This window comes from Bos taurus, chromosome 21 (assembly GCF_002263795.3).
Source record: "Bos taurus isolate L1 Dominette 01449 registration number 42190680 breed Hereford chromosome 21, ARS-UCD2.0, whole genome shotgun sequence".
Lineage (NCBI taxonomy): Eukaryota > Metazoa > Chordata > Mammalia > Artiodactyla > Bovidae > Bos > Bos taurus.
In genome coordinates, this window is record NC_037348.1 from 44591222 (window position 1) to 44663310 (window position 72089).

Here is a 72089-nt window from a genome sequence, read left to right on the forward strand (position 1 = left end):
ACGGAGGAGCCTGGTAGGCTGCAGTCCATGGGGTCGCAAAGAGTCAGACACGACTGAGCGACTTCACTTTCACTTTTCACTTTCATGCATTGGAGAAGGAAACAGCAACCCACTCCAGTGTTCTTGCCTGGAGAATCCCAGGGACGGGGGAGCCTGGTGGGCTGCCGTCTATGGGGTCGCACAGAGTTGGACATGACTGAAATGACTTAGCAGCAGCAGCAGCAGCAGGGCTGTGATCCCCTGAGATAGCACTTGTTTTTACCCAAAAACAAAAAGGAAAATATGAATAGGGAATCTGTTTGTGGAGACTTAGGGTCGGGCATGACTGAGGGACTTCACTTTCACTTTTCACTTTTCATGCACTGGAGAAGGAAATGGCAACCCACTCCAGTATTCTTGCCTGGAGAATCCCAGGGACGGGGGAGCCTGGTGGGCTGCCGTCTATGGGGTCACACAGAGTCAGACACGACTGAAGTGACTTAGCAGCAGCAGCAGCAGGTTCCTCCAAATCTTAAGTTCATGGCACTTAAAAATATGTCAGCAATATGAACCCAGGTAGATGTAAAATATTAAGTAAAAAAATAAGCAGAGTTTCCAAGATTTTTAAAATGAGGAACCACAGGACTTCCCCGGTGGTCCAGTGGTTAAGAATTCATCTTCCAATGCAGGGGCTGTGGGTTTGATCCCTGATTGGGGAACTAAGATCCCACATGCTGCGGAACAACTAAGCCTGCGTGCCGCAACTGCTGAGCCCCTGCATCCAACTAGAGAGAAGCCTCCACGCTGTACCAAAAGATCCTGCATGCTGCAACTAAAACCAGCACAGCCAATAAATAAATATTTTCAAAATAATTTAAAAAAGAAGCCACTATTTTGACAGGTCTATTAACCCCTCCTCGCCACACATACCATTTTACCTCATTAATTCAAAGCCCAGAGATTTTCCTTCTCTAGGTTTGGTGCTAGAATAGCTGACACTTAGTGATATTTATTCCAAGGCACCATTCATTCATTCATTCCCTCATTTACTTACAAGGTCAAGTCAAAACATGTGGTCTCCTGAATAGGCTAATAGTTGAGCATCCCTTCCACCAATGTGCTTTTTATTGTTTGTTCAGTGTCTGCTTAGTGGAGGTGGGGAAAGCTGACTTTACATTAATAAAAAATGAAAATATCTTTGTTTATAACCCACATGTCAGCTATTCTCTCATCCTCTGAGTATTTTCAAAGCAAAACTCCACTTGCAGAAGAGCATTGGTAAGCGATGTAATTTACCGACACATTTGAAATGGTGATATAGAAAGGCATTTACATTGTACAGGAGACAAAACTGTGCTTGAAAAATCCCAATACCACATGTGTAGGATGATATATGTTCCAGGTAGACAAAAGAAAAATGTATTTAAAATAAACCTGCTCCTTTTGTCCTCAACTTTTTCTTCTAACTCTTGCCCTCACTCACCTTCCTGTCTTCAAAGAATCTTTGATATGTCGATAGAATTAGTGGATCCTTGGTTAATCCAGCCAGTATGACCAGGAAGCCGAACAAAAGCAGGAAAGTCGGCTCTAGTGAGCGAAGACCAGCATCTCAAGGTGGCTACTGAGTCTGTATTCTCCTCCCCTCTCCCAAGCATCTCTACTCCCGTGCCCAGCTACACCTACTCTCACACCTGCCTTCAAGAAAACTTACCTCCCCAGTGGCCCACATACCCCAGAAAAGCCAGACACTGGCACACTCTCTTAGTCTAACTCTAAAGGGATGCTACCCATCTCATACTTGCCTGGATTTCCTCCATCGGGGTCCAAGGACCCAGGGCCCACTCTGAAATTGCTTCTGTAAACTAGATGGATGATCCTCTCTGATGGGTCACCCTTATCTGGGATCTCTTCAGTAGAAGGCCTCCGGGCAAAAAAGATCGTAAGTTCTGGAAACAGAAGATAGGGAGTTAGAAGCCCTTAGGACTCTGGGTACCAGGGAGAAAAGGTCCCTGATGTGGCCTGCAGAGAGGGGAGGGGCATATAAGAAGCCAAGGGGAAAGTTCCCGCTAATAGACCTGCAGCAGGAGCTGTTCAAATTTCTACTTCTCCCTCTTTCTTTCTGTTCCAGAGCTCTTCTGAAGGCCCTCCTGGCATGTGCAGAAGTGCATAGTGACAGCTTCTTGCTCCCCTTTACTTCTTGCACAGTCTTCTCTCCTATCCATAGAGACAGCTACTCCTTAAGCAGTTTTGATAGAAAACCAACAGTGATGACCTAAAAACAAAAATCATTAACTGAGCCTCAGAATGATGGAACATCTCCAGAATGAGACACACAAAATCCTCCCCTCAGGTCATGTATATTGAATGGGTGTTACTCCCAGGCTTTAAATTATTTTAATATGCCTTTCAGGTCACTTTCCTCTCTGTATAAGCCCCGTACTGAACCATTTCTTTCTGTCATTGTTACTACCATTGCTGGTGCCCCTGAACAGCACTTAGAGCTGCCCTCTCTGCCCAATCTCACATTCTGGGTGGAAAAACAGGGAATACAGTAAAACAGCAACAACAAACCCAAATAGGATAAAGGGTGCAAGTGTCCAGAGACTGTTGCAGAAAGAAAGTAATAGAGAAATCAAGAGGAGAGAGAGCTTTAACCAGAGGCCCACAGAATAGGAGAAGCATTAGAAGCAGAGGTTAGTGGTGCTGATTGTAGACAAAAGGCAATTCTACTCAGGTGAAAGTGAATTCCTCAGTCCCAACTAGTCCGTTCATTCCAAGTGAAAGGGCTCAAGACAGTGGTGGTCCTAGACACGTTGGGCAACTGGCTCTGATTCATAGACTTTGCCAATTTCCATGGTGCCAATACTCCTTCTGTGGCCTGTTTCACGCTACCAACTTATGACTTAACACAGAGTTGTAAAGACACACACAAAGTTGACTGTGGCCAAGCACGTGTAAGTTGGTTCAATCACACTACAGGGGCAAGACCTCTGATACCTACTGCTTAAATTTAATCAAGTTCCACCAGCCCCCAAATAGCACTTGTCAAGATGGAGATGTACTTACACAAAGCACCAAGCAGCTACATCAAAACCTGATGTGCTGCCTTCATACATAGAATAGAGAACATGACCTATCTGTAGCTCTGCAATTCCCTGACTATTGTTTGTAATTCTCTGGTCCACCTCTAGTCTTAGTAAGTATTCCCTTCTGTAAAGGACAGGACATATTATCAGCCTCTGCTCAACCTTTTGGGCTAGAGAGAATGCGTACCAGCCCAATCCCTTCTGTAAAGGACAGGACATATTATCAGCCTCTGCTCAACCTTTTGGGCTAGAGAGAATGCATACCAGCCCAATCTATACTGTTACCACCATTGCCGTGCCCCCTGATAGCACCTCCCCAACTTCTGTCTGGATGTGCCTAACAGCAAGGTGGTCACATACTAACTATATCCATTCACAGTGCTAAAATGGTGACTTTGAGCCTCCAGTCTGGTAACCTATACTAATAGAACTCCTAGAAGTAAATATACTTCAAGACCCTCTGAACTCAAAGCTGCTTTTTTGCTGCAAAGAGAAACTGGCAACATCAGAAAGCAAGAGTGAGGGCTCCTCACGGACCTCTAATAGGAATCTCAGCTTTCCCTGGGGCCCTTCCAGCATTACCCCTCTGCCCTTTTACAGCCACTCAACAAACAAACTCTACTATAGGGGTCAGGCCATAGCAATACTTTAGGACCTACTACCAGCGCAAGTACAGTAGGGCGGTGGGAAGCAATTGGCTGAGGATAAGAGGGAGCCTGTGAGAGACAGGTGAGGCAGTGTCTAGTCTGAGTCTATACAAAGGACTTTTCTTCTATCCTATAAGTGTGTCAAAGGCAGAGCAGTTTCAAATGTAAGGATAAAAAAAAAAAATCTCCCAAGTTCTCCCTTATCCTCTCTTCCAGTTGGAGATAAATGTAGGCTTTCTCAGAGAACAAGACAGAAATAAGAGACAAAAAAGATGTCCTGAAAAATAAATGTAAATATATATGTGAGAGGCTTTTTTTTTTTACATCCAAATACTCCTGCCAATTATTTTTGAAGAACTTGGTTATGGTTCATTTGGAAAGAACTGTTCTGAGTAGCTGTTCTGAAAAGTAGTCAATAAGTCCATTTATCATTTCTTGGAGCCATCTGAGCTGTACAACCATCCTCTCTTTCTCTTGGCCTCTACCCTTTTGCTTTCCAGGTGAATTGCGCTAAATTCATTATGAGAGATTTTATTGTCTCATATTCCCCCTTGCTAAATACCTGACTGATTTCATTGTTTTCATGAACCTAAAAACCTAATTGACAGAGGGATGTGTGTTCCCTTCAAATTGCACATTCACGCACTGGCGGGGGGTCTGAGTGTATACGAGCATTCCAGAGTCCCTGGATATCGATCCTGATATTGCACAATTTTCCAATAAAGATCTGAATCACATAGACATAAGTTAGCAGAAGTATTGAAAATCTTGGGCTTTCCAGGTGGCTCAGTGATTTAAAAAATTGCCTGCCAATGCAGGAGATGCAGGAGACACAGATTCAATCCCTGGGTCAGGAAGATCCCTTGGAGGAGGAAATGGCAACCCAATTCAGTATTCTTGCCTGGGAAATCCCGTGGACAGAGGAGCCTGGCAGGCTGCATTCCATGGGGTCACAAAGAGTCAGACACGACTGAACACACACGCGCGCATGCACTGAAAATCGTAAAGATGCACTGAATAAGAGATGCAGGTGGCTTCTTTGACTTAAAAAGCCTGCAGGCAATTGTGCGCCATGTTGAGAAGGGGAAGAGAATGCCACTGGGAGAGTTTATCATTCCTTAAATGTTTACATTTGTTTTCTCAGTTATAAAATTACCACATCCCTTTCAAGAACTCCACCAAATGTGTCTATTGTCTGAAGAAACTGATTTTTTTCTTTTACTACAGCCTTCAAGATAGTCCAGGCTTCCCTGTGTATCAGGTGGTAAAGAATCCACCTGCAATGCGGGAGATCTGGGTTCGATCCCTGGGTTGGGAAGATCCCCTAGAGAAGGGAAAGGTTCTATTCCTGGGCCCAGAAGTTCCACTGGAGAAGGGATAAGCTACCCACTCCAGTATTCTTTGGCTTCCCTGGTGGCTCAGCTGGTAAAGAATCCTTGTAATGTGAGAAACCTGGGTTCGATCCCTGGGTTTGGAAGATCCCCTGAAGAAGGGAAAGGCTACCCACTCCAGTATTCTGGCATAGAAAATTCCATGGATGTCCATGGGGTTGCAGAGTTGGACACAACTGAGTGACTTTCACGTTCAAGATAGTCCATGCACAACTTTTTAAAACACAGTTCAATAAGTCTGGGGGCTCTCTTTTGTCACAGGAGAGATGTGTGGGCTCACCAATTTCTTTAACATTTCTCTTCCCTAACTGCAGTGAAACACCATTCAGAACATTTGCAACACTCTCTCAGGAAGCATTGTTCATGACAGGAGAGAACCTAATACGGAACACACCTTGCACCTGACATTTTATAAACCTTTTCCTTCCTGCAGCAAAATCTTAAAATTTCAGAGTCAGATGAATTTATCTGCAGTGACCTTTACATTTTAATTAACTTCACTTTTGCTATCAGCAAAATGGGGAGAAACATATCTGCTGCTACCCTACAATGAAAAAAGAATGGATAGCTCGACTTCCTGGGGTAAAAGGCATTCCAAAGAGCACAGGGTAAGTGCTGGTGGATATAGAAGAAAAGCTTCCCAAGTAACTTACAATCCAAGAGACTAAGATGGGCCAAAGTCTACAACACAAGCCCAGAGACAACTCTATTCATTTATATTCCAGGATAAGACCTCCATCGTCCTTTCCTAATTTCCCAAGGTGCTTAGCACATTTTTATGTCCAATAAATGTGACTATGTAACTAAATGAAAGATGAATAGTCAACTGAATTAGTGTCTTATCTTTGGTTAACAGGTATACAATATTTATTCTTTCAAAATTGGAAATGGACAGATTAATAACTCTTGCTTTGAACTATAAAAGGTCCAAATATCCAAATGAAAAATGTCTTTTTGTTATCATTAGTGTAATTTTGCTATCATATCTTAATTTTATCCCATTTATCAACTTTCTAAGATACAAAGTAAAATGATAGAGTCTTATAGACATCTCCTGAAAAATCCAAGAGATGATCTCATCCCATATTTTACTTCTCAAATTCCTTTGGCATTCTTCTGTTTAACACCAGTCAAAATATCATCAATATGTTTTCATGTGACTTGCTAATTTGCAGAGAGGATGGTATGAATTTTAGTCTGAATTCAATGGTCAGAGAATGTCTTAGCTGGATAAAGAGGAATTGGAGTGGTTTTAATGTGTGGTAAAGCTTATCTCTACTTGATTTCTCTGAAATATTACCTGGGAAGTTAACTGTTGAGAGTGAGCTTCAGTGTAAATTATACTGTTATTCTTGAAATTTTTATTTTTACCCACTAAATGGGCTGCCATATTTAGAGGAAAGCCATCAGAGCTGATTAGCTTATTTTACAAGTGGGTCCTTAATAAGTATCTCTCGGTGATAACCAAGACAATGGTGGCAAAGATAAGCTTTGGGGAAGGGAGATGGGAGGGAGGTTCAAGAGGGAGGGGAAATATGTACACCTATGGCTGCTTCATGTTGATGTTTGACAGAAAACAACAAAATTCTGTAAAGCAATTATCCTTCAATTAAAAAATAAATATTTTTTTAAAAAGATAAGCTTTTAATGGATGCAGAAAATCTTTAAGCATCATGGTGTCAGATTTCTTATACTGCCATTTTCCAAAAATTACTCTCTGATAATGCTTAAAGTATAAAATGTTTCCAATTCTTAAATGTCTATCATCAAAAAGAATACAAATAAGAAGAGCTGGCAAAGACAGAAAAAAGGTAACCCTCATGCACTGTTACTAGGAATGTAAATTGGTGCAACTACTGTGGAAAATAGTATGGAGGCAACTCAAAAAACTAAAGAAGGAACTACAGTATGACCCCACAATTCCACTCCTGGGTGCATGTTAAACACACACACCACAAACCGCAAAAAACACTAATTTGAAAAGATACATGCACCCCAATGTTCAGAGCAGCAATATATACAGTCACCAAGATTTGGAAGCAACCTAAGTGTCCATGGACAGATGAAAGGATAAAGAAGAGGTGACATAGATAGATACATGCACACACACACACACACACACAGATACATACATGGTGGAATACTACTCAGCCAGAAAAAAGCATGAAATTTTATCATTTACGGGAACATTAGTAGACTTGGAGGGCATTATTCTAAGTGAAATAAATCAGAGAAAGACAAATACTGCATAATATCACTTATATGTGGAATCTAAAAAATACAAAAACTAGTGAAAATAACAAAAAGAAGCAGACTCACAGATAGAGAGAACAAAGTAGTGGTTACATTAGGCAGACAGAAGAGGGGAGGGGCCGTAAAGGATACAGGAGATAGCTAACGGAAAACATTACAAGCTAGCGCATGGTGCTACTGCAAATCCATCAGTGGTTGGTTTACTTTTAGCACCACTACCTTCTTTGTTTATACAACATTAATTTGAATAGTTTATTACATTATAATCTTAAATTTTTATAAGAAGAAAACTAAAGTACAGGTGCCAGTGATGTAATGAACAGATTTTATAAACTTATTCCAATTGAGTTCAGCAAAGAAATCATTAGTAGTGCCAAGAAACTCATTTAACATTAACCTAAAAGAGACTCCTGAGCACTTGAGACAACCTTGTTTCTAATTCCCAGCATTCTAGACAGAAGCCATAGCCAGCCAAGTTCGGGTCAATCAAATTCACCTCATCAACATTCACAGCCTTTCTGAGGAAGGATCCTAACTCCAGAAATTGGAGGGATGGCAATTGGCATCTGTGTAAATAGCCAAACAACTCCAATATTTTCTTTGAGCCAACATTTTCTGGATTGTCCTCTTTCAAAATCCAAATTAACTGCAGGAATTGCCATACCTTCCCTTTGCAGACATAGGCTTTTTGAACTCTTTGGAGGCAGAGCATCTGATAAATAAACCACTGCACAATAAATTAAATTTGTATCACTGCATCTCCCTCCTAGTAGGAAAGAAGCTCTTGGTCTTATTCTTTCAAGGTTTATATTTCAAGGCAAAACTTCAGCATAATTTAGAAAGTTTCCTTTTCTATTGAGTCAATTTACTGTTTTTGAAATATTGCACAAATAACTCACATACAGTGCGTTAGATGGGTGAATCATCTATCTTTTGATGAAAAGCATAAGTTCTCTTTAGAAGGAATCATTTATTTCTTAACATCCCCAAGGCAAAAACCTCCCAAGATAAAGCTAGGACTCTTACCTCTCTGGCTTGACAACATATTTATAAAATAAATTCTCTAAATCAAATGATCTTCAACATATGACTTTGAAAGAAGAAGGCTATTCAGAAATGTTCATTTATTCATTCAATCTTTCATTCTCTAGACATTCATTGAGTGCATAGGGTTTGCAGGGCACTGAACTAGGTATTAACACTAAGGATGGGGGTAGATAAAAAGACTAAGAAGGAATCCCTGTGCATTGGGAGCTCAAAACTTTACAATGAATGAGCCAGGCACTAAATACAAGGAGAAATTAGGAGGAACCAGTATACTTCCTAAATCTGGTTGCAGGCCAAGACCACTTGAAAAATTAAAATTAAATTAAAAATAAAGATTCTTGGGCCCTAACTACTGGGCCCAGATCTACTGAAATCAGAGGGGCCTGTAAGAACCTGACAATTAGTATTTTTATAAATAGCCCAGGCAATTCCAAGATTTCGGCCAGATACTGAGAATCACTAAAACTTAGAAAATATTCTAGTGGCTAGAAAATCCCACCCAGCCCCTACTACAGCCATTGAAAGTGTTTTGCTTTATGCCATGATCAAGATCAGGGTCATCAACATCCTCACTAACAAAGCCAGGAAGCTAGACTACAAAGAAATGGCCTGACTTGCTCAAAGAGAATTTTCAGGAAGAGATGCATTTTTGACTAGGAAGTCAAAGCTTTCTGAATGCCATGACATTATTAGGAATTTGAATACCCATTTCAGCAGTAGGCACAATGATTCACACAGAATCACAGCTCAGCAGAGCCGGGCAGAACCTCAGAGATCGGGGTTCACAAACTCAAATGATGACAGAGCTCTGGCAGCGACATATGACAGAAGCAGGCAGGGGGTGCACAGAGTTTAAAGGGGGCCTCTGTTACTCTGCTCCAGCTGAAACTTGCCGTGAAGAGTGTGGGCCCAATGTGCCAGGTCCTCCAAATTTTCAAGAAAAGCCAGAAATCTGGATTTGAAAAACTAGCCATGCAAATAAAAGACTTCTCAATCAGATTTGACATGTGAGCCACCAGATATATGAGGAAATAGCCTTGTCCCATTCCTTGTGTCTTTTCATTTGGCCCACCACAGTGAGGAGAGAGCGCTGTTGTTGAATTTAGTCTTGCTTTTTTTCCCTGGGTTTGAATTTTTCAATTTTCTCTATGGGTCCAGATGTTCAAAGGCAAGTATGACAACAGCCACATGCAGCATCCACTGTGCTGTTCCACCCAGATCCCTACTAACCCAGTTGGCTGGCCTCAGCTCCAAGCCCTCTCTTGCAGTTGCCTTCAGCTCCCTCACTCAAGTGTGTGTTCCCTCCCTCGGCATCCGGCCTCCAGTGACAGGAATATGCTCACGTATGAAGCCCCAGCCCCCAGCACCAACTCAGCACAGCTCTGCAGGGCCATCCCAGTTTCAGAGCTCCCATGGAGTTGGCTCAAGCTTTGCTGCAGCTGCATCTCAGCTCGGCTTCTCCCTCTGCTCAGCCCTGCCTCCCCTACAGGTGTGGATTCCAGAGTGGTCCCCCGTCCACTGCCTGCACCGTATCTCTGCCTTTGAGCCTTCTTCCCAAGAATCTGGACTGCAATACCAAGCACATCAGGATCTCAGTGAAAATAACCTCACCTAATGAAGTCCAAATTCACAAAGTCAAATCAGAGAACAATTTTTTGCTTTGTGAAAATGTCTTGTTTTTTCCTCGTGGTTTTATTAGTGTTGGAAAACCTATACCATAGTAGATGTCTCCTGTTTCATGTCCCCACCTCTGATCTGAGCTCAGATTTGATAGGCAGTCTAGAAGCTCAGACTCACCTGGTGCTCACAGAGGCCACCTCAAGGGTGGGCCATGCCTTTCAGCCTTCAAATGCAGGGCCTTTTCTGATGTTGCAGAGGTTCACAGGGCCCTCGAAAGCAGAGTTTGCAAAGGAGAACTTCTTGACAATAAGGACTAGGAGACTACTGCTCCTGTTACCTGGCCTTCAAGCAAGTCCCCATGGCAAGGCACTCCCACTGCTCACCTTCACAGCCTGAGATATCAGACATGAGTTCCCCTCCCCCGCCCCACCTCCTTGCTCCATTATCCCTCATTTGGGGACCATGCCCCAGATCAACACACCAAGTATTCTCCATGAGGATCTGCTTCAAGTGGGACCCAGACTAAGACCGATGAAGGCTCGACTTCTAAAATCTTAACAATAAAGAAAAGTACAAGAAGAAAATGAAAGTTCATTTTTTGAAACATCCCTCCAGTCTTATTTCTGTGCATTAACAAGCTTTGGGCTTCCCTGGTGTCTCAGTGGTAAAGAATCCATCTACCACCAGTGCAGGAGACATGAGTTCAATCCCTGGGTCAGGAAGATACCCAGTAGAAGGAAAAACAACCCACTCCAGTGTTCTTGCCTGGAGAATCCCATGGACAGAGGAGCCATGGACAGGGCTATCCCATGGACAGGGCTACAGTCCATGGAGTTCCAAAAGAGTCGGGCACAACTTAGCAACTAAACAACCACAACACAGTGGGCTTTAGAAACTTTAATACACCTGATCAAGCTAGATATTCTGTTCTGTAACCCTGCAGGTCCCTTCAAAGTGGTCTTACTGAGTACACTTTGTGCTTCATGCTCAGTCACTTTAGTCCTGACCAACTCTGTGCTACCCCCATGGACTGTAGCCCGCCAGGCATCTCTGTCCATGGGATGCTCCAGGCAAGAATACTGGAGTGGGTTGCCATGCCCTTCTCCAGGGGAGCTTCCCCACCCAGGGATCAAACCTGTGGCATCTCCTGAGTCTTCTGCGTCACAGATGGATTCTTTACTGCTGAGCCACCCAAGAAGCCCCACTAAGTACACTTACTTCAGTAAATTAAATTCTACAATTGTTTCATTCATTCACCTATTCATTTAACAAATGATCATTTTAGGTCTTACCTATGCAAGGCACAGGGCTAAATATTGTAGATGTTACAAAGATATGTCCCATGTCCTTAGGATGTTTTAATACTCTTCTATTTAATTTTTTAGGGGCATGTTGATTGAACAAATTAAGGCACATTCGTTTTCAAAAACCATATTAGAATTCCTTGAAATCTAATGCATAACCTTTAATTAAATAGAGTTTTCACCCAGATGGTATATACAAGATAAATGGATTCATGGGTTCAAATGTTGGCTCTGCTACCAAGCAGAAGTGTGACTTGAGCCTCATTTTTCTTATTTGTAAAATGGGGAATAAAAAAGATAACTACTGTAAGCAGTTGTGGGAAAAAAAGAGAGAATCAACATAAAGAACTTGGCATGGTACCTGACACAAAGAGTGAAAAAGTTGGCTTACATTTTCTCTGTAGTAACAATTATTATTTTCATCTAACCTCAGGCCCATTGCGTGTGTAGCATGGTTCCAGGCACCATGGGAACTGAGCAGAACAGACTGAACCTGAAAATACAGACACTGCCCAGCACTGTTCCACCCGTCACAGTTTCACCAGTTTGGGAACCTAAAGCACCAGGAAAGTATTATGCTCATCTGGTCAGTCCCTGGAACCTCGGAGGGCTTGGGCTCACCTGTGGAGGTGATGCCAGGGCACAGGTGCAGGCGGGGATTTGGCCACAGCTGAGTTTACCTCAACCCCTCAGAGTCTTGTACATTGCGTTTACCAGCCCTACAGGGTAAATACAAACCAAACGAATGCAAAGAGGATGTAAATACCAGATTTGCTCAGCTGTCTAGGCAAATATCTTTCTGGCTGGAGATTCACATCATGTCTCAACTCCCCAGGAAGTATTAGATCAGGCAGTCACTGCCCAGGACACACTGTCCCCACAGCAGGAGGGGTGTGTTCTCAAGGAGCTACTGTCTTCCTTCACGTGTAGTCTTCCTACTACCCCGCGTAGCCTCTTTCTTCAAGATGCTCGGTAAATATTTGTCAACCAGTAGATCAAGTGCTTAGAGAGTTCCTTGAATATTGTCTTGGTATAGAAAATATGTATGCAGTGTGGGCAATGTCGTAGGCAGTGCATCATTTTTAAAAATCTGACTTTCCAAAGACTTCCAGCTTATGCTTTGTAAAGTGGTTTTTACTTATTTTTTTTTGTAAAGTGCTTTTTAAAAGAGAGAAAGCAGATGAAATTTCATCCTCTTCCTCATGCTATCGTGAGTGTCGGGTGGAAGTAGAACAAGGGTGGATGTAAGTACAGAACATCTGCCCCTCCGTGCCCAAAAGACTGCAAAACCAGAGGAAAGAAAAACATGGATTGGGAAAAAATGTCTAAGATAGTGACAAGAACAGGTGAGAAATGAGATTGTTAAGGACAACAAGCCACTGCCTGAAGAAGAGTTTGTCTAAATCATTTGTTTGTTAAGACAACCCCAAAAATTGTATCCAAGTTAAATCAGAAATGCTAGAAACATCAGATACAAATTCTACAAGGTAACAATTGTCTTCAGTAGATTCACATTCAGGAGCTCATTCACTGTCTAATTACCTACCTGTCTCCACCGCCCTTCCCTGTCCACCTGCTGTAAAGTTATGTTTGAACTGCCATTTATCATCATGCTTCTGCTCCTGTTTTTCTTACAGATAAAATTAATAGTAAAATTATATATTTTTGCACTCTTGTCTCTATCAAAACCGGAAAAAATGAAAGATTGGGCTGAAAGAACCACATATTTCATTTAAAAGTTTTTACATTTTTATACATAGCTGACTTTATTCATTTGCGGTACATTCTGGACCTTACGGGCATTGTAATCTGTACCCTGTATTAAGTTTTTACTGTTATGAAAACAAATTACTATAAATTTAATGGCTTAAAAACAACACAAATTTATTATCTTGTAGTTCTGTAGGTGAGAAGTCCAAATGGATTTTGCTGGGTGAAACACAAGGGGTCAGCAAGGCTTGCATTGCTTTTGGGGGGAAGAACATGTTTCCTGGTCTTTCCAGCTCTCGAGGCTGTCCACATCCCTTGGCTCGTGGCCGCCACCCAGCAACAGCAACACTCCAAGCTCTACGTCGGTCATCACATGGTCATCACATCACATTGCACATCGCATCTCTGATTCCCACTTACCTGCTCCCTCCTTCCCTTCTAAGAACGCTTGTGATACATCAGGCCCATCTGGATAAACCCGGACACTCTCCCCTCTCAAGACACTTAATTTAATCACACCTACCAAATCCCTTTGGCCATGTAAAGTAATTCTCTGATTCCAAAGATTAGGATGTGGACATCTTTGAGAAGCCATTATTCTATCTACCACAATCCTGTTATAAGAGGCCAGGTATTACTATGCCACTGCTTTGAACAGGAACTTCTAAAGAGAAAAAAAGGACCGAATGCTTCAAAACTTTGGAAAATAATCCAATTAAAATTCAACTTACTCAAAAATAAAATTTAAATAAATAAATTAACTTGCTCAATAAGGAAATAGAATAGTAAAGTGTTGTGTCAACACTGAAATCTCTTTCCACGTCTGGAGAATTCCCACCTCATGAGTTTTGGGTGAGTATGAGGACAGCTTCCCATCACAGAGTACAGATATGCTGGATACTGGCTTCTACATCACCTTTTGCAGCTGGAGCTCAGGCCTGGGAACTGGCTGCACAATCAGACAGAGCCTCATGGGCTTGGAATAGAGAACTGGTGGCATAGAAAGTAAAGGTTAACCTCATGAAGGTTCAATGTAATAGCAATAGCACTGACCCTAAGTCCTCAGCATGTGGGCATTATTAAAGGATAATACACAGCAAGGCCTTAGCCCAGTATTTAGTAATGGTAATAACTCAGTCAATAGCAGCTATTATTAATTTTTAAAACTTTGAATTAACAATCAGTGGGGAATGCTATTGTCCTCCAATATTCATTCTCCTCTTTTTATTTAATAATAGAATTCCCAGTTTTCAGCCAGGCACAGGCCACAGGGTATAAAGCCTATTATTTTAGGCTCCCCAAAGCTCAGTGTTCCTGTGTGACCACGTTCTGGCCAATGGTGTATAAACAGAACAAAAAACCTCTAGGAAGTATCCTTAAAGGGAACAGGCATGCTCTAATTTGTCTGTTCCTACTAACTGGAATACAAATGTGATGGCCCTGGTGGCTCAGATGGTAGAGTCTCTCTGCAATGCAGGAGACCTGGGTTCAATCCCTGAGTTGGGAAGATCCCCTGGAGAAGGAAATGGCAACCCACCCCAGTATTCTTGCCTGGAAAATTCCATGGATGGAGGAGCTTGGCAGGCTACAGTCCAAATCGGACATGACTGAGCAACTAACACTGGACACTGGACTGCACTGAAAGCTTGAGCAGCTTTATTAGACCATGAGGTGGAAGCCAAGTGCTAAGTAAAGTGTAGGAACAAGACTGAAAAAAATCTCTGAGTATCATGACACACTCTCACACCCTGTACTGGTTACTTTTACTTCGGAGAGAAATAACCTTCCATGTTGTCTCAAGTCTGCGGTTTTTGGGGGTTGCCATGATTCACAGCTGAATCTAATCCTAACTGATCCAGAAGGGAGCTTCTAGTTTACCATTCAATATAAGAATCCCTTACAGTATCCCTAATGTCAAATCACTCAACTTTGGTTCAAACACTTCCAGTTATGAAAGCTTCACTACCTAACAGGGAGCCCATTTCTAATTTTTAAAGGCTTTTTTTTTTTGGTATTATGTAGCTAATACATGAAACCATTGTTATAGAAAATATGTTAAAAGTAAATAATAAAACATTTTAAAGTATGAAACCCCCATGATTCACCCTCCCTGCCATGGATTTCCTTCCCAGAACCGACCATGGTCAACAGTCCACTGTGTGTCTTTCTAGCCCCCAACTCAAGGCAATTACATACACACCAGTAGTGTGAGAGTAGTGTAGTGGGAATAAAGGGGGGACCAGCACCCAACAGTTGATTCCATAAGGGAATGGTGGAAAAGAGAAGAGACAAGGGTCAAAAGCAAAGTCCAGGGGTCAAGCATGGGTGAAATTGGGCAGAAAGAGGTGGCACAGAAGGAAGAGGAGTAAGGTTGATAATAAGTCCAGTTCTGGACAGTTTCATCTGCTAAAGTTGGCTGAAGCCCCAGGCAGGCGTCAAGACAGGCTGGAAACATTGGCCTGGAGCTGACATTGAGGAATGCAGTCTCACACAAATAGCTAGAGTGCGTATGAGAATATCAAGGGCATAAGGGAGATGTCGGGGTGGGAGAGGGTAGGAGGGGTAAGGCAAGGAGAAGTGGGCCAGAGGCAGATTCAGAAGGAGCGGGGAGCATTTGCCTTTAGGAGAATAAGAGACAAAGCAACCAGAATAGAAAATAGGAAACTGGAAGGTAAGGGGAGATTTCCCAAAATAAGAATGTGTTACTTTTTTCATTTAAAATAATGACGCAAAATGGACTTCCTGGTAGTCCAGTGGTTGAAAGTCTGCCTGCCAATGCAGAGGACACAAGTTCAATCCCTCGTCCAGGAAGATCCCACAAGTCACAGAGCAACTAAGCCCCTGCACCACAACTACTCACGTCCATGCACCCTACAGCCCGTGCTCCACGACAAGAGGAGCCACCACAGTGAGAAGCCCGGGCACGGCAGCTTCACAGCATCCCCCGCTCACGGCAGCTAGAGAAAGCCCAAGCACAGCGAAGACACAGCGCGGCCAAAAATAAACAGATAAAAATAAAACAATAACGCAAAGGTTTAAGTGAGAAAGAACAGTTCCAAGCACACGAGGCAACCCAGCAGTACGTAGGTGATTAGTAATTACGGATGAGGTCATTGCTAAATCTTGAGAATTGTGTTCCCCTGAGCAGTGAATGGACACAGGACTACACAGAATCGAGGGGCAGGTAAGTGGTGAAGGAGCAAAGCAGCGAGCACATCCACTGTGCTGATGAGGATAGGGGGCCATCCATGCAGCCATCCAGACTAAACACCCACATCCCAGTGGTCAATAGAATAAAGGTGTGATTTCTTAGTCACATGAAGCCCAATGAAGGTCAAACCCCCATCTTGAAGCTGTAGTTGTGCCTTCCTTGACACAGAGCAGATGAGGGGAGAAATGGAAGTAAAATACTAGCTCTTTTTTCCCCTCCAGTTTTTTTGAGTTAAAATTGACATATAGAATTCTATTTATTTAAGGTGTATGATGTGATAATTTTTAATATGTATATGTATGTATGTGTGTGTGTGTGTGTGTGTATATACCTTGTGAAACGATTGCCACAATCAGGTTAATTAATACACCTATCACCTCACACAATTAGCTTTTGTGTAATTATAGATATAGACAAAAATGGTGTCTTTATCTATTCATCTATTGACAAACACTTGGGTTATTTCCATGTCTTGGTTGTTATGAGTAATGCTGCAATGAATAAGGGAGGGCAGATATCTCTTTGAGATACTGATTTGTTTCCTTCAGCTACATACCCAGACGTAGGATTTCTAGATCACATGGGAGTTCTATTTTTCACTTTTTGAAGAATTTCCAAACTGTTTTCCTGAGTAGGTACACCAATTTACATTCCTTCCATCAGACACTGGCTCTTTATTACCTCAATTTGGAAGCCACCTGTGTCAGTTCCCTGGTGGCTCAGACAGTAAAGAATCTGCCTGCAGTGCAGAAGTCCTGGGTTCAATCCCTAGGTCAGGAAGATCCCCTGGAGAAGGCAATGGCAACCCACTCCAGTGTTCTTGCCTGTAAAGTCCCATAGACAGAGGAGCCTGGCGGGCTACAATCCATGGGCTCGCAAAGAGTCGGACACGACTGAGCGTCTTCACCTGCTGCTGCTGTGTCACTTCTGCTCAGACTGCCTTGGCCTCAACCCAACAAGACAACACGTAGGACATACAGTGAGCACCAACTGTCTGCCACAGCACCTCGTTCAGGAGAAAAAGAAGGGCTGGAAAGGTAGCAAAAAGGAAGAGAGCCTGTGCTCACATGGGATTCAGAGGGAGAAGAGGACAAAGTTTCAGGGAAAAGAGGACCAAAGCGGGGAGGATTTCAGTTCTCAAGGCCCAAAGGAAACCTGAGCCCATCCCTGATGTAGCAGCTGGTCCTCACAGCCTTTCATCTTCTGCCCCTTGAAAAACCTCAGTCCTGTGCCCACCTCCAAGCCTTGGATTTATGATTTGATTCATGTGCTGTACAAATCGACACCAGGAACCTGCTAATCCAACAAAGGCTATTAGAATAGATAAGACCTTCCTGCAAAGTGAGACAACCATGCCTCACACTTGCACTTTGCAGAAGGCCTTAAATTGCACAATTTCAGTTGATTTTTATTATAATATTGTGAGAGCGATGTGACCTGCAGAACTAGCATTCTCATCAGTATCCTTACTGATCAGAGGAGGGAACTAAAGTGCAGAGAATGAAAAAGGCCTACCCCAGGTCACCTGCTAGGGCTTAAGTCTGGGGCTCCAGGCTCCTGCTCAGTCTCTCTTTTCCATGAGATGCCATCCTCTTCTTTCTGTACCTTTGGGGGAAGATGTAAAATGGCTGATCCTCCCTGCAAACAGAGTGGACCATTACCTTGTCAGGTCTTTGGAATAGTTTGTTAAGCTTATTTTATTTATAATACTTGGCATAAGCACAGAAATTGTTTCAGCAACTTCCACTCCAACCTTGGACTCTACCAATCCCAGTTCTGTCTGGGAGCAGATTTCAACTGGCCTAAGAAACAAATGTCACCACATCCCAGCTCCCTCCTCCATGTACCTTGCTGCGAAGACACTTCGCTAGTGATCCAAGGTCAAATTGGTGGGGCACCATGTGCTGCTAGTGTGTGCTGTGCTTGGGCGAGTCCTTCCTCTGCACCTCCACAGCGTCTGCTTTTTGTCAGGAGTCTCAAAAACGCTGCATGATCACTCAGTGAACGCGATCACCATTCACTGGGTGCTAACAGCTTCCTGGGGCTTCGAACAGACTGTTCTACTGAATGCTCACAGAAGCCCTACAAAGTATTAATAGGTATTATTCTCAGTTTGTAGAGACCAGAGAATTATCCAAGGAACATTATCCAAGGCCCTACAGCTGCAAATAGTAGGACTGGGATTCAAAGCTAAGACCATCTCTCTCCAAGGCCTGAGTACCTTCTACTGGTTCACTAAACCTCCTGGCTGAGAGACATGATAGGAACAAAGGAAAGTAGATCAACAACAATCTAAGAGCATTGCACAGTGACCTTTCTAAGAGTATATTTTCTCAAGGAAAGAAAATAAGAAGGAAGGAAGAGAAAGGAGAGACTATAGACGCTGTCTAGAACACTCTATACATAGCTTGGGTAGCTGAAGATATGTTGTCCTTGGTTTTAAGAGCTACTGGTGAGTACCCAGGCTGAGCAGAGGACAGGGCCCTGGGAAACAGCAGCTGAAAATGAGAGGAAAACTAGAAGCAAGGGTCCAGGGGCACCATGGGCAGAGAGAAGACCCCATACCTTTCTATGCCAACATAACCAGTCCAATTAAGAGATTGCTTTCAGCTTTTTCTTTTCCTATAATGCCAAGCGAGGCTTCAACAGTACATGAACCGAGAACTTCCAGATGTTCAAGCTGGACTTAGAAAAGGCAGAGGAACCAGAGATCAAATTGCCAACATCTGTTGGGTCATAGAGAAAGCAAGAGAGTTCCAGAAAATCATCTACTTCTGGGGAAACAATGAAAACAGTGAGAGACTTTATTTTCTTGGGCTCCAAAATCACTGCAGATGGTGACTTCAGAAATTAAAAGATGCTTGCTCCTTGGAAGAAAAGCTATGACCAAACTAGACAGCATATTAAAAGGCAGAGACATTACTTTGCCAACAAAGGTCCATCTAGTCAAAGCTATGGTTTTTCCAGTAGTCATGTACGGATGTGAGAGTTGGACCATAAAGAAAGCTGAACACCAAAGAATTGATGCTCTTGAACCGTGATGTTGGAGAAGACTCTTAAGAGTCTCTGGGACTGCAAGGAGATCAAACCAGTCAACCCTAAAGGAAATCAGTCCTGAATATTCATTGGAAGGACTGATGCTGAAGCTGAAGCTCCAATACTTTGGCCACCGGATGTGAAGAACTGGCTCGTTGGAAAAGACCCTGATGCTGGGAAAGCTTGAAGGCAGGAGGAGAAGGGGATGACAGAGGATAAGATAGATGGATGGCATCACTGACTTGAGGGACATGAGTTTAAGCGAGCTCCAGGAGCTGGTGATGGACAGGGAAGCCTGGCATGCTGCAGTCCATGGGGTGGCAAAGAGTCAGACCAGCGACTGAACTGAACTGAACTGACATTTAAACACTCTAAAGATTAGCATTTGAAGTTAAATGGAGAACACTAAATGTTGTGCTGAAAACAAAAAACAATACACACTTTTTCCTCTTCCTCCTAAAGCTGCTCCCAGGCTGCAAGTGCAGAGATGCTTAATCACTGAGACTCAGGCAGCTCCTTTCACCCACCACTTGCAGGAAGGAAGTGACAGGCCCACATCAGAGTTCCATCTGATGTGTTTCACCTCACAGTCACTTGCAAATTCAGCCCTGATTCCTGGAACTGCCTCTGAGCCCACATTTGCACATCACGGTGTGTGTACGTGAGTCCCTTCTCGTGCTGCAATTAAAACCTGAAGCAACTACTATTTTCAGCCCAAGCATCTGCCCCGTCTTCATAGCCAGGCTGGGGAAAACAGCTCTTCACGCCTAAGCTGCCCAGTTGTGCAACATGAAGAAAGCATCTGAGGAGGTCAAAACCCTCAAGTTTTCTGGAAATGTGAGTTTCAGACACTCATTTCAGCAATATCCATATATAAACAGACACTTTTCCTTATTGCCAAAGCCCACTAGAAGGAGCCACAATGGCAGGTTGCATCTTGATTGGGTTTTCTGAAGTATCAGTGTGATGGAGGGGCAGGAGTTTGGGTGTCCCCATCCCAGGACCCCAAAGTATACAGGATGCTAAGGATTCTAAGATTTCAGCATGCAGAACAGGGTAGGCAGGAGCCCAGAGCCCCAGTCTAGACAACAACTGTGGCTCCCAGAGCAAGACTCACGAGAAAGGAGAGCTCTGATTTTTAAGATACACCTCAAATATTGAAGGACCAGCCCTTATTTTTCCCTTTGCCCTAAAATAACCACAAAGTAAAGAGTGAAGGTCATCAAGTTCAAAGAGATTCCACAGAAACAATTATGGGCTCAACTATAAGGCACAGGCCAATGGGTTCCCAACTGACCCGATGCATACGGTCAACTGCCTCAAATGCTTCTTCTCCTGGGCCAGGCTGATCCAGTCCACACTTAGAGTAGATGGACTGTTGTGTGTGTCCCATCAAAGGGCATGAAGTACAGCACTTCAGGGAGAGGATGGCCTAAGCCAAGCCATAATGTACCCACCGAAGCCACTCAAGTTCCACCCAAAAATCAAAGATGAATTTATGATACTCCCAGGGGTGTTCCTGGTGGCTCAGATGGTAAAGCATCTGCCTGCAATGCAGGAGACCCCAGTTCGATCCCTGGGTCAGGAAGATCCTCTGGAGAAGGAAATGCCAACCCACTCCAGTATTCTTTCCTGCAAAATTCCATGGACAGAGGAGCCTGGTAGGCTACAGTCCATGGGGTTGCAAAGAGTCAGACACGACTGAATGACTTCACTTCACTCAGGGGTGTTCTCCTCCCAGGAGACACCTGGAGTTATTCTGACAAAACAGAAACCCAATCTGGACCAAGGCCAAGTTGGTCCAGGAAGGCAAGCCATGGGTGTGGAGAGGCAGGAGAGGGGAAGGAGGATTTATTTGGGGCTCCCACAGAAGAGAAAGCTGTCTCCCTGTGTCTTGGTCATGCGCTCCATGCTGCCCCCAGTACGTACATTCTGTTACCCCAGCCTGGCCCCTGTGGTTGCCCAGTGTCCTTTCTTGGGCTACAGGCCTTAGTCTTGCTCAACTGAGGGAAATCATGAGAGGTTCAGAAACAAAAGCAACCTGCCAGCACTAGCTTAGAGCCCAGTTGCCTGACTTCTAGTTCAGTGGCCATTCCCACCAGAACAGGGATGACACACCCTGTCTCTTCAGCCACAAATAGCAATCTTCACAAAACTATCCCCAAGGCCTCTGCAGTTACATTCAGTCACATGGTCATTCTTTGAGTAGCCTGGGATCCAACTCCCAGGACACTTGGTGAGGGACAGCCATCTGACTCCTTTCCTTTTCTGAAGTGAAATCCAGGGGAAAGAGCACTTTCCCACTCTGGCAAAGAAGGCTAGAACTAGAGGTCTGAAGTGACAGGGCCAAAGGTCACACAGGCAGTCGGTGCTGGAGGTGAAAGCAGACAGACAACAACTGCACCACCCAGATCACAACAAGGCTCCCCTCTTATCCAGCCTCTGCACACCGTGGACCCATATCTGCAGCCCCTCTTCCCTGATGCTCTGAGCCCCCAGCCAAATGGTCTTTCCTCCCATGCACCCAGTATACAAAAATACCATCCCACCAGCACAAGGGGACTAGATAGATGGCCAATGTGTTAAGCGGATTCTAAGGGAGGGAGCCAGATTTTTATCTTCTTGTCTTGGGTAACAGTGCCATTGTGCTCAGTTGTGTCTGGTTCTTTGCAACCCTGTGGACGACAGTCCACCAGGCTCCTCTGTCCATGGAATTTTCCAGGCAAGAATACTAGAGTGGGTTGCCATTTCCTTTTCCAGGGGATTTTCCCAACCCAGGGATCGAACCCTCATCTCCTGTGTCTCCTGCATCGAAGGCGAATTCTTGATCCACTGAACCACTGGGGATTATGTAACCTCAAAGTTTTAACGCAAATAAATGTCTCTAGGGCTGAGGAATTTCAGGGTAAGTAGGATATCTGGATAGGAGGGTTTAGCCCCAGGGACTCACAGCTGCCCACGGGACTCTGTCCACAGCCCCACGTCTCCCCTGGGAGCTTCTGAGCAACAGTGAGCACCTCTGAGCCTAACTGTGGGAGGTCACTGGAAGCCTCTTGAAATGCAGAGTGAAATCTGCCGCCTGACACGTTCACCCTAGCTGTTTGGCTGCTTTGCATGCCTATGGGGCAAGCAGGCTATTTTGAGCAGATTTCATAACCCTCTTTGTAGCTGCTGATTGCACATGTGTTTCCAGCTCCGTTCTTGTGGCGAGAATGTTTACAGAGACGGTGCATTGTCAGAGAATGAAGAGAAAGCAAGATTGGGAGATTAGGAGGACAATTTCCATGTCTAGACAGAGTTCGCACAGCCGGCGTCTGCGCCAATCAGGGTCCCTGGAATTCGGCACCCTGTGCAGAACACCCTCTGAACCCTTTGTCTCATCCGGAGAACTCTACTCTGAAATCTCCCAGGTGGTGGCAAGGGGAGAAGAGAGCTCTAGGGCATCCTTTCTGAGACTAAATCCAGAGTGGATTTCTGAGTGTTGTCATAGGAAATCAAAATATTGGAAAATCTGTGAAAGCCTGCATACAATTTTCTTAAAAATCTCAAATCTCAAGCCTGATTCTAGCGCTGGTGCACGCTGCCTTTCAATGTCTTGGCCAGCAGGACTGTCTTCATCATTGTGTTGCTTATTTATTTATCCCAGTCTGTTTACCTCCTGTCAGCCTGATGGTGCGCCTGCTTACCTGTCTTGTTTTTAATTTATCCCTTTGCTCCTGTTTGCCACCTTGGCCCACTGCGTTCACGCCGTCCAAAAGCACTGCTACTCAGTTGCATTCAGCTTTCATTTTTGAGCCCCACCATGTGTGAACAACTGGCTCCATCGATCCCCTTCTTGAACCTTTGATTCCATTTGTTATGTGTCCCTTTTGCCCTATTCTTTCCTCCTGACTCCTGTCACATCCTGTGTCATGACTGCCCATCATAAGCTACCTCAGGGCAGGATCTGTGCCAATTTACTATTACCACCATCACAGCCGTCTGAGATGGTATTTACAAGAAAAGAATACCAGCCCACATTGAAACCACGAAACAGGCACTGCACTGGTGCTTCACATGCATTCTTTCATTTTCACTTAAACCTCATAACAATCTTCCAAAGAGGTTGCTGTTATTTTCTCAACTTTACACATTAAAGAATCTGGGGCTTTGAGAGGTAAAGCCATTTGCCCAAGCACATGAAGGTAACTAGTGGCAGAAACAAGCTTCAAATGTACATATGCTGAACTCTGGAGCCAGAATGCTTAAGATTCTTGAAGAATTTCAGGGATGAACAAATGCATACTCAAGATGTAAAACTTTCTGGTCGTCTTGCTTCTCATATTTGCTTCTGACTCCTTTCTGACTCTAAAGACACTATAACAGTCTGCAGAGAGTTCTATGACTGACACCCAGAAAGTAACCCCCATTCTCCTAACAGCTGCTAGGAACTATGCACCTTTGCTTACGCAGCCTGGCAGAGAGAGGACAGTGGCCTCGCCCTTCATGTGGCCCCGGATCCACACTGCCGCCCTCTGCATAGATCTCCTGGCCCAGCGAGCGCCCAGGGTGGGCCAGCCTCCGCTTCAGAGAACATGCAAGTCAGGCCACAGCTGACTGGATAAACCGTGGCAAGACCATGATTTCCCCCCAAAATCAGAAGGGAGAACAAGGAAACCACCAAAGCAAGAAATTATAAACAAAGTCCTAACAGAGCCAAAATAAGCCAATTTTCTGGCAAAGTGACAGCAGAAATCTAAGTTTCTCTGAAACTCTTTAATACATCTGACTTCCTGAGGTAAAAGAGCCAAAGGAAAGCAGCTTCTTAAGATCAAAGTACTAGCCTGAGAGGACAAGAGCTTAAGTCCTAACCTTAGCCCAAGGTCTCCTGCGGATCCATATTCCTGGAACCGGTTACCCAAGATGGCAAAGTTTTCATGTTTGACAGGAAAATGTCATGTTACTCCTTCTTTGGAGGCCACCATTGGAGAGAGGTTAGTGTGAAAAAGCATCAAAGACAACTCAGGGTGCGTCACTACCATATCCTTCCGCCCCTCCTGCTGGCTAGAGCCAGAGCCTGTGTGTGAAACATGCCTTGCTGGCCCGGACTCTGCTTGGTGCCTGCTTCCTCAGAGTCAACTCCACTTAGCAAGAGTTACACCAGCTTCTCCCAGGTACTGGTACCAGTCACTATAATGGACTGAGAGGTAGGACACTGCTACTGCTACTGCTAAGTCACTTCAGTCGTGTCCGACTCTGTGCGACCCCACAGACGGAAGCCCACCAGGCTCCCCCGTCCCTGGGATTCTCCAGGCAAGAACACTGGAGTGGGTTGCCATTTCCTTCTCCAAAGCGTGAAAGTGAAAAGTTAAAAGTGAAAGGGAAGTCGCTCAGTCGTGTCCGACTCTTAGCAACCCCATGGACTGCAGCCTACCAGGCTCCTCCGTCCATGGGATTTTCCAGGCAAGAGTACTGGAGTGGGGTGCCATTGCCTCCTCCGAAAAGAGGTTAAGGTATCAACAAAAGGAAGGAGAGAGAGGGAAGGAAGACAAAGAAGACAAGTATGGGGTTGATGCGTGAGATGGTCCAGAGCGCCCTCTAGAGGCTGGAGGACTGGAACAAGGCAACGATTAAGTTAGATGCATGGTTTATGAACTGGATCTTGTTTAGACTCTTAGAGTTGTTATTCTTGTTCAATCCCTAAGTCATGTCTGGCTCTGTGACCCCACGGACTGCTGCACGCCAGGCTTCCCTGTCCTTCACTGTCTCCCAGAGTTTGCTCAAATTCATGTCCGTTGAGTCACTAATGCTATCTAACCATCTCATACTCTGCTGCCCCCTTCTCCTTTGGCCTTCAATCTTTCCCAGCATCCAGTTCTTTCCTAATACCTCAGTTCTTCACATCAGGTGGCCAAAGTGTTGATGCTTCAGCTTCAGCATCAGTCCTTACAATGAATATTCAGGGTTGATGTCCTTTAGGATTGACTGGTTTGATCTCCTTGCAGTCCAAGGAACTCTCAAGAGTCTTCTCCAGCACCACAATTTTAAAGCATCAACTCTTCAGCGCTCAGCCTTCTTTTTGGTCCAACTCTAACATCCATACTCGACTACTGGAAAAGTCATAGCTTTGACTGTATGGACCTTTGCTGGCAAAGTGATATCTCTGCTTTTTAATATGCTGTCTAGCTCTGTCATAGACTCTTAGAGAGACCCTGTAAAATAATGAATTCTTTAAAATATATATATATATTTTTTTCAGTGGCATTTCTGCAGAACTGTGTTGCTTTAGATGTGATTTCATGTAAAAACTAAGCAATATGCCTCTACTTTTAAAAACTGTGAAAGGAAGCATTTTGAATCCCTTAATATCTTTAATATAGAAATATGATATTAGTTTTAAGTCTTTGTGCCCAGGGTTGCTCTCTTGATTCTTTGACTCCTGGTTTCTTCCATTTCCTCCCTGCTAAATAGATGAAAAGTGGAGGAGGAGATGGCTCCTTGAGGAGAGAGGGAAGTTTTCTAATTCACAAAAGAAAGCCCAAAATGGGTGCACAAATGCTTATTAAATGCTTATTAAATTAAGAATTCAAATGCCAACAATTTCATGTCATGAAAAGATATCCATATTATATCATGTGATCCAATAATTTATATCATATAATCTCAATATATATCGTATTGATGTAATCTCAATTTATAGCTCATATCATGAAAGTGAAAGTCACTCAGTAGTGTCTGACTCTTTACAACCTCATGGACTATACAGTCCATGGAATTCTCCAGGCCAGAATACTGCAGTGGGTAGCCTTTCCCCCTTCTCCAGCAGATCTTCCCAACCCAGGGATTGAACCCAGGTCTCCCACATTACAGGCAGATTCTTTACCAGCTGAGCCACAAGGGAAGCCCAAGAACACTGGAGTGGGTGGCCTATCCCTTTTCCAGTGGATCTTCCCGACCCAGGAATCAAACCAGGGTCTCCTGCATTGCAGGTGGATTCTTTATCAGCTGAGCTATCAGGGAAGCCCAGGAAGCTCATATCATATTTATATCATATAATTTCAATTTTCAAACAAATGTATATACCTATACATACATATAAAAAAATAAAATTACCAAAATATTAACAGTAGAGCTCTGAGTGGGGTTTTTTGGTTGTGTGTTGGGGGAGGGGTCTGTGTATTATCCAAATTTTCTGTAATAAACATGCAGTTCTCCCCATCTCCAAAATATATACTTTTTTAAAAGGCAAGAAAATTAAGATTGGTGCAATTGGCTGGTGGGATAGGTCTTTTGAGGAGAGGGAAATAGTCCAAACAGACATGAGATTCCTAGAAGGTCTCAGCCAGGAAGAAAATGAAGAAACCATTCCCCAGTTTACCATGGCAACCTTCCTGGCAACAGTTCTGTGCTCATGGGTTGGCTTACAAGTTGAACTTTCAAAAGAGAAGAGATGCAATTGTCCTTCAGTTAGGAAAATGTATTTGTTGTCAATCCCATGGACCTATAAACTTCTGGAAACAGGGAGAAATATTTCCTTTCAAAGCAACCATACCATTTTTATTTACCTTTCTTGATATTTATCACTCTCCACTTTGTTGTTGTTTAGTCACTGAGTCATGCCTGAGTTTTTGCAAACCCATGGACTATAGTTCACCAGTCTCCTCTTTCCAAGGGATTTCCCAGGCAAGAATACTGGAGTGGGTTGCCATTTCCTTCTCCAGGCTTCTTCCCGACCCAGGGATAGAACTCAGGTCTCCTGCATTGGCAGGCGGATTTTTTTTATCACTGAGACACAAGGGAAGCCCCTACTCTCCACTTTGCATTGCATCAATTTATGGGAAAGACAAGAGGGTAGAAACTTAAATCAAAAGTTACAAATTCAGGACCTGACTGTATCACTTACTAGCTCAGGGACATTGAGCAAGTCATTTATCCTTTTCAAATCTCACTTCGCTTGACGTTCAAGGAATGCTGTACCATAAGAATAATAAAAGGGAAAAGAAGGACACAAAAGTCAGAACCAAGAAAAGACAAGGAATACAAGTAAGCTCCCTATGAGGGTTGATAATGCTTCTTTTTGGTCTGTTTTTCCTGACATCCGTTTTTGTGGCTATCCAGCAGGCACCATCCTTTCCATCAGTCTGCTAACCTTCCCTTTGGAGACTACATCATTAATCTTTTTTAAAAATTGAAGTATAGTTGATTCACAATATCGTGTTAGTTTTAAGTGTACAGCATGATTCAATTATATAGAGAGATAATTTTATATATACACATATATTCTTTTCTCAGATTCTTTTCCCTTATAGGTTATTACAAAATATTGAATACAGTTCCATGTGCTATACAGTAGGTGCTTGCTGGCTATCTATTCTATATATGGTAGTGTGTATATGTTAATCCCAACCTCCTAATTTATCCCTCGCCCGCTTTCCCCTTTGATAGCTAGAAGTTTGTTTTCTATGACTGTGCTTCTCTGTTTTGTAATAAGTTCATTTGTACCATTTTTTTAGATTAAACATGTAAGTAATATCATGATATTTGTCTTTGTCTGGCTTACTTAACTTAATATGATAATCGCTTGGTCTATCCAAATGGCATTATTTGTTCTTTTTAATGGCTGAGTAATATTCTGTGTGTTCTTTATCCATTCATCTGTTAATGGACATTTAGGTTGCTTCCATGTCTTGGATACTGTGAATAGCCTCCTATGAACATTGGGGTGTATGTGTCTTTTCAAATTAAGAGATTTCTCCAGATATATGCCCAGGGATGGAAATGCTGGATCATATGGCAACTTTATTTTTAGTTTTTTAAGGAACTATATTCTCCATTTGCTAAGTAGCTTCAGTCGTGTCCGACTCTGTGCGACCCCATAGACGGCAGCCCACCAGGGTCCCCTGTCCCTGGGATTCTCCAGGCAAGAACACTGGAGTGGGTTGCCATTTCCTACCCCAATTCATGAAAGTGAAAAGTGAAAGTGAAGTCACTCAGTCATGTCTGATTCTTAGCGACCCGATGGACTGCAGCCTACCAGGCTCCTCTGTCCATGGGATTTTCCAGGCAAGAGTACTGGAGTGGGGTGCCATTGCCTTCTCCATAGTGACTACCAATTTACATTCCTAGCAACATATAGGAGCATTCCTTTTCTCCACACCCTCTCCAGTGTTTTAATATTTGTAGACTTCCTAATGATGACAATTCTGACTAGATGAAGTGATACCTCATTGTTGTTTTGATTTGCATTTCTCTAATAATTAGCGATGCTGGGCATCTTTTCGTGTGCCTTTTGGCCAACTGTATGCCTTCTTTGGAGACTGCTTCATTAATCATGAGAGTGGGTGTCCCTCCTACTGTTGACATCAAAGGAACTAGCTCCCAAACTGAAGTTGAGCCAGTCAGAAGGTTCTCTCAGGACTTGATCTTGAGTGAGTGACCCAATCGCAAAGAGAGTTGGGTGTCTTCCTCACTTTGACCCAGCAGCATGACAATCAGCTTCTGTGGCCTCACTTTCCATAACTCCTTTGGTTCCTATCTGTTTTCCAAACTTGGTCTTGGAATATCCCATCTATTTTGGGAGTTCCACTCTGATCGTACAACATTCTTTCAATGGCAAGTAAGTGAAATCTGTAAAGGATAAATGATTTGCCTGGTACCCCTGAGTGAATCAATGGGATAGCCAGGTCCTGAATGTATATGTTTTGATTTAAATATCCTTTCAACAAATTTCCTCTTTTTTGCCTAAGTTAGTTGGAAATAATTTTTGTGGTTTGCAACTTAGAATCCTAGCTTATTCACAGAACAGAAATAGAAACGTATTAAGTTACAAAATTCTCCTATCTAAAAAGAAGATGTAGACCATTTCCTCATTTAGTTCCGGAGACTACATTCAAATAGTAATTTCCCAAGGGCCAATAACTGGAGAGGGTGACGTCATTAAGTAACATAAAAAAAAAAATTATGTCCCTATGAGACTAGATACTCTGTGAGAGCCAAGAACTCTGTGTTTTATATCTTGTTCACCTACGTGCACCCACAGCATTAGCTGGTCCTACGTGATTGCCTATAGGATGGTTATTTTCTATATCACCTGACTCTTCACTCTCCCTCTTTACCAGCAAGAATACAACCTGTCAAAATTTATTCTTTGTGCTTCTGTCCTTTCTATCAAATCCAAAGCCACAGGTGGAAGGCAGCCTGGGATAGCAGAAGATCATGGACCTCATCCCTGAAGACTGCACAGACTGCATGTCAGGGACATGGAGCAAAAGAGACAGTGGGCCAGGCCCTCTGTTCCCGCAGGCCCAGAGCCCTTCCCCTACATCTCTGGCTGGCTTAATAACATGATAAAACAGGATTTTAAATGCCACTCATACAACCTCACATGGTTAGAACAACAAGCCAGATCTCAGGTACAGAAACTACTACTCAGTGGGCCCTGCTGGCTCCATCTGCAGGAGGCACGCACCCAGGGTACCATTCTGCTAAGAACTTGCCTTTTCCAACCCCATTGTTTAAGGACACTTTCTGCTTCTGTATCAAGTCATGTTGATAATAAGATACTCATTTTCTTGAACTTCTCACTTAAACTATAGACATGTGAATATTAAAAAGTGGACCAAGAATCCAGTAATATTTTCCAGAAGAGTATTTTCCTCTGGAGGGTTGGGAAGGTCCATGAATAGTAGCTTCCATTCACCCTAGAGAAGCCTTTGCCTGGAGTCCCCCTGACATAAGTTGTGTTTCCTCAGATACCAGGAAACATCAGAGTGTGGAATAGGACTCTAGAAGACAGACGCTTTTCCCCCATCTCACCTTTGCTCTCAGTTTCCTGGGTAAGATGTGTGCAAGCCAGGAGAATAACTTCCTCCAATACAGAACCAGAGTAAGGAAAATGGTATCCTAAGAGGGCTGCAACTTGCAATGCCACAGTGCCTGTTTTAGTTGAAAATGGGCAAAGCAGCCACTCCTACTTTGTCCTGAAGTCAGTCCTCATAATAGAGTCAAACTGTTTCCATCATCTTGATGAAAAACATTGTTTAATTCCTAGAGAAGCAGTGGAAGCTATTCAGCTTGATGGGATCCGCTTTTCACTGTCTCCCTAGTATGGAGTCATGTAAAATTATGTTCCAACAGCATCAGGAAAGCAAAGTATTACAGATCTGAATTAAAAAGCCCAGGGCCACCTCAACTCATTAGCATTTCCATGGATGGCTGGGCAGCTTCCTTCCCGGCTCCCACTGCAAAGAGACTCCTTGCCAGTGCTTGAGCCTTGTTCACCAAGTCAAGGCAATTCTCCAGGAAAACAGGTCAGCTGATGCAAAAAGGGAGGCAGCAAACAAAGAGCTGAGGCCACCAGTGGCCTTTAGCGGAGCCTCAAGGGTTACCCCCTTTGCTTTTCCTATTAAGCACTTATTTAAACTGAAATTTACATGTTTGACTGCAGTCCAAGGATTAATAGTTTGAGCCCATCCTATTTTAGGCATATAGTAATGAAAATCAGACCTGGTTTTTGTCTAGCATCTCTCGATTTCCCAAGAAGAGAGAAAACATATTCAATCTATTTGTGATTTGTAGCCTGAGGATGCAAACTTATCTGCTTGCCCTCCTAAATTATTACTTTCACAGATTTCCAGGTATCCCTCTCAGTAACATTTTTCAGAAAGCAAAGCTTTGAACAAGTAAGGGGGAAAAACTTGTCTGAACACGTGGGAATTTTATAAATGTGGAGTTCTGTTAAGCTTTCAGGTGTCTGGGAAGTTGTGTAAATATGGACCGATGCTTGACAGTCTTGTAGCTGTGGTTTTCTGTTTGAGCCAGAAGATGACAGATGTCTCTGGGCAGCATTTATGTGGTCACTCCAATTGCTTCTCACAGAGCAATCAATGAAGCGGCAAAATGGCATTTTAAGTGCAGTGTTGGGCAGAGTTGGGGGAGATGGAGTGGGAGTAGGAGGGTGGGGAAGAGGAAGAAAGAATTGCACACCTGAACACAAAGTCAGCAAGCACTTGTCACTGAGGCCACACTTTCACATGCCCACATGTGTCGCTATAATAACCACTCAGTGAGTCAGGACTAAAGACAAACAAGAAAGTGGTGTCCAAAGGAAATTTTGGTCTGAAATACTTCACATACAAATCTACTTTTTTAAAAGCTTTATCAGGTTGCTGCCATCTTCAAAGAACATCAGTATTATTGTCACAATCCTAAAATCAATTCCCAATAGGCACTTGAAGCTTTCCCAGGGATAAGAAGTACATGGTTTGCTTGTCCATTTCTATTAACCAGGTCTTGACTTTCTAAAATACCCTCCTACCTTTAAGGTGGATTTCAAAAAGTGCTCACCTACAATTCTTTTCAATTCTGATCCTCTCCCAGATATATAAATGAATATACAGCATCCTGTTCAAATGGAAAAATGGTGGGGGGTGCAGTGACTGGGATGGCCAACAGGACTATGGCCTGGAAGTTATGGGCAGGGAGGGGGAGTCTCTCTTTGGGGATCTCTTTGCGATCCCCTAACGTGTGTCCATGACATCCTCAAAGTCACATTAGACTCACTGCTGCTTTTCCCCCAAACTGACACTTTAATACAAAGATTTCAAATCATTTTGAGGAATATCCTGTAGAACTAATGCTCTGTACATTTATATCTCAGATTGAGTACATACTTTCAAAATTAAACATTAATAATACAGGTGGTAAACAGCTATTGACAAATGAATGGATTAAGAAGATGTGCATATATACAATGGAATACTACTCAGCCATAAAAAAAGAATGAAATAAGGCCATTTGCAGCAACTAGATGGACCCACAGATTACCATACTACGTGAATTAAGTCAGATAGAGAAAGATAAATATCATATGATATCACTTATATGTGGAATCTTTAAAAAAAAATGATACAGTGGCAGAACCAATACAATATTGTAAAGTAATTAGTCTCCAATTAAAATAAATAAATTTAAATAAATAAATAATAAAATTTTAAAATGATACAAATGAACTTATTTACAAAACAGACACAGACTCATAGACATAGAAAGCAAACTTATGGTTACCAAAGAAGAAAGGCAGGGGGAGGGATAAATTAGGAGTTTGAGATTAACATATACACACTACTATGTGTGAAATGGATAACCAGCAAGGACCTACCATATGGCACAGGGAACTCTATATGCTCTAATAACTTAAATGGGAAAAGAGTTTGAAAAAGAAAAGGTATATGTATGTTTAAATCACTTTGCTGTACACCTAAAACTAACACAACATTGTAAATCAACTATACTCTAATATAAAGTAAGAATTTAAAAAGAATACAGTTGGCATTTGCCCTTTTATTAACTCACAGAATTCTCACATCCACACTGCAAGTGGGTATCACCATACTCAATCAAAAGATCACGAAACTAAAGCTGGGAGAGATCAACTGTCTTAAGTGAGGTCCCACAGCTAATGCATAGCAGAGCTGGGCTTGAATCCAGGCCTTCTGCCCTTTCCTACTGCATCATAATTGTCTCTCCAATTAGTAATAGAACACGCAAATCTTAAAACTGGTGAAATGCAAGTCCTAAAAAACAGAGATTATTCACAACATTTCCCAGTGTCAACGTTAGCTCTTGCCCAGTGTGATTCTCACCAAGAATATGCTGACTAAATTAAGACAATTTGCAGATTCTTGGATGCTCTGCATTCACATTTTGCCCCTTTCCAGTTCCAGAGGGGTAATTAGGTTTATTAAGAGTAGAATGGGGGTTGGAGGTGACTTACAGGGAAACTGAGGCAAGTGTGATGCCTAGAAAGCCACGAAAGAAAAGAAATTCTCTGGGAAGTGACCTCTAGAGACTAGTAAAAGGTGATGGAGACATAGAGATAAATAGGGAATTCTGGATCCAAATAAGCACAGGAAGGAGTGAATGGCTTGTGTTTCTCCCCAGTCCTGCCCTCCCCTCCCACCATTTCCTCTCATAAAGCAAGAGAACAAAAACAAACCCACACTAAACCCAACCCAAAAATACAAACAAAAGGATTAAACAGGGAATTCTAGCCAGAAGCAAACTCAGGATAAAGGGAGGAGAAAAGGGAGGATCTTGACCTTCCTAGGTATCTGGGTGGCTGGCAATCCTTTTACTGTCATTTTCAAAACCTGGGTTTTTCTAGTGTGCAGATGAGACAACCCTGGTATGTTAATATGAAACCCAGAGTGACATGGTAAAGAGAACATGAGCAACACATACCCATGGTAACCATGACAGCCTTGGATCAGCATCAGTTCGAAGCATCTTCACACAAGTACAGTGACTACAACTTTAGATAACATGTCAGATAGGATTGGTACTGCTTCCTGTTCTAACTTTATGATCTGGATAATTACCAGAGCTCATTAAGTTCTTCCTTGTTGGCTGGAATCTAGGGCTTTCACAACTGAATCTTAGTTTTACTGAGGGTATTTAAAAAAAAAAAAAAAAACCCTAATGAAGCTAAGCGTTTCAGGAGCTCAATCATTCTTTCCCAACACGGGTTTGAGACCTGTTGAGTCTAACACTGCACCATGTACACCTCTTCCCCATCATCCTCTTAGGCAGCAGCTTGGTTCCCTGTACACTTTAACTTTCATGCTTATCTCTCTTCCCGTGTCTAACACAGGAGATGTTGATCTGGGAATCTACAGTAGAAAATGTGATATTTCGCTTGTCTGTGGCATAATATGGATAGGAAAACATTATTGTAAGGCTCCCCTTTTACAGCTTAAATAAATAAAATACAAGGTCCAGGGAGAGTAATGGTTTCTTCAGGTTACATTAGCTTGAATCCTGGGATTAAACTCATGTCTTCCAAATGCCAAGCCACTGAGCTTTCCCCCACTCCACACTGGACTCCTATAAAGTACCATCCAGTTCTAGTTCCAGTTCAGTTGCTCAGTCGTGTCTGACTCTTTGTGACCCCATGAACCGCAGCACACCAGGCCTCCCTGTCCATCACCAACTCCCAGAGTTTACCAAAACTCATGTCCATTGAGTCGGTGATGCCATCTAACCATCTCAGCCTTTGTTGTCCCTTTCTCCTCCTGCCTTCAATCTTTCCCAACAACAGGGTCTTTTCAAATGAGTCAGCTCTTCCCATCAGGTAACCAAAATACTGGAGTTTCAGCTTTAGCATCAGTCCTTCCAATGAACACTCAGGACTGATTTCCTTTAAGATGGACTGGTCAGATCTCCTCGCAGTCCAAAGGACTCTCAAGAGTCTTCTCCCACACCACAGTTCAAAAGCATCAATTCTTCTGCACTCAACTTTCTTTATAGTCCAACTCTCACATCCATACATGACCACTGGAAAAAACCATAGCCTTGACTAGATGGACCTTTGTTGGCAAAGGTTTTTAATATGCTTTTTAATATGCTGTCTAGGTTGGTCATAACTTTCCTTCCAAGGAGTAAGCATCTTTTAATTTCATGGCTGCAATCACCATCTGCAGTGATTTTGGAGCCCCCCAAAATAGTCAGCCACTGTTTCCACTGTTTCCCCATCTATTTCCCATGAAGTGATGGGACCAGATGCCATGATCTTAGTTTTCTGAATGTTGAGCTTTAAACCAACTTTTCACTCTCCTCTTTCACTTTCATCGAGAGGCTCTTGAGTTCTTCTTCACTTTCAGATTTTTGTTTTGATTTTAAGTATATTCTATTTTTACTTGTTATTGTTTTCATATTTTAAATGTTTACCTTTTTATTTCATATTTCCTATTTTTAATCTTTAATCTCTTTCAATATTTTGCCTTTCTAGTTCATGGAATATTTGTATTTTCTCTTAGATCTTATCTTCTTCATTTTTTATGTTTTTTTCTTCTACCTCACTGGTTTATAACCTGTCTTCTATTTTAAATCTCATCCACTTTATCTTGTTATTTAAAAAACCCTAACTGTTTCCCTTTATTGCACTTATGAGCTTATTTTTACCCTGTACTCTTTTTTTCTCTTACCTTATACTCTTTTTTATCTTAATGGCTTCCTAAGTTTCTACTCTACCTTCATTTAAAGATTTTCATTGATTTTTTACTTATTTATTTAAAGCTTTAAAGCAAGTCAAATTAAGTTATCATGAAAAAAATAAGAATAGTTGTTGCCACTGATGAGTGAGGGGTAAGGATATATCAGAAAGAGTATAATGGTTGTTTTCAGTGTAATGGCCATGTTCTGTATCCTGATGGTCATGTTCTGTATCCTGATAAGGATTTGGATTATATGGGAGAACTGCATTTATTACAACTAATCAATGGTACACTTAGTATTTATGTATTTCATCATACACTTTATGTCAAAAGAAAAAGAAATGCAGACATGCAACAAAAAGAAAAAAATATCCAGGAATAAACTTACCTAAGGAGACAAAAGAACTGTACACAAAAAATTATAAGACAGTAATGAAAGAAATCAAGGATGACATAAACAGATGGAGAGATATTCCATGTTCTTGGATAGGAAGAATCAATATTATGAAAATGACTATACTACCAAACACAATCTACAGATTCAATGCAATCCCTGTCAAATTACCAATGGCATTTTTCAAAGAACTAGAACATAAAATTTCACAATTCATATGGAAACACAAAAGGCCCCAAATAGCCAGAGCAGTCTTGAGAAAGGAGAATGGAGCTGGAGGAATCAACCTTCCTGACTTCAGATTATACTACAAAGATACAGTCATCAAGACAGTATGGTACTGGCACAAAAACAGAAACATAGACCAATGGAACAAGATAAAAAGCCAAGAAATAAACCCAGGCACCTATGGGTACCTTATTTTTTGACAAAAGAGGCAAGAATATACAATGGGACAAAGACAACCTCTTCAATAAATGGTGCTGGGAAAACTGGACATGTAAAAGAATGAAATTAGAACACTTCCTAATGCCATACACAAAGATAAACTCAAAATGGATTAAAGACCTAAATGTAAGATCAGAAACCATAAAACTCTTAGAAGAAAACATAGGTAAAACACTGGATGACATAAATCAAAGCAAGATCCTCTATGACCCACCTCATAGAGTAATGGAAATAAAAACAAAAGTAAACAAGGGGGACCTGATTAAACTTAAAAGTTTTCCACAGCAAAGGAAACTATAAGCAAGGTGAAAAGACAACCCTAAGAATGGGAGAAAATAATAGTAAATGAAACAACTGACAAAGGATTAATTTCCAAAATATACAAGCAGCTCATGCAACTCAATACCAGAAAAACAAACAACCCAGTCAAAAAGTGGGGAAAAGACCTAAACGGACATTTCTCCAAAGAAGACATACAGATGCCTAACAAACACATGAAAAGATGCTCAACGTTGCTCATTACTAGAGAAATGCAAGTCAAAATTACAATGAGATATCACCTCACACCAGTAAGAATGGCCATCATCAAAAAGTCTTCAAACAATAAATGCTGGAGAGGATGTGAAGAAAAGGGAACACTCTTGCACTGTTGGTGGGAATGTAAATTGATACAGCCACTATGTAAGATAGTATGCTGCTGCTGCTGCTAAGTCGCTTCAGTCGTGTCTGACTCTGTGCGACCCCATAGACGGCAGCCCACCAGGCTTCCCTGTCCCTGGGATTCTCCAGGCAAGAACACTGGGGTGGGTTGCCATTTTCTTCTCCAATGCATGAAAGTGAAAAGTGAAAGTGAAGTCACCCCGTCATGTCCAACTCTAGCGACCCCATGGACTACAGCCTACCAGGCTCCTCCATCCATGGGATTTTCTAGGCAAAAGTACTGGAGTGGGGTGCCATTGCCTTCTCCAGGAAGATAGTATAGATTCCTTTAAAACTAGGAATAAAACCACCATATGACCCAGCAATCCCACTCCTAGGCATATACCTTGAGGAAACCAAAACTGAAAAAGACACATGTATCCCATTGTTCATTGCAGCACTATTTTCAATAGCTAGAACATGGAAGCAACCTAAATGTCCATCAATAGATGAATAAATAAAGAAATTGTAGTACATATACACAATGGAGTATTACTCACCCATAAAAAGGAACACATTTGAGTCAGTTCTGATGAGGATGAACCTAGAACCTATTATACAGAGTGAAATGAGTCAAAAAGAGAAAGATAAATATCGTTTTTCTAATGCATATATATGGACTCTAGAAAAATGGTACTGAAGAATTTATTCACAGGGCAGCAGTGGAGAAACAGACATAGAGAATAGACTTATGGACATGGGGAGGGTGGAGGAGAGGGTGAGATGTATGGAAAGAGCAACATGGAAACTTACAATACCATATAGAAAATAGATAGCCAACAGGAATTTGCTATATGGCTCAGGAAACTCAAACAGTGGCTCTGTATCAACCTAGAGGGGTGGGATGGGAAGGGAGATGGCGGGGAGGTTCAAAAGGGAGGGGAATATATGTATACCTGTGGCTGATTCATACTGAGGTTTGACAGAAAACAACAAAATTTGGTAAAGCAATTATGCTTCAATTAAAAAGTAAATTAATTTTTTTTAAAGAAATGCAAACAACCTAAGTTTTCATTGACTTTAATATTAGCAAGAAATGTGGTAGGGAGAGCTCATACAATAAATACATTTTGAAGGCCCACCCTTTCCTTTGGCTTCCTACCACCACCCCTGATTTTCCCTTAAAACTATTCTAATTTTAGGAATGGCTTTTAAAATACAGCTCACAGAAAGAAACCCTCCTACATTGCTGGTGGAGAATCCCTCCCAGCATCAGAGTCTTTTCCAATGAGTCAACTCTTCGCATGAGGTGGCCAAAGGACTGGAGTTTCAGCTTTAGCATCATTCCTTCCAAAGAAATCCCAGAACTGATCTCCTTCAGAATGGACTGGTTGGATCTCCTTGCAGTCCAAGGGACTCTCAAGAGTCTTCTCCAATAGCACAGTTCAAAAGCATTAATTCTTCGGTGCTCAGCCTTCTTCACAGTCCAACTCTTACATCCATACATGACCACAGGAAAAACCATAGCCTTGACTAGACGAACCTTTGTTGGCAAAGGAATGTCTCTGCTTTTGAATATGCTATCTAGGTTGGTCATAACTTTCCTTCCAAGGAGTAAGTGTCTTTTAATTTCATGGCTGCAGTCACCATCTGCAGTGATTTTGGAGCCCAGAAAAATAAAGTCTGACACTGTTTCCACTGTTTCCCCATCTATTTCCCATGAAGTGATGGGACCGGATGCCATGATCTTCGTTTTCTGAATGTTGAGCTTTAAGCCAACTTTTTCACTCTCCACTTTCACTTTCATCAAGAGGCTTTTTAGTTCTTCTTCACTTTCTGCCATAAGGGTGGTGTCATCTGCATATCTGAGATTAATGATATTTCTCCCGGCAATCTTGATTCCAGCTTGTGCTTCTTCCAGCCCAGTGTTTTCATGATGTACTCTGCATATAAGCTAAATAAGCAGGGTGACAATATACAGCCTTGATGTACTCCTTTTCCTATTTCCTGCATATAGATTTCTCAAGAGGCAGGTCAGGTGGTCTGGTATTCCCATCTCTTTCAGAATTTTCCACAGTTTATTATGATCCACACAGTCAAAGGCTTTGGCATAATCAATAAAGCAGAAATAGATGTTTTTCTGCAACTCTCTTGCTTTTTCCATGATCCAGCGGATGTTGGCAGTTTAATCTCTGGTTCCTCTGCCTTTTCTAAAACCAGCTTGAACATCTGGAAGTTCATAGTTCATGTATTGCTGAAGCCTGGCTTGGAGAATTTTGAGCATTACTTTCCTAGAGTATGAGATGAGTGCAATTGTGCAGTAGTTTGAGCATTCTTTGGCATTGCCTTTCTTGGGGATTGGAATGAAAACTGCCCTTTTCCAGTCCTGTGCCACTGCTGAGTTTTCCAAATTTGCTGGCGTATTGAGTGCAGCACTTTCACAGCATCATCTTTCAGGATTTGAAATAGCTCAACTGGAATTCCATCACCTCCACTAGCTTTGTTCGTAGTGATGCTTTCTAAGGCCCACTTGACTTCACATTCCAGGATGTCTGGCTCTAGGTGAGTGATCACACTATCGTGATTATCTGGGTTGTGAAGATCTTTTTTGTACAGTTCTTCTGTGTATTCTTGCCACCTCTTCTTAATATCTTCTGCTTCTGTTAGGTCCATACCATTTCTGTCCTTTATCGAGCCCATCTTTGCATGAAATGTTCCCTTGGTATCTCTAATTTTCTTGAAGAGATCTCTAGTCTTTCTCATTCTGTTGTTTTCCTCTATTTCTTTGCATTGATCACTGAGGAAGGCTTTTTTATCTTTTATTGCTATTCTTTGGAACTCTGCATTCAGATGCTTATATCTTTCCTTTTCTCCTTTGCTTTTCGCTTCTCTTCTTTTCACAGCTATTTGTAAGGGCCTCCCCAGACAGCCATTTTGCTTTTTTGCATTTCTTTTCCATGGGGATGGTCTTGATCCCTAAAAATAGAGTTACTATATGATCCTGCAATCCCACTCCTGAGTATATATCCAGAGAAAATTATAATTTGAAAAATACATGCATCCCAATGTTCATTGAAGCACTATTTACAATAGCCAAGACATGGAGGCAACATAAATGCCCATCAACAGACGACTGGATAAAGATGGAATAGGGGAGAAGAGGGGCGGTAAAGGAGCTATAGATAACGCTATTAGGAAAATATACACATTTTAACATAGGCTGTGAATTAGATAATAATAATAATGTATGAACATTAAACATTCTGATTTTGACTACTATGCTGAGATTATAGGGCTTCCCAGTGACTCAGTGGTAAAGAATTTGCCTACCAATGCAGGAGACTCACGTTCCATCCCTGGGTCAGGAAGAGGAAATGGGAATCCACTCCAATATTCATGCCGGGATAATCCCATGTACAGAGGGGCCTGGTGGGCTACAGGGGGTCAGAAAAAGTCAATACAACTGAGTGACTGAGCACACATGCATGGTGAGATTATGTAAAGGAATAACTTTGTTCCTAGGAAGTCACACTAAAGTATGTGGGGATAAAAGTCTATGATGTCTCACTAGCCAAATCTGGGTCATTTGGGGCATCAAAATAGATAATGATGGTAATGAATTATAACCCAAGGGAACAGAAAGAGGAATTTATGAATCCATATAGATATAAATACATATATGAAATGAAATGAAAAGCTCTTTCTTACAGAATTATTCCCAAATTAAGAAAGAGAGTATGTGTGAGAGAAAACATATAAAACAAGCAGGGAAAATTATAACTGGTGCAACTCAGTCAGGGAGAGTTTGAATGCCGTATGCTACAGCAGGCACTCAGATGGGAAGGAAGGTAGACTGACTGTGGGAAGGTGCTGGATGAATTAGGTCTCCACTTCACTCAACTCTTGTAGGAGAGAGACAGTGGAGGATTCTTTTTTGGGCTCCACACTCCAGCCACCCTCTAATATATTTCTTTCCAGATTGTTTTATGTCCCTCCTCAGTAAGGTCAAAGGGGCAAAAGTCAAATTCTTGGAGAGTTCACTGCCTTCTTCATGACAGTTATGCTGGCCAGACTGCAGACTATTTCAACTGCTTGAAAATACATCAACACGTATGGACAATTAATCTTCGTCAAAGGAGGCAAGAATATACAATTGAGGAAAGACAGTCTCTCTAACAAGTAGTATTGGGAAATTTAGACAATCACATGTAAATCAGTGAAGTTAGAACACACCCTCACATCATGCACACAAAAAAATTCAAAATGGCTTAAAGGCTCAAATATAAAACAAGATATCATAAACACCTAAAAGAGAACACAGGCACAACATTCTCTGATGTAAATCATGTAAATGTTTTCTTAGGTTTTCTATTCCCAAAACAATAGAAACAAAAGCAAAAATAAACAAATGGGACCTAATCAAGCTTGTAAGATTTTGTACAGCAAAGGAAACCATAAACAAAATGAAAAGACAACCTATGAATGGGGAGAAAATATTTAAGTGATGCAATCAATAGGGTTTAATTTCCAAACTATATGAATAATTCATACAATTCAATAACAAAAAAAATCAGCAACCCAATGGAAAAAAGGGCAGAAGATCTAAATAGACATTTCTCCAAAGAAGACACATAGATGGCCAACAGGCACATGAAAAGATACTCATCATCACTAATTACTAGAGAAATGCAAATTAAAACTATAACGAGGTACCACCTCACAATGATTAGAATGGCCGTCCTTAAAAAGTCTACAAATAATGAACGCTGGAGAGTGTATGGAGACAAGGAACCCTCTTACACTGTGGGGGAATGTAAGTTGGTGCAGCCACTATGGAAAACAGTAAACTAAAAGTAGAGTTGCCATATGATCCAGCAATTCCACTCCTGGGCATATACCCAGGCAAAACTATAGATATATGCACCTCTGTGTTCAGAGTAGCATAATTTATATTAGCCAAGGCATGGAAACAACATCATCCATCAACAGATGAATGGATAAAGGAGATGTGAGATATATATATATATATATGACTGAATATTAGTCATTAAAAAGAATGAAATAACATCATCCATCAACAGATGAATGGATAAAGGAGATGTGAGATATATATATATATATATGACTGAATATTACTCAGTCATTAAAAAGAATGAAATAACATCATCCATCAACAGATGAATGGATAAAGGAGATGTGAGATATATATATATATATGACTGAATATTACTCAGTCATTAAAAAGAATGAAATAATACTATTTGCAGCAACATGGATGACCTAGAGATTACCATACTAAGCAAAATAAGTCAGACGAGGACAAATACCATGATATCACTTATATATGAAATCTAAAATATGATACAAATGAAACAGAAACAGACTCACAGGTATAGAGACGTAGTGTTGCCAAGGAAATGGCAACCCACTCCAGTACTCTTGCCTGGAAAATCCCATGGACGGAGGAGTTGCAAAGTCCGTGGGGTCGCAAAGAGTCGGACACGACTGAGCAATTTCACTTTCACTTTTTTAAAGGGGAAGGGGCTGGGGGAGAAGTTTTAAGAGTTGGGGATTAGCATATGCAAATGACTATATACAGAATAAATAAATTAAGTCCTACTGTATAGCACAGGAAGCTATATTCAATATTCTGTGATAAACCATAATGGAAAAGAATATATATATATATATATATGTATAACTTACTTTGCTGTACAGTAGAAATTAACACAATATTGTAAATCAACTATATTTCAATTTTTTTTTTTTTAATTACCAATCCTGCCTTTTCTAGTCAGTTGCATTAGGCAACACAGGTCTACACAGGAAATCAGGAAAGCCTGTTTTAATCCAGGTCACAGGCCAATGTAATCCCTTGGAATATGTCTCAGCATGTAAGACAGTGGCTGACACAGGCTCTCAGATCCACTATCTGGCTTCTTCAAGGAGAAGATGTTATGGAGTGAATGGTCCTGAAGGACAAGTCAAAGCTGAGAATCTTGGTTTTAGTGACAGTGTACCTTTCTGCCCCACATCCCTTGTTAGATCCTCTTGTAGAATTCCACTGAGGGTCTTTGTACCTGTTTCAGGAAGTAATTTTCCCTGTAGAATGAAAAATGGAATCCTCAGGCCACTCAAGCCCACTGCTGTCAGACATCATCCACACTCTCTGGGGAAATTCTTGACTCCTTGTATAAATGAACCCACACTGAGCCCCACCCTAGTACCAGTGCCCTGACCCAGAAAATTCCAAGTGTTCCCTAATTCTAGGAATTGGTTTATGTTCCACCTTGGACTGGAAAAACTTGATTTGCCAGATGTGGGAAAAATCAGGTTACCTGAGAAAAGAGTTTAACTGGGTGATAGGCCTTAAGTTAAGTTGCTTCCCTTTGGGCTTGGTAAGTTTTTGCCCCTTAATGAATAAGTTATACTAGTGTGGCAAAAATTTTAATTGAGTTTGTTGATTTTTTAAATGGGTTCTAATACCTGCTTATAAGAAATCTCAATTTTGAGATATTAATCTCTCCAAATTAGTAATGAAAAGTTGAATAGCTGTGAGAGGAGAAAAGAGGAACAAGATATATGTAGCCACAAAATATTGCTCCACACATAATGCCCGTTGATTACAAAGGGGAAATAGTAAATTTACAATAAGACATCTGAATAACACCAACTCAAACCAAGTGCCTCCAGACATGATACACTAAGAATACAATAACAATTATTGAGAATGACTGAGAGACTCCTTTCCCTTACCTCTGGACTGTTCCTAAGCTCCATCACTCCTACGACTGGAACCTCTTCTACCCAGCTCCCATTAATGCCCTTGGAAGCCAGCTATGATTTGTTTTAGCACCTTTCCTACACTCACCCTACCAACCTCCAAAGTTCACATTGTTTGCTCTCCATATGGTCTTTTTATGATGCTGTTTAAATCTCACGTTACTCAGTGTCTTCCATGGCAGAGTAGCTTATCTCTAAGACTCTGAACACCAGACCTTACAACCAATGAGACTGCCAAGAATCATTTAGGAAAGGATGGGTTAATTTCCTATGTGGTGAGAGTGTTCCTTTAGAGACTCACCAAAATTCATTATGAAAAGAATCTAATGGTACTAAAAGGTAGCTCATGGGAAAAATTAAAGACAAATTTTATTATCTGTCTGCCCCCAAAGTTACTATATTAGAGCTAGGTCTTGTCTCATTGCTATCCTTGGAGTTAATATTTAGGACCAAGTAGAAAGAGACAGCTTTCCCTAAGTTTTAAGTCTATGTATCTCCAACAACAGTTAGAACTGGACATGGAACAACAGACTGGTTCCAAATAGGAAAAGGAGTGCGTCAAGGCTGCATATTGTCACCCTGCTTATTTAACTTATATGCAGAGTACATCATGAGAAACGCTGGACTGGAAGAAACACAAGGTGGAATCAAGATTGCCGGGAGAAATATCAATAACCTCAGATATGCAGATGACACCACCCTTATGGCAGAAAGTGAAGAGGAACTAGAAAGCCTCTTGATGAAAGTGAAAGTGGAGAGTGAAAAAGTTGGCTTAAAGCTCAACATTCAGAAAATGAAGATCATGGCATCCGGTCCCATCACTTCATGGGAAATAGATGGGGAAACAGTGGAAACAGTGTCAGACTTTATGTTTCTAGGCTCCAAAATCACACCAGATGGTGACTGCAGCCATGAAATTAAAAGACACTTACTCCTTGGAAGGAAAGTTATGACCAACCTAGATAGCATATTCAAAAGCAGAGACATTCCTTTGCCAACAAAGGTTCGTCTAGTCAAGGCTATGGTTTTTCCTGTGGTCGTGTATGGATGTGAGAGTTGGACTGTGAAGAAGGCTGAGCACCAAAGAATTGATACTTTTGAACTGTGGTGTTGGAGAAGACTCTTGAGAGTCCCTTGGATTGCAAGGAGATCCAACCAGTCCACTCTGAAGGAGATCAGCCCTGGGATTTCTTTAGAAGGAATGATGCTAAAGCTGAAACTCCAGTCCTTTGGCCACCTCATGCGAAGAGTTGACTCATTGGAAAAGACTCTGATGCTGGGAGGGATTGGGGGAAGGAGGAGAAGGGGATGACAGAGGATGAGATGGCTGGATGGCATCACTGACTCGATGGACGTGAGTCTGAGTGAACTCCGGGAGTTGGTGATGGACAGGGAGGCCTGGCGATTCATGGGGTTGCAAAGAGTCGGACACGACTGAGCGACTGATCTGATCTGATTTGATCTCCAACAAGGCAAAGTGGTTGTCTGAGGAGGCCTTACACATAGTTGAGAAAAGAAGAGAAGCAAAAGGCAAAGGGGAAGGGGAAAGATACACCCAACTGAATGCAGAGTTCCAGAGAATAGCAAGGAGAGATAAGAAAGCCTTCTTAGGTGAACAATGCAAAGAAATAGAGGAAAACAACAGGATAGGAAAGACTAGAGATCACTTCAAGAAAATTGGAGATACCAAGGGAACATTTCAGGTAACAATGGGCACAATAAAGGACAGAAATGGCAATGACCTAACAGAAGCAGAAGAGATTAAAAAGAGGTGGCAATAATACACGGAAGAACTATACAAGAAAGGACTTAATGACCTGGATAACCATGACACTGTGGTCACTCATGTAGAGCCAGACGCCCTGGAGTATGAAGTCAAGTGGGCCTTATGAAGCATTACTATAAGGAAAGCTAGTGGAGATGATAGAATTCCAACTGAGCTATTTAAAATGCTCAAAGATGATGCTGTGAAAGTGCTGCACTAAATATGTGGAATTTGAAAAACTCAGAGTGGCCACAGGACTGGAAAAGATCAGTTTTCATTTCAATTCCTAAGAAAGACAATGTCAAAGACTGTTCAGACTAGCATACGATTGCACTCATTTCACATGCTAGTAAGGTAATGCTCAAATCCTTCCAACTAGGCCTCAGCGTATGTGATCCAAAAACTTCCAGATGTTCAAGCTGGATTTAGAAAAGGCAAAGGAACCAGAGATCAAATTGCCAACATTCGCTGGATCATGGAAAAAGGAAGAGAGTTCCAGAAAAGCATCTATTTCTGCTTTATTGACTATGCCAAAGCCTTTGACTCTGTGGATCACAATAAACTGCGGAAAATTCTGAAAGAGATGGGAATACCAGACCACCTGACCTGCCTCTTGAGAAACCTATATGCAGGTCAGGAAGCAACAGTTAGAACTGGACATGGAACAACAGACTGGTTCCAAATAGGAAAAGGCAAGGCTGTATATTGTCACCCTGCTTATTTAACTTATATGCAGAGTACATCATGCAAAATGCCAGGCTGGATAAAGCAAAAGCCAGAATCAAGATTTCCAGGAGAAATATCATTAATCTCAGATATGCAGATGACACCACCCTTATGGCAGAAAGTGAAGAACTAAAGAGCCTCTTGATGAGGGTGAAAGAGGAGTGAAAAAGCTGGTTTAAAACAACATTCAAAAACTAAGATCATGGCATCTGGTCCCATCATTTCATGATAAATAGATGGGAAAAAAGTGGAAACAGTACCAGACTTTCTTTTCTTGGGCTTCAAAATCACTGTGGACGGTGACGGCAGCCACAAAATTAAAAGATGCTTGCTTCTTGGAAGAAAAGCTATGACCAACCTAGACAGCATTTTAAAAAGCAGAGACATCACTTTGCCAACAAAGGTCCACATAATCAATACTATGGTTTTTCCAGTATTCATGTATGAATGTGAAAGTTGGACCATAAAGAAGGCTGAGCACTAAAGAATTGATTCCTTTGAACTGTGGTGCTGGAGAAGATTCTTGAGAGTCTCTTGGAGAGCAAAGAGATCAAACCAGTCAATCCTAAAGGAAATCAACCCTGAATATTCATTGGAAGGACTGATGCTGAAGCTAAATTTCCAATACTTTGGCCACCTGATGCAAAGAACTGACTCATTGGAAAAGACCCTGATGCTGGGGAAGATTGAGGGCAGGAGAAGGGGAAAACAGAGAATGAGATGATTGGATGGCATCACCAACTCAATGGATATGAGTTTGAGAAAATTCTGAGAGATGGTGAAGGACAAGGAAGCCTGGTGTACTGCAGTCCACGGGGTCCCACAGAGTCGGACACAACTTAGTGACTGAACAACAACATGTCCATTCTGGAGTCAGACTACACTCATATTTTTCTGGGCTGGCTAGGAAATCTGAGGATGAATAATAAGTTAATGGGCTTTCAATTTCTATTGGTGGAGTGTTACCATCTTATGACCTTTCAGAATTTTACCTCTAAGCCTGAAGGAAGACATTTCTTTGTTCCCCTCATTCCAATTAGTTGCTAATCACTTGAAACCTGCTTCACCCACACTGAGGCTTAGCTGCATAGGACTTTCCCTCCAAGTGCCTTTTAAACTAAAGAGAATTAGGGATTGCAAGACAGGAAAACCAAAACAAGAGGAAACAAACAAAACTGTAAAACTTAAATCATGATAATCAGAAGAACTTTCTGGGAGTTTACAAAACCTAAATATTACCATAAACTTCTTATCACATTAAAAAATACTTTATTATCAGTCTATATTGTAAGATCTGTTTGACCATTAGATACGGAAATGGGGACAGATTCTGAGACATTGTTATCAGAGCTATGAATTAGATGAATGAGGTTGTAGAAGTCCAGGTCTTGGTTAACTGCTGAGAAGCTTGTTTTCCCAGCTCTGTGAACCCAAGTATCTTTATGTACAGGCTGCTTCCTTGCTGAGTCTAAGTAGTGCTCCCTTGTATTGAACAACTGATTTGTGAAAATAAATATAACCAAATAAATTACCGGGGGAGACCTCCCAATACCAGAACCATTAATGAATTGTTTGGAAGTGTGTCCTTCAGGTCCCTATTTGTATATATTTTTATTATTTCTACTACTATAACTACCAGATAAAACCATTTTGAACTCCATCACAGTTTTTAAAGGGTAACTTCACTGTTCCCAAATTACAGAATCAGAGTGTTAGCAAAGTTAGTCCCCAAGAGCAGTCACCCAAAGGTGGTGGTATCCTCTAGGTCCACATGTCCCAGGACCAACCATTTTCTTGAACATCATTGCTGAGACCCTGGAAAGCTTTATGGGCAATTACCACAGAAGGGTGCCACTTCGCAGCAAGTCTACTCGAACCCTGACAGACAAGAAACTGAAGAAAGTCTTCTTCCCACCCAATCAAACTCTGTAAGCTTCCTATTAGATAGTTGCAGCTAAATGTTATGCTTCTGCAGTATCAAAAACTAATGTCACAGGGAACTTGCATGCTGAAAGAACCCAGCTAAAGAGAGCTGCAGCTTGTGATCACAGAAAAGGATGCTACTGATAGCAGTATGCTTATTTCCTTCCTGGTAAATTCCCAGCAAGCCAATACCTTATGCAGAAGGAGGTGACCTTTGGACATAGCTAATCCACTATTGATCACTGACAAACTCTGTTAACGTGTATGGAAATGTCTTCAGAGTTACACAGGATTACATATGTTCCTTTTCGATTTTTTCTTTATATTTCAGTGGATAGGAATTGATTATAGATGGAGATCACAAAATAGATGCACTATGGACCCTTGTTTTTGATGCTTCATGAGAACCTGATCCTTAACCCACTGTCAGAGTTATGATCTATAACTGATCAGGAGGAAATTGCATCAAGGGTGTCACCACTGTTTTTATCTTGTATATTCATACCACTCTCCACTGGGCTAGATCTGTACCTTGTCATGGATAGAGAAGAAAAAACACTCTCACATACAGACCCTATTCTTTCATCATTTGTAATATGGTGGCCTGCTATATAATTCCTGCCACAGAGAAGGGCTACATATAGGTCAACAATTCAGAAGTAAAGTCATTGTTTTGGGTAGGCATCTCCATAACATTTGGACTTGCTGCTGCTACTGCTACTAAGTCGCTTCAGTCGTGTCAGACTCTGTGCGACCCCACAGACGGCAGCCCACCAGGCTCCCCCATCCCTGGGATTCTCCAGGAAAGAACACTGGAGTGGGTTGCCATTTCCTTCTCCAATGCATGAAAGTGAAAAGTGAAAATGAAGTCGCTCAGTCGTGTCCAACTCTTAGCGACCCCATGGACTGCAGCCTGCCAGGCTCCTCCATCCATGGGAGTTTCCAGGCAAGAGTACTGGAGTGGGGTGCCACTGCCTTCTCTGAACATTTGGACTTAGGAGCCAGTTTATCTGGGTTTGAATCTCAGCTCTGCCACCAGTTGCAGTACCAGTTGCATGACTCATCTGTAACACGGCAATAACAGCATCTGCCTCATGTGATTGTTCTGAAGGTTAAATAAATTCACTTATGTGAAGTGCTTATGTAAGGTACATACAGCATACAGTAAACTCTATGTAAGCATTAGTTGTGAATGTTGTTACTTGACTGGAATACAGTACACTCATTTATTCAGTACAGTAAGTCAACTAATTTAGGTAACTATACATAGACGTCTTTTAATAACCAATTTCTGGCCAAGGTGATAATTTACTATATCCGATTTAATTTTTCCCGAACTAAAATTCATGCAGCCATTGGGACTTCATCACCCTTTTGATTAGGCACTGATACACACCTAAGACTACTGAAGGAGAGATACTTAGCCATGCCCTCAAGTCCTTCTTGGCCCATGTGGAGGCAAAGTGCTCTTCTATTTATGCTTTAGTTTTAAAAATACTTAACTATGAGGCTGTATTCCAGTTACTGCTCATAGAGCATCATTTCATATTCACTGCTCTCAAAACTTATCAAAAACTCAACTGTAAAAGTATTACTTATAAAAGTTTGCCTGAGAGACTCTCCTGGTGGTCCAGTAGTTAAGAATCCACCTTGCAATGCAGGGGACATGGGTTCGAGCCCTGGCTGGGGATGAAGCAACTAAGCCTGAGAGCCACACTTCTGAGTCCAGGCACCACAAGTAGAGAGTCTATGTACACAAAGGATCTCTTATGATGCAATGAAGATCCTGTGTGCCACAAGTAAGACCTGATGCAGCCAAACAAATAGATTTTTAAAAGTTTTCCTGAAAGATACACATTCCTCAAAACAATTAAATCATCATCATCCTAAAAGAATTTTATTAGGGTTATTGTTCTTTTCATTAGAGTAACCTCTCAAGAGGCATTCAAGGAGAAATTTCTTTCTGGTCTCACTGTCAGAAATTATAATAGAAGTCAGTGTTTATTGAGCATTACCAAGAACCTATTACTTGTCAAAGCACTTTGTGTGTATTAACTTGTTTAATCTGTGAAACATTTCTGTGAGTAGATACATAATAATCTTTGTTTTACAAGTGAAAACACTGAAAAACAGAGGTTAAGTAACTCACCCATATTTACATAGATCGTAAATTATAGAAATTAGAACTCAAGTAGTGTATCTCCAAGGAATAGTTTCCAAACCACCGTCCTATACTGACTCTTGGAAAATATATACTGACTCCTGAACAGCTTTTTGATCTTGTCTCATTGACTTTTATGAATCAAAAACTGATTTGAATTCATTACTAGGAAGTTCAGAGCCAGTTCCTAACCACATAAGAGATCTTATGGCATAAATTTTATATCACAATCTAAATTCTAACTTTCATCTTTTCTTATTTACATTTTTCCCTTGTCCCATCATCCTTATTCACTTACAAAAATTATATGTGCCTGATATCAAAACCTGTCCAGAACAGTAAGGAAAGAAACATCATAAGCCAGTCTTACTCATGAACATAGATGCAAAAATATTAAAAAACATTAGCAAGCTGATTTAAGCAATATACTTAAGAAAAAAAATATCATAACCAGATTAGATTTATCTAAGGAATGCAAGAGTAATTTATCATTAAAAAACATGTGAATAATAAAATTCATCATACCAACAAATTAATGAGAAAAATCACATGATTACCTGAATCTATGCAGGGAAAAACATATAATAAAATATAATATCCACTCATAATTTTCCAAAAATCTTAACAAGCTTGGATTAGAAGGGACCTTCTTTCCCTTCTATTAATAAAGGAATTTTAAAGATAAACCTATAGTACACAACACATTAATGCTGAAATACTGAAAATATTTCCTTTAAGATGAGGAACAAGACAAGGGCTCCCATTATCTTACTATTCAACACTGCACTGTACCTAGTCAACAGAGAAATGCAGGATAGAGAGGAAGCAAAACAATTACTATCTGGTGATGATATGACTGTGTATATAGAAAATAAAACTCTATGGGTAAATCACTAGAATTAATAAGAATCAATATACAAAAGTCAATTGCATTATACATACAACAAAAAATAAATAAGGATCAAAGTTTTTAATAGTTACCATTCTCAATAGCATTTTTTTAAAATTTATGGAGAAAAATTATAATCTACACTTAAACTCATTTTTTAAAGCCTAAATAAGGTCTTCCCTGGTGGTCTAATTGTTAAGAATCTGCCTGCCAATGAAGGGGACACAGGTTCAATCCATAATCCAGGAAGATTCCACATGCTGGGGAACAGCTGAGCCCAGGTTTCATATCTACTGAAGCCCATGCGCTAGAGTCCGTGCTCTGCAACAAGAGAAGCCACTGCAATGAGAAGCTCACTTACCACAGCTAGAGAGTAGGCCCTGCTCACCACAACTAAAGAGAGCACACGCACAGCAACAAAGATCCAGTGCAGCCAGAAATAAACAAACGAATATTTTTAAAAACCTAAATAAAAGTAGAGATATACCATGTTCATGGGTTGAAAACCTCAATAATTTAAAGATGTCAATTTTTCCCAAATTGAGGTCATCTCAATCAAAATCCCAGCATTCTGTGTATTTTTTTGTGAAACTTTACAGGACGATTCTAAAATTTATATGGAAAAACAAAAGGCCTAGAAGAGATAAACTCCTACCAACAAAAGACATAGTAAGATAACCTATTCTACCAGATATTAAGATGTTTTACAAACTATAGACTTGAGACAGTACAGTATTTGTGCAGAAACAGACAGATTGATCTAATTAAGTAATGATTCCAAAAACAGTCCAATACACATATGGACGCTTGATGTCTGACAGAGGTGGTTCTGTAAACCAAATAAGAAAAAAGACTTTCTAGTAATGGTGCTGAGACAATTAACCACATGGAAAAATGTAAAACTGGATTCTTACTATACACAAATATGAACTGAAGAATTAAAGTCCCAAAAGGAAATGGTAAAATAGAAAACTTTTAGATGAAAATGTAGGAGAATATTTTAATTACCCATGGATAGAAAAAAACATTTGCAAATAAGGACAAACACATAAACCATAAAGTTAAAGCTCAATAAATTTGATGGAATTAACATTAAGAACTTCTATTTATAAAAAATCCTATAATAAAGGAGAAAATATGTCATAAAATTGAAGAAAATATGAGCAATTCATACAAGCCACAAAGGAATCATAACCAGAACATATAAATAACTCATATGAATCAATATTTTAAAGGCAAAGACTCAGAAAAGAATTTGAATAGGTTCTTTCACAAAAGAGGAACTCTGAATGACCCACAAACATATGAAAGAATATTCAATTTCATTAGCGATCAAGAAAACACAAACTAAAATACAATGAATTATAATTTTATACCTATAAGACTGACAAAAATGTAAAAGTCTTTCAATTTAAATTTTCAAATAAGCATGCATTGATGAGGACATGGAGCCAAAGGACTCATCACCCACTTTAGGTGAGAGGGAAACTGGAGAGAAGTCACCTCAGTAAATGGTTTAACATAATCTAGTACAGAAAGATGATGAAGTCATACCACAAGGTTATATATAGGCACGGAACTGGCTTTGTTAAGCAGGCAATCAGCAAAGTGTGGATGGTTCATTGCTGGCTCAGTCTCCCACAAAGAAGTATGAAGGGCCAGGGTACCACTAGACGCACCCGGGAGCTCTGCTCCAGAGGCGAGACCCCATGAGAATGGCCTTGCTAATGTGTGGAACAAGGGGTGGGCATGGGGTTTGGTCAGTGTCAAGCAAAATAGAAATTATTTTATATTTTCCTTTAAATTTTTATATAATTTTTAAAGGTTACTTTCCATTTACAGTTACTTCAAAATATTGGCTGTATTTCCTGTGTTGTGGAATGCATCCCTGAACTTGCCTTACACCTGATAATTTGTATCTCCCACTCCTCTACCCCCAGAAAACAACAAAATTGTGTAAAGCAATTATCCTTCAATGAAAAAATAAATTAAAAAAAAAAAGAAATCAACAACAGAATTCAAAAAAGGCAAAACAAAAGTATATATTTTTGCATGTGTGCTCAGTCATTTCTGACTCTTTATAACCCCATGAACTGTAGCCCTCCAGGCTCCTCTGTCCATGGAATTATTCAGGCAAGAATACCAGAGTGGATAGCCATTCCTTTCTCCAGGGGATCTTCCCAATTCAGGGACGAAAGGTGAGTCTGCTGCATTGCAGACAAATTCTTTACAACTGAGTCACCTGGGAAGTCCATATATTTTTTAGGGATATACTTATAAATGGTAAAACTATAGAGAGGAGCAATGGAATAATCATCACAAAATGATAATTTTATTATTATTGCAAATGTATAAAAGATTTGGTAGTGGGGGGTGGGGGGTGCGGTCCTTCCCTGGTGATCCAATGGCTAAGACTCCAAACTCCCAATGCAGGAGGCCCAGGTTTGATCCCTGGTCAGGGAACTAGATCCCACATACTACAACTAAAACCCAACAAGGCTCAGTTAATTAATTTTAAAAGCAATTTAGTTAGGAAACAGGGGTAGGGATGTAGCTGCAGAAGGACCCAAAGGGTGCTTCTAAAGCACTGTCAGTGCTCTTTATCTTAACCTGAGTGGTCGATGCCCAAGTGTTTGCTTTATTATTCTTTTAACAGTACATATACATGCTTATCAGAGAGGCACTGGTGACCCACTCCAGTACTCTTGTCTGGAAACTCCCATGGACGGAGGAGCCTGGTAGGCAGCAGTCCTTGGGGTCGCTAAGAGTCTGACACGACTGAGCAACTTCCCTTTCACTTTCCACTTTCATGCATTGGAGAAGGAAATGGCAACCCACCCCAGTGTTCTTGCCTGGAGAATGGGGGAGCCTGGTGGGCTGCCGTCTATGGCGTCGTACAGAGTCAGACACGACTGACGTGACTTAGCAGCAGCAGCAGCATACATGTTTATACTCTTAAGATAGTTCAACTTAAAAACCAAAGTTACAAGTATATGAAAAACAAAGATAAACCTTTGAGCAGATTTTAAGTATTATCCTTGGGATAAATTTCTCAGGACATTATTGCTAAATCAAAAGGCATGAACACTTTGGAAGGGTCGGCATGTATACACACTTCAGTGGTACCCCTCATTTTAAGCTTTGTTTTATTATATATGCATATATGTAAATTGCCTTCACTCTTTTGGATCAAGATGAAGCCTAAATAAACCAACAATAAGATGAGGATGTGGGAGTATATGAAGGGAACAGAGTCCTGTTGCCTGTGTGGCAATTTTCCCCATTGGAAACATTAATAGATTAGATTTCTGAGAAGGAGACAAGCAAACATGGTGGTGTTATCCCAGGATCACAGATCTGGAACCTTCCTCACGACCCAGTGTAAGGGACCAAAAACTCTTCTCACCTTCAGCCTATGAATACGCTTCTGGGCTTTTCTACCTGTCCGTAGCTGGAGGCCATCTCAGACCATCTAATATCAGCTTTCCTATCCACCTGGAACTCACTGCAGCCTTTTCCTATTTGTGCATGAGATTCTTTTTCAGCTCATCTTGATAGAAGCGACCAGTGACTTCAAACCCAACAGTAGCTCTTAGCAAAAAGCATAATGTAAACATCCTAAGAAATACTTCCTTTCTTCTGAGGCTTTGTAGGTTGTGAAAATAAATACTGTTGACTGGTCCTGGAGAGAAATAAATCTCCCCCTGCTACAAAGACTGCAGGAAAAGTAGAAGCCTCTGCAGCTCCCATGTCCTTGGCCTAACATTGTCCCAGGGACCACCCTGCTGATGCCCCATTGCCCTCTCCCTACGTTGCCAACAGAGCCCTTCCCAGGCAGAGGGAAATACTTGTCTCAATGCCTGTCTCCCTCTTTCCCCATCTGGCTCTATCTCATGTACCTTTTATCCTCCTATAATGACTCTACTTCTGAAAGAAATCACCCTCAAAGACCAGTAACACTGCCATCTTTTTACCCAAGGGAAAATGTGGGTACAGACTGGCAAAGAAACATGCTACAGCTACAGAGAGGGTGGCAAGAGGCAGAATTGTTAGTCTTCTGAATCCTATTCCCGTTTACTGCCAGGGTATGAAGTTTTCAGTAACAACTATATTGAATACAGTTCTTGCACTCCTCAAGTCTGTATCTCTGCCCTGGCAGAAACAAAATGAGCTAATTAAATGCTTGCCACTGGCTTATTTTGGAAACTTTATGGAGTGTGTGAAAGCCTGAATGAATTTCAGGCCACTATTGATTACTTCAAATGCAGAGGAAATCATCCAAGCATGGGAAGAAGGTGAGGAAGCTAAACCCATGGCCGAGGGTTATTAATATTGTAATGCCTTTGCTTATTGGCGCAGAAAAGCAACTCTTGGTATATAAGGGACTAAAGCTTTAAGACTATCATGGAGGAGAGTAAATAGAATCCTTCAAGGTTGAAGAAGAGTCCAACCAAATACTCTATCTAATTGCTTTGGAATAACCAAAATCACCCTGCTTACTGTGGGGGAAAGAAAATCAATGGATTGTATTTAGAGGAAACTAACGGCACACTTAGAGGAAACTAACAGCACATTTGGGTCATTCTCTGTGGGGCTAGTAGTGAGTGTTACCTTGGCACAGACCCCCAGACGGGCAGCGATTAAGTGAAAAGTAGTTCATGCTGCTTAAAATGATCTAACAACTTTTAAATATAAAATAGGCCACTGCAAAATGTAAAGGCTTCCACTGGATCTGCACAACTCCCTATGATTAAGAGCTTTCAGAAGGTGTATGAATCTTCCCCAACCCTCCCTCCAGCACGTACACCAGGAAGGTGTGACTGAACCAGTGGTAATGCTGATAAGGTTTTGGGATCACAGCATTAGTCTCCATCACAAAGATTTTTGGGAACCAAATTACATCTCTCCTATTTCTCATCAAGAAGGTTTTCTTATAGGCTTTCGCTCCAGTTTGGCATGTCCAACTTTTGAACTTTCCTATCCAAAATAACCTGACATGGTAATTTCCATCACATGGTGAAATCACTTCAGAGAACAAAGCATGCTTTGAAGAAACACGCACCATTCTTCAATAGTTGGCACAGGACTGACCCAGACCAAACAGCCTTGGGAACACCTGGCCCTGAGCTCTGGCTCTTCCAACTCATCACCTCTCTGTATGGACCTTTTAGTGGTAATATTTAGGAAGCCACTAATATATGTGAGAGCCTTAAGTTGGAATTCGGATGGATTTTTAAGCAAGGAAGATTAGTTTCAAAATAAATTATGGATCAAGTGATTTCCAATACAGTGTCAAACTAAATGATTCTAAAAACACTTTAAAAATTAAGAAGAGCTTTTTTCAATGTGGATTTTCAGGAGGTAGTATTAATTTATTCTCTGTTAGCAAAAAAAAGGGGAGGAGGGGAAAAGTATAATTCATTCTCTGCTAGCCAAAGAAAGTGTAACTTAATTTACAGATTATTCTACATGTCTGCCAGAATATGGCTCATGTGTCCCCTGGAACTTTTCATTCAGTCCATTGGCCATCAGACCCAGAAACCCCTGCTCTATAATCTATTGGATCTTCTCCCTCCTCATGTTCCTCAGCTGCTGGCACAGCCTCTGTCTGAAGCCTTTGCTCCACCTCAGGCCTCCTCACATCTCCTGCCTTTTACATCTTCTCAAGCTCTCCATTGCCTAGAGACAAAGTTCAGACTCTTCAGCAGCACCATGACCACTCATGAGACCCTTAGTCTACACTCCAGCCTCACCTTTGTCTGCCTTCCAGCACCCTATGCTCCAGCAGAGCTAGAATCCCCCACCTCCGCCACCACCCCACCCCAACTGGTGTGGCAATTCATGTCTCTGTCTTTTAATACAGTACTCTGCCTAAAATAACTTATCCTTGCTCCCATATCAGAAAAAATTCTACTAATTCGATACCCAGCTCCTCACAACTTCTTGATATTTCCTCCTCTCCCCTCTCTTCTGCACTTCCACTTCTTTCTAGAACTGTATCAGTTACGCATTTATCATCCCAGGTACAGGACCTTGCGGGCAGGGCCCTTGCTGGCCTTACTTGTATATCTCTGCTGCTCTCAGTGTCCAGCACACAGAAGCCACAGTACATCTTTGCTGAAAGACTATATTCTATTGCATTTCCAGAGAAATGATATTGTTCCCAAGAGTCGAAATTGGAGAGATGTCATACACTTTACAAGGAGCAACCACTCAGTGAGGTAACAGCCACACCCACTGAGTTCACAAAAGCACTTATATCACCAGGTTTCGATACATAGTGCTGATACTGCTGTGTTGACAACATTGCCTCTCTCCATAGTCACATATTTTCCCAGGAAGATGCTCCTTTTTTAATCTCTATCCAAGAAAGGTATTCTTAATAGTGTCCTCTCTAAACTTAAAGATTGGAGCCGCTTCCGTCTCAGGAACCGAAACGTTGCCTGTATATCTCCTTTGGTTTTAACTTTGTCATAAAAAGTAGCACTCACCATGTGGACTCATCTATTCGGTAGAGCTCTGGGACATAGGGACAGTACAGGCACATCAGTTCACCCACTGACTGCACAAACCATGCACCCAGGAAGTGATCACTGAATTATAACTGTTGGCCTGATTTTTAAAATATATATTTAAAGGATATTTCTCCTCAGTCTTAAAAATGTCCCTCTCCACTCTTGGGTCTCCACTTTCAACTCCAAAACAGAACATATTCACCTTTACGGACATGACTTTTAATATGGTTCTGGTTTGTTTCAAATGGTGTTATCTTTTTTTATTTATGTATTATTAACTTACATATAATTGCATGGCACAAATTTGAAAGGAATTATATGTATATTAAATATAACAGACCATGTGGTACAAAATTCTAAAGGGACCAAGATTGAAAGGAAAATTTCTTCCCCCTCCCCTTGTCTCCTACCCTTCTTTGAAGGTAATCAATGTTGCCGTTTTCCATCCTTCCAGGGACAGTCTATTCATATACAAGCAATCCATATTTTTTTTCCTTTTATCACGATTGCCCATGTTTCATATACAGTGTTCCACACTTGCTCTTTTCACATAACATACCTTGAAAGTTGTTTTGTATCTGTTCATAAAAGCATTCTCACTTTTTTTTTTTACAGAGGCTGGTCTTCCACTGTGGCTCTAAATTACTCCTCTAAGTATGGCAGGTGGAGTGCCCTGTCCCTAAGACATTCAGGCCACCACTCAGTGGCTGCTGTAGGACAAATGCCACGGATCAACCACCAGGCAGCATAGATCTCTTGAAAATGGATAGTGGCTTATATGTATCTGGCACTTCTATGGACTGATGCCATACTTTGGCCTCTGTTGTACCATATCTAGCAAAGCCAACTGACCAAAAAAATGAAGAAAATAGAAAAATACCCTTGTGACCTCCAGTGCATCCACAGGGCTATAAGCTCTGAACATAGTCTTTGGTTGATGACTCATGATGAACATATGGTTCCCTTAAAAATTACTCGGCAAGTTTCTTTGGGACTTGTAGTAAATCCAATGAAACTAGGATTGGTGAGATAGGCTTGTTCAGCTTTATCATCTGTGTACCACTTACACTTTATTTATATTACATATAATTATTATAGTTCATCTATATACATATACATATAATCATACAAGTTCATCTCCATCATCATCATTATATGACTGGAATAAGAATCAACACAACTTTGGAAGATATATTTAAGGTACTTTCTCTCTTCCTTCTTCTCCTTTCTTCCCTTCTCCTCCTCCTCCTCTCTCTCTCTCTCATTCTCTGCATTGTATAATACATGAGTCATCAGGCACACGTGACTTGAGTTCTTAAAATGTGACTAGTGCTATAAGCTCAAATTATAATCAGATTTTGAAGATTTAATATGAGTAGATATATGTACTATCTCGGTAATAATTTTATATTGATCATATATTGAAATGATATTTAAATGTGCTGTGCGTGCTTTGTCACTCAGTCATATCTGACTGCTTGTGACCTTATGGACTGTAGCCCACCAGGCTCCTTTGTTCATGGCATTCTCCAGGCAAGAATACTGGAGTGTGTTGCCATTTCCTCCTCCAGGGGATCTTCCTAATTCGGGAATAGAACCCACATTGCTTGTGCCTCCTGCCTTGCAGGCGATTCTTTACCACTAAGCCACTGGAGAAATCTGGTATTTTGAATATATTGGATTAAATAAAATACATCATTAAAATTAATTTCACCTGTTACTTTTTCATGTGTCTTCCAGAAGATTTTAAATTGCAACTGTAGCTCACATTTATATTGGACAGTCTTGGTCTATGGCATACATTTATTTCCTACTTTATATGAAGGCAGACTAGTGGGATAAAAGTATATTCTGTTTTAGCTCTTAGAATCCAGGTTTTGCCTTTCCTCTTGTTTAATACATGTAGAGAATTTAAAATTCAGAACCTAAAACATGGTTTATCAGAAGGTAACAAAGAGAAGAACCAAAAAATGAGTTATTGAAAGTACAATTGGTACTGAGGATTAGGAATTTCAGAAGCATCAAGGAAGATGTCATTTTCACCAGCAGGTAACATTTGGAAAGTCTTGGAGAGACTCCCAACTCACTGGGAACAGGTGAATGGAGCATGGCTAGAAGGAACAGCAACTGAAAAGTCAATTCTGGCTTAACCAAGTCTAAACTCCTCTCCAAACATCCTCTGATGCTCTCTTCATCCAGTTTCTTTTTTCCTCTAGCTGTTTACACTTGAAAACTCAAAAGCAGAGTGTTGATCAGACTCAGCTTAAAAAAAAAAAAATCCAGGATCTCATACTGTCAAAATAAAAATATCACAATTTCAAGATGTCTTTTATAAAGAATATGAATGATCAGACCTGACTTTTCATTATCAAATCTTTTCCAAGTTTTAATCATAAGAAGAACATTTTGCCAGGCACCAAGAATGCAAAGTTGTTCAATCATTCAGTCATGTCCAACTCTCTGTGACCCCATGAACTGCAGCACACCAGGCTTCCCTGTCCTTCACCGTCTCCTGGAGCTTGCTCAAACTCATGTCCATTGTGTCAGTGACGCCATCCGACCATATCACTCTCTGTCGTTTCCTTCTCTTTCTGCCTTCAATCTTTCCTGGCATCAGGGTCTTTTCCAGTTAGTTGGCTCTTTGCATTAGGTGGCCAAAGTATTGGAGCTTCAGCATCAGTCCTTCCAACGAATATTCAGGACTGATTTCCTTTAGGATGGACTGGTTTGATCTCCTTGTATTTTGCCAGGCACCAGGAATGCAAAGTACACAGTCCCTGTTCTTAGGAGGCATAGAGTCTACTGAGGACAGCAATCTGTCCATCCACAGTAAGCAAAGCTCTCTCCGTTCTCTTTCCTCAATGTCGCCTTCTCCCTTTGCTCTTTTCATCCTCATTCCTTCCCCATCAGGAAAGATATATTTTTGTGTTTAGCCTCCTTGGAGTGACCCAGGGGAATTCATTTGTCACCATTAAGTAGCTAGGGCTTCCCTAGTAGCTCAGCTGGTAAAGAATCTACCTGCAGTGAAAGAGACCCTGGTTCAATTGCTGGGTTGGGAAGATCCCCTGGAGAAGGGATGAGCTACCCACTCCAGTATTCTTGCCTAGAGAATTCCCATGGACAGAGGAGTGTCAGATGTGACTGAGCTTCTAAGCACACAAGCACAAATAGCTAATCTCCTGTGGTGCTGATACAGTACATGCTGTGTAGTTGTCCATCGGAGACACAGCTCAGTCCCAAACTGCCTGCAGTCCCGAGCATGGGCCCTTGTCACACTAGGTTTGTGGCTCACATGTGAATCACCCCGGGTGTCTTCTGTCCTCAGCCTCTGTAATATGGCCAGCGACTCCTAAACAGAAGGGACACAGGCCTGGAAACTTTCCCCTGCTGAAGTGTATCTTATTCACACAATATGGCCTATATTTTGAGTCAGAACATTCCACCTACAGCCTCCAAATCTCAGGAAAACCCAGCTAGCCAGTCCTGATGGTGTAGAAACAGTAGAGAAAAACTTCATGACATTTGTATAGACTGTTGAAAGTTTTTTTTGCTCCAACACAGATGGACAGTCAAGGGGAGGAAGACTTTTGGACGATATCTGTGCCCTTTTGAAGTCATATTCCAGCATTTGGCATTTTATTCTATTTCTTCTTGGCTAGATCCAGCCTGTTAGTTCCTTGGCTCCCACTCCTCCTTGACTTCCATTTACTCCACGTTCTTTTCTCAGTGTTAATGGGTAACAGAGCATGTACTGTAAATTAGCATTTATAAAAATCAATTACTCTGCTTCATAAGACAGAGCAGAAACTCAGATTGTCTTCATCAGATCATTTGTATTTATCTGTTAATTATAAACCCTAATTGTCTCTTTTTATCATATTAATTTGCACAAATTGTACAACTTCAGAGTTAGGCAGTTTTCAAGTCCTTGAAATACAATTATTCTCTCAACATTCTTTTCAGAAACATAGTAGTCATTAATGATTAGGTTGGTAAAAATTAGCAGTTCTGATAATTGGCCTTGGCTTCTCCTTGGCTTTTTTTTTTTTTTCCTTTCCCCACTAAAATCCTCGTTCTCACAATTATGCATGCCTGTTAGCCTCTGACTGTGCCCAGCTCTGATTTAATTGGACTTTGTAGCCCATGAGACTTCACAGGGTTTGGTCTCTTGTCAAAGTAGCATACAGTTCTATGCCAGTGAACTTCTTCCAAGTAGGTCTGACTCCCGCCCCTCTCCCCAGCAGAACCTGGACTTCTGTCCCCGAGGATTAGTCTACTTGCCCATCCCTTGCTATCAAAAGACATACAAGAAAGGAGGAAGAAGGCTTTCCAAACTCCAGTCCCAACTGTGAAATCATTGCAGACTCTTACCTTCGCAAGTTGGCAAGTAAGCAGGAGAAAGAAGGGCCTCTCCAGGCTCTCCCAGCCTCCTCTCTACCATGGCTCTATTTCCACTCAGTGTGGCAGCCACTTAGGAGGAGTCATATGTCACGGAGCACATATCGAAAGGCCAGAACAAGCTTTCCTCTTTTGAGAAGCTGCACGAATCTGGATTATGTGAAGGAAATGATCCAGACTGAAGGTAAGGTACCCTGACTGCCCTGAAACCAAGTGGCTTCCTGCCTAGGGGACTGCGGGCACATTCCAGAGGCCTTGCATCCAACTCTGATGACACTAGCAGACAAACTGCAGTGTCCCAAAGGAGCAAAGAGGAAGAGGACCCCTGCTTCTGCTGCTCCCCATAAGGGAGCAAAGATGAGGATTCTGTCCTATCCCATTTGGGAAACCCAGTGTCCCAAAGGAGCAAAGAGGAAGGAGACCCCTGCTTCTGCTCCTCCCCATAAGGGAGCAAAGATGAGGATTCTGTCCTATCCCATTTGGGAAACCCAGTCACCTTGCCTTGAATAGTGGGCTTCACCAAGCATGGGGTGGCTGTCTAAGATTATAGAACCTAGCATCTGATACCGGAGAAGGCAATGGCACCCCACTCCAGTACTCTTGCCTGGAAAATCCCATGGATGGAGGAGCCTGGAAGGCTGCAGTCCATGGGATCGCTGAGGGTCAGATACGACTGAGTGTCTTCACTTTCACTTTTCACTTGCATGCATTGGAGAAGGAAATGGCAACCCACTCCAGTGTTCTTGCCTGGAGAATCCCAGGGATGGGGGAGCCTGGTGGGCTGCCATCAGTGGGGTTACACAGAGTCGGGCACAACTGAAGTGACTTAGCAGCAGTAGCAGCAGCAGCAGCATCTGACACAGTTAGAATTCTGTGAATTCTCTTACTGGGTGTCTGTATATGATTAACTCATGATGATTCTTGCCCTTTCAGAAGCAACAGTTCAGAAGTCAGGCCAAATTTCCTCATCTATATGCTCTAAGCTACGACCCTAGCCAGGTACAAATTTGCAAGTCAATACCTTAAGTCTGTGAGCTGTGGTTCTCCAGGAATTTTGTTCATTTTATTGATTGAGGGGGTGGTTCTGTGGGAAGGCTGGCTGACTGGAAGAGACACACTAGACGGAGTATGGGGTTATTTGCTCCATCAAATAGGAAAGACTTTTCTGTATGTTCCGGAATCAGAAACTCTCTATGATACTCTTCAGACCAGGTTACTTTTAAGAACAGACATGCTTTCCCACATAAAACCACTTACCAGCCAGATCTGTCAACAGTCTCTCTGCAGCCTAATTTCCTCTCACGCTGGCTGGCACCAGCTTGTGTCAAAAAATGTGGTCAGAGTGCCTCTCAACAATCTCTCCCCAGCCCACAGTTTCCACCACATGGGGCGGTTCATCGTCTTATGCCAGCTCCTTACCTCAGGTACCAAATTCAGTGACTAGGTAGGAAGTTATTCCTGAAAATGTACCAAAAATGTTTGGCTGAAAATAAGGCACTGCCTTAGCCGTGTAGGACTAAACTGTCACTTCTGTGAACTAGAAGACGAAACAGCTACCACTCCACCAGCGGAGTTGATAAGCAATGGCCAGGGGGGAGAATACATCTGCCTGGCTAGCACCCTGGGGAAAGGGTGGGAGGGGGAAGTAGGACTTTCCAGACCAAAGAGCCCCTTTATGGCATCTGGGCACTTTTAGTCACCTCATGCTAACTGCAAGTGTCTTTGCCAGTTATTTTCCTCCTGAAGGCCTACTGTGAATCAACAACAGTGTGCCAGACATACAGACCCACCCTTGTCTCTCACACATCCTCCTTGATAGATCTCTCTATACTCCCTTCTGCAGCTCAGACCTTACCCTCCTTAGACCTTGGCACAGCACAGATTCCCAGATGGCTCAGCTGGCAGGTCATCTGACAATCCCAGACTAAGGAGAAGCCATGGGGTTGATGAAACTTTAGCCACTGGTTGTCACTGAGTTCCCATAGGTAAAGAGAAAGGTGATAGCCACTTGTTCCAAGTGTAACCACATAGTCAAGACTATGCTGGGAACCACAATTTCAAACTGAGGCAACAAAGGAAGCCATTTGAACTCCACCTCAGGCAGGCTGCTGCTAACACATACCACACCTTTGTGAGAATGAGGAAAAGGTCCTCCTTCCCCAAGATATTTGATTTATTTGCATCTGTCAAAATATCATTATAATAAATACATAAATCTACCCCTTAGATATGGACCCTGGTACAGTGTATAACCTGTGCTATACCTGTAGTATCTCTATCAAAGATGTAAATCAAGTAATGGTAAGAGAAGCTAATGAGCTCTTTGTGTGAGTCAAGACCTGGGCTGAGCGTTCCACATGTATTATTCTCATCTAATCCTCACATCAAACCTAAGTACTACTATTATTCCATTTAGATTTTTAAAATCATGATACTAAAATTTAACCACGTGCCCAGACCAGAAGCCACTAGGTGACAGAGCCAAGATTTGAATGTAGATGGATCTTATTACAGAATCCAAGCTCTTGCCTACTGTGCTCTATGGAAGTGGAAACACAGCAACCTGTGTGACTTTGAATGTCTATCGAAATAAATGGCACTATCTCAGAAAATATATCCTTAAATTAGAGCCTTGAGGAAGGAATTTGGGCGCCTGTGAGCTGTTGAGGGCAATCCCTTCAAGAGAACTCCATATGCTAGCAAGGTAATCAGGGTAGGGCAAGAGAAAATGCTGAGCAGGACATGGACTCAGCTAACATGCAGCCTGGCCTGATCCACGAGGCTCTGGAGCATAAATCATACAGCAAAACTGCCCCAGCTTGAGACACAAGGGCCAACCTGTTGTATATCCATATATCATCCAGTCATTGGCCATGGGGATCAAGAAGTAGAAACTTCCATATGTTTCTACATAGTATGTGTAACTATGAGTTACACATACACGCTCAGTTGTGTCCAACTCTTTGCAACTCCTTGAACTGTAGCCCGCCAGGCTCCTCTGTCCCTAGGATTTTCCCGGCAAGAATACTGGAATAGATTGCCATTCCTTTCTCCAGGAGATCTTCTCGACCCAGGAATCAAATCCACATCCCCTGCATTTCTGGCATTGGCCAGTGGAAACTTTACTACTGAGCCACCTGGGAAGCACTATAGTACATACTAAAGGTACCCAGTACATTTTGGCTGAGTCAGCAAGTGAGGCCTTGGGATGTTTTTACGGTACAACTTCACTTGAGTTAAAAGTGGATTTTATTATCATGTAACACTGACGTTATAAGACAACCACCACCAAGCTTACGGCACACACAAGGTGCTTGTCACTGTCTATGAAGACGGCCATGACACACTGGTCAGACTCTACCACTCTGCAATTCAAAAGCCAGCTAGGTGAGATCAGGCACATTCAGGATGGTATGACCATAGACAACTGATAACAAATATATGTAAAATCTAGAAAAATGGTGTAGATGATCTTATTTGAAAAACAGAAATAGAGACACAGACATAGAGAACAAATATATGGACACAAGGGGAGAAAGGGAGGGGGTAGGATCATGGCATCTGGCCCCATCACTTCATGGGAAATAGATGGGGAAACAGTGGAAACAGTGTAAGACTTTATTTTTCTAGGCTCCAAAATCACTGCAGATGGTGACTGCAGCCATGAAATTAAAAGACGCTTACTCCTTGAAAGGAAAGTTATGACCAACCTAGATAGCATATTGAAAAGCAGAGACATTACTTTGCCAACAAAGGTCCATCTAGTCAAGGCTATGGTTTTTCCAGTGGTCATGTGTGGATGTGAGAGTTGGACTGTGAAGAAAGCTGAGCACTTAAAAATTGATGCTTTTGAACTGTGGTGTTGGAGAAGACTCTTGAGAGTCCCTTAGATTGCAAGGAGATCCAACCAGTCCATTCTAAAGGAGATCAGTCCTAGGTGTTCATTGGAAGGACTGATGCTAAAGTTGAAATTCCAATACTTTGGCCACCTCATTTGAAGAGTTGACTCATTGGAAAAGACTCTGATGTTGGGAGGGACTGGGGGCAGGAGAAATGGATGACAGAGGATGAGATGGCTGGATGGCATCACCAACTTGATGGACATGAATTTGAGTAAACTCCAGGAGTTGGTGATGGACAGTGAGGCCTGGTGTGCTGCAATTCATGAATCTCAGCAGGGTCGCAAAGAGTCAGACACGACTGAGCGACTGAACTGAACTGAACTGAGGATGAATTGAGAGATTGAAATTGACATATATATACTATTGATACTATGTATAAATAGATAACTAATGAGAACCTACTGCATAGCTCAGGGAACTCTACTCAATGTTCTGTGTGACCTAAATGGGAAAGAAATCCAAAAAAAGGGGGGTATATGTATATGTAACTGATTCACCATGCTATACAGTAGAAACTAGAACATTTTAAAGCAATTATACGCCAATAAAAATTTTTTTTAAAAATGCAGCCAGACTCCAACTGCCTACTCAAAACTAAGAAGGGAATTTCTAAGGTTAATACCAGCTTCCAGACCATCTTTCCAGCCTCATTTTTCCATGCCATCCCTTCAGATACCCTATGCTGCAATGCCCATTTGTAGAACTCTTCCTAATTAACCCTGAACTCTCTCACTCTCATGCTTTTATTAATGCTGCTGCCTGAACTTAAAGTGCCCGCTTTCATCCCTTCTCTGCCTGTTAAAATCTTAGTTAAGACTCTTCTATTCCAAGAAATAGAAACCCACTTGAGTTAGCTTAAGCAAAGTGGGATTTATATAAGGAACCCAAATCTCTTAAGAATAATGGAAAGGGCTTCACAAATGAAATGCTAGCAGAGCTGGACAGTCAGCTCTCTCCCTGACCTGTACTGCTCTTTTTATAGCACAAACCTTTGACGGTAGCTTCTCCATTAAGGCAGACTGCTTTTTTGCTCTCTCCACCCAGGAGTGGGCCTCCTATAGCCACATCCAGGCCCCATAATCTGCTCCCACTCTGCAGCCACAGGTATTGAACCAGGAAGAGACACCTGGTATACTCTGGAGCAATTAGAATTTGGAAGTAAGACTAAAAGTTGGATTCGAATTCAGTCTGGCTGGTGTCTTGATCAAGAAAAATGAAATGAAGAAGGTAGGGGATGGCTATCCTGCACCCACAAGATAAACCAATTAGCAAAGAAGGCCAGTTTGCAAACAAGAAAGGACAAAGCCACCATGTGGTGAGAAATGGCCAGGTTTTGACACCTTTTCAGTCTCTGGTTCCCATCTCAGCCCTGCTCATCCCTGTGTGTCTGTTTCAGTCATCTCTTACCCCTTCCCTCCCCTCTCCATCTCTTCTCTTCCCTTTTATTCCTCTTCCTCCTCTTCTCTTTTCTCTCCTCCTCCCTTCCCCCTTGTCCTCTCCCTGCCCCACCACCTTCTTCTCTCCTCCTCCTCTTCTCTCTCTTCCTTATTCCCTCTATCCTCACTGCCCCCACCCCCTTGCTTTACTGATCTGCTGTTCAAATCCACATGTAGCTGCAGCAGCCTCCTTCATGTCCTCTCAGCAACAAAGCCACCATTCAACTCTTCTCAATTCCAGATTCCCCCTCAAAATTTATTAACCCAGCCCTTGTGCCATCTCCCCTAAGACTTGGTCTGACCAAGGAAATCCAGAATCCCTTGCAAACACAGGTGCAGAGCCCATAGCCCCTACAGGCAGGCATGGACTGAATCACCCCAAATAACAGTGTGCCTGGAAAGGGCTTCCATGTCCCCCAGTCAAGACTTACTGCTGCTCCCTCTATTTCCCATCATATGGTGCTTGCATCTCTAATGACTCTACCATTTTCCATTCTATTAAATCTTATTTGTGTATATAACCTGACAGCAAAACCTTCTTGTGTGCATTGTGGGCACATCATAGGCACTAAAAACAGTAACTTTAATCTAATTGGTGTATATCAATAGAGGGAGGTAATACCTGCAGTTTGATGTTTGATGGCTGGTTCAAGAGATGATATGCATTTAGGAATGGAGAACCCTCCCAAATATGTTTTCTTCTATTTTTCTAATTATTTTGTCTTCTCTGATCCAGGGTACTTTATATGTATTTATTAAACACTCATCATGTTAAGCTGTCCTTATTTATCTAAATATCTAATGTCTCAACTGGACTAGCAGCTCTCTGAGGGCAGGGGTCATATCTTTTTTATCTTTCTATCCCTAACCTAGTACCAGCCTGACCCAAAGAAAATGTCTACCAAGACTGTTGGAGTGAACTGAATCCAAATCCACGTGAGATTTGGGCTGAGGACATCTCACCTGCTGGCCCTCAATTACCTGCTTTCCTGAGTGCTCTTTGAGGCCAATTGTGCTAAAACTTTTCTTGGAAACCACAGTTCTGGCAAGACTAGCAACCTTCCTTCTCTGAAAGGGCTTGCTTTGTTTGTTACAATAGAAGAGCATGATAAATAATTTTTCCCATAAGAAACATGCTTCCGCATTTTGACAGTTTTGACAGCCTATTGTTTAAGTTTGAAAAAGGAACTCAGAAATAATTTACAGCGGAAACATGGCTCAGGTGTCTTCCCCTGATGCTATTGGTATCTTGAGACTATCCAGAAATGTAATTTATACACACAAATGCATACACAACAGAATTTAAGTGCGCTCTGTGTTCCCACCGGGTGTCCAAATACTAACATTTGCCATCTGGCCTGCTCAGTTGGCTGATTCTGATGCCTTTCCCAAAGCCTGGATGTGCCTTTGTTTACTAGTCAAACATCTATGGAATCTGAGCCCCATGCTAGGCACAAGGAGGCAAAGATAGAAAGCTGCACCATACAGAGTGAAGTAAGTCAGAAAGAGAAAAGCAAATACTGTATATTAACACATATAAATGGAATCTAGAAAAATGGTACAGATGAACATATTTCCAGGGCAGGAATAGAGACACAGGTGTAGAGAACGGACACAGGGGTGGGCAGGGGAAGAATTGGGAGACTGGGATTGACATATATACACTGTGTGTGTGTGTGTGTGTGTGTGTGCTTAGTCGCTCAGTTGTGTCCAACTCTTTGCAACCCCATGAACTACAGCCCACCAGGCTCCTCTGTCCATGGGGATTCTCCAGGCAAGAATACTAGAGTGGGTTGCCATGCCCTTCTCCAGGGGATCTTCTCTACCCGGGGATCAAACCTGCTTCTCCCGCATTTCAGGCAGATTCTTTACTGGCTGAGCCACCAGAGAAGCCCCATATTTACACTACCATGTGTTAAAATAGATAGCTAGTGGGAACCTGTTATAAAGCACAGTGAGCTCAGCTCAGTGCTCTGTGATGACTTAGAGGGATGGGGTATGGGGGGTGGAGGAAGGGAGATCCAAGATGGAGGAAATATATGCATATATATTGCTGATTCATTTTATTGCACAGTAGAAATTAATACAACACTGTAAAGCAATTATATTCCAATTTTTTAAAATGTGAGTTTAGACCATGAAAAATCATTGCACAATAATCTCATTAGGAAAAAAAAAAACTATCATGTGCTAAAGTAAATCTTAAAACCAGATGCTGTGTGAGTGTAGGAGATGGATAAATTAAGCCTGTATTGGCAAGACAAGGAAAGATCACACAGGAGTCAACTCTTGAGAGCATGAGTAAACAGTAAAATTATCAGAAGGCAAAGGGTGGAACCTGAGGAGACACCAACATTAAAGGATAAATCAGGACTCTGAGAATTCAGAGAGAGTAAATCCATGGAAAGGAAAGGAAAGAGAAAGCATGGATGTTCAACCTAGGATGAGAACACAAAGCGACCTTAGGATTTGGTTTTTTAGAAATCACACTGAACTTTAAATGCATGGTGTCTGGAGCACCTGCATAGAAACCTGCCAGAAATATGTAAAATCTTCTTTAAAGTTTGGTCAGCAGCATCTACATCACTTGAACACTTGTCAGAAATGCAGAAACCCAGGCCCGCCCAGGAGATTCATGTGCACATTAAAGTTTGTGAAGCAATCACATCTCTTCCCAGAAAAGACGCAGTTTGGGAAGGATGATGAGATAGGTGACCTACAAGGAACTGGTTTCACAAGGTTTCAGATTAAAAAATCAACTTGACAGCTCAACATAACAAAAATATATATAAAGTATTCCTTTCCATAACCTTAATTTAAGCATTATGAATCATATAGAAGATACTATTACTCCCATTCACTGACCATTAAACAAGAGGCTGAAGGGGCTAAATGCCTTGTCAATGACCACAGTGATGATAAATAACAGAGTCTGCACTTGAACCCAGATCTTCAGATTCACTGGTAGAGGGGGAGAATTCTGTTCACTGAAAAGAAGAGGAAGTTAGAAATGGGTCTGAATAAAATGTCATTTATGACAATTCAGTTTTCTTTGCTGTATTGATGGGCTTGTCAAGCAACCTTCTGATGACTGCTCCAACTTCCTTTGAGTTCTAATTCAGAGATGGGGTGTCCTGGAACAAAGAGAAATGACAAGGAAATGGACAAAACTGTATATGAATAAGCTGACATTATTGTTGATCTTTTTTTTTTTTTCTGAGGTGGTTAGAACAGACCAGATTTTCTAAAAACTGAGTTTATGAATCATCAAAGCTCAGAGTCTGTCATAACCCATGTGGCCTTCACAGTAAGATATGCTGCAGCAAAGGGTCCAGGAGAGAGTACATGGGGAATGAGCAGGGCTGAGAATCCACCAGGCTTGGTGTTGGTTTCCTCAAGAGGATCGACTCTTCAAAACACAGTGTCTAAAGAAGCTGAGTCTGATCTGGGCCAGCAACATTACCCAAGAGGTTTAATCTAGTGGGTGAGATGTGGCATCAGATGTTTCTGAGTTGATGTAATCATTTTTCTAACTAATTGGTAGACAAATTATGGTTCTGTGGAAGTCAGTCTAGGTTGAAAGAGTGTTGACCAATAATGGTACCCTCTCCTTAGGAAAGGAGTTGGCAAGAGTTAAGTTGGGCTCTAACCAAATGGTCTTGCTGCTGCTGCTACTGCTGCTAAGTTGCTTCAGTCGTGTCTGACTCTGTGCGACCCCATAGACGGCAGCCCACCAGGCTCCCCCATCCCTGGGATTCTCCAGGCAAGAACACTGGAGTGGGTTGCCATTTCCTTCTCCAATGCATGAAAGTGAAAAGTGAAAGTGAAGTCACTCAGTCATGTTCGACTCTTAGCGACCCCATGGACTGCAGCCTACCAGGCTCCTCTGCCCATGGGATTTTCCAGGCAAGAGTACTGGAGTGGGATGCCATTGCCTTCTCCCATAAATGGTCTTGAGTTGAGGGCAAAGGGCCAGCCTCTAGTGGGAAGTAAAGTTAAGAAAGCAACACCCAACAATATATCATCCTATTTACAAGCATGGATTTGGGGATCAGGTAGGTCTGGTTTCAGATCCCAACACTTCTACTTACGGTATAACCTTGTCACTTAACCTCTCTAAGACTCATCTCTGCTGCTGCTGCTGCTGCTGCTAAGTCGCTCCAGTCGTGTCCAACTCTGTGCGACTCCATAGACGGCAACCCACCAGGCTCCCCCGTCCCTGGGATTCTCCAGGCAAGAACACCAGAGTGGGTTGCCATTTCCTTCTCCAATGCATGAAAGTGAAAAGTGAAAGTGAAGTTGCTCAGTCGTGTCCGACCCTCAGCGACCCCATGGACTGCAGCCCACCAGGCTTCTCCATCCATGGGATTTTCCAGGCAAGAGTACTGGAGTGGGGTGCCACTGCCTTCTCCTAAGCCTCATCTCTAATACTCAATTAATAATAACTGCCTCAGAAAGTTGTTAAAAGGATTAAAGGACAATAAATTATATAACACACTTAACATAATGTTATAGCTCAGAGATGACAATTCAAAAAATAGAAGTTATTAACATCATCTTTATCATCTGGTCTTGGCATTCCCAATGGAGCTGAGGGTCAAGGTTTCAGTGGGTAGACCCCTGGGTGGGGTAGGGCCCAAGAACATCAGAAATGAAGTGGAAGACCTCAGCTGTAAGTGGATACGTGGCTTTGGAAATATTACCAGTTCTGGGCTGGGCTGGCTTCATCCCTGGTCTGGGCAGAGCCCCTTGGTGGAAGGATTTAAGTACTGCACCTTGTAGGGCCTAAGGGACTGGACAAAAAATAAACAAGTTTCTGGACAGGAATTTATTCCTGAGGCCTAGCTCTAGCTGCT

General features: G+C 41.8%; 1 long non-coding RNA gene across 1 annotated transcript; it reads right to left on the minus strand.

Moving 5' to 3' along the window:
• Positions 1–1786: 1786 nt before the first annotated feature.
• On the minus strand, positions 1787–58120 carry LOC132343412 (uncharacterized). Its single transcript, XR_009492249.1, has 3 exons — positions 57044–58120; positions 2055–2251; positions 1787–1925 (listed from the first exon to the last, which is right to left on the minus strand). It is a non-coding gene; the product is annotated as an uncharacterized lncRNA (long non-coding RNA).
• Positions 58121–72089: the final 13969 nt, after the last annotated feature.